Source organism: Fundulus heteroclitus, chromosome 2 (assembly GCF_011125445.2).
Source record: "Fundulus heteroclitus isolate FHET01 chromosome 2, MU-UCD_Fhet_4.1, whole genome shotgun sequence".
Taxonomy (NCBI): Eukaryota; Metazoa; Chordata; class Actinopteri; order Cyprinodontiformes; family Fundulidae; genus Fundulus; species Fundulus heteroclitus.
This window is the reverse complement of record NC_046362.1, coordinates 2911874-2983962: the sequence shown is the minus strand read 5'-3', so window position 1 is coordinate 2983962 and position 72089 is coordinate 2911874. Positions and strand designations below refer to the sequence as shown.

General features: G+C 40.9%; 2 protein-coding genes across 3 annotated transcripts in view; both read right to left on the bottom strand.

Moving 5' to 3' along the window:
- Nucleotides 1-26559: 26559 nt before the first annotated feature.
- Nucleotides 26560-31924, bottom strand: LOC118565391. Its single transcript, XM_036145803.1, has 3 exons — nt 31842-31924; nt 28798-28968; nt 26560-28031 (listed from the first exon to the last, which is right to left on the bottom strand). The coding sequence occupies exon 3, from the start codon at nt 28008-28010 to the stop codon at nt 27243-27245; it is 768 nt and encodes a 255-aa protein (XP_036001696.1). The 5' UTR covers nt 28011-28031; nt 28798-28968; nt 31842-31924; the 3' UTR covers nt 26560-27242.
- Nucleotides 31925-69103: 37179 nt separating this feature from the next.
- LOC118565387 (proline-rich proteoglycan 2-like) overlaps nt 69104-72089 on the bottom strand; it is a 6840-nt gene continuing 3854 nt past the window's right edge. The window contains exons 1-2 of one of the 2 annotated variants that reach the window (XR_004932373.1): nt 69835-69931; nt 69104-69267 (exon numbers count right to left, since the gene is read on the bottom strand). Coding sequence is in view for 1 of the 2 variants with exons in the window: in XM_036145794.1 (XP_036001687.1) it covers nt 69189-69267 (79 nt within the window). In the remaining variant the exon portion in view is untranslated. Of the gene's footprint in view, nt 69268-69834; nt 69932-72089 lie in introns of those variants that run through there. The other variant, XM_036145794.1, reaches the window with a different exon arrangement.

Here is a 72089-nt window from a genome sequence, read left to right as displayed (position 1 = left end):
GGAATCGTCCATATGCCATCCATAAAGCCCAGCTCCAAGTGGTCTACACACCTTATTGTAATCCTATGAACAGATCCTCCTGTCTCTGCTGTGGAGCTCTGCAGCTCCTTCAGGGTCACCATTTGTGGGCAGTGCTCTCTCAGCATCTTATCTGTGATCTTTTAGAGAAGGTTTGCTTATGCTGACAGATCATGTGAAACTCAGACTGCACACACGTCAACTTCATTTAACAAATGATGTGACTTTTCAATGTAGTTGGTTGCACCAGAACTTTATAACAAAGGGGGTGAATACATATGCACATGTGAAATAATTTTTTATGTGTATTTTCAACTTAGACTATTAGACTAAAATAGGATTTAAAAACATTTAGATTACATGTCAGAATGTAACGAAATAGGTAAAACAAACCAAGGCGGATGAATACTTTTGCAAAGCACTGTGCATGAGGATGCATGACGGTGTGTTTGAAATGGTAGTGTGTACACTCTACATCACTGATTTCACAGTCCCAGTAGCAGTCATCTCTAAAAGTTTCATGACGACTAAACAGTTGCTGACTGGATGACTGAAGTAAAGGGACTGAAGCACAGATCTGTTATCTTGGATTTGTACGAGAACGGTCAATGTCACGTCCACTTTCTGCTGAGCTCTTTTGCAGTTTGTGTATTATTTTTAAGGATCTGTACTCTTAGCTTTGCTATTACACTTTCACCTCTTGGGGAGCTCTAACTAGGAGAAAAACAGATTTAACAAGCTGGTCATTAGACCCTGCTTGGTCTACAGTCTAGATTCTGTGGGTAGACACTGACATTGACATTATCTGGAAATGACCTCTGTATCAGACAGGAGGCTCTGACCAGCTTCTTCTGTAGCAGATAGAGCCATCCTTCCATTCCCACCACTGTTTATTTGTGCAACTCAACAGTTTTGCTGTATTCTGGTTTCCTCCTTCGTTAAGACATATTGTGTCGTAACTCTGGCATATATATCATCAAACCTGCTATCTAAATGAGATGTTTTTATGTATATTCTGTATTTTTGCATTCATATCATGTCTATACTACCTTCTACATTCTATTGTCTTATCTCGGATAGTGTTAGACCACAACAAATGCCATCCAAATGTATCCTGAAATGTTTTAGCAAAATCAGTCCAATCATATAAAAACACTCAAATTCAATTACATATTCATCTAGGAAAAATGTGCAATTAAGTTGCTGCAGTGGAAAAGAATGATCCACATTTTATAAGAAAGGAAATAAAACAAATGTGTGTGACTGATAAAAGAACATAGAAAAATCCTAATCCATAAAGTTAATGAATTTTAATAATGTTGTCAGCATCTTTGTTTGTGAAGAGAAGAACTATACATCTTAATGGGGTCCGCTTGTTTCTTGTTTGTGTGTGGTGGCAAACACTAAAGTAGCGGTAAACACTCTGAGTGTGTCACACAGCAGGCAATGTTGTGATGACCAGACAAAAGATCACAGGAACCCTTTACACACTAATGACACTCAGATTGCATTTCACGTTGCTGAACTTTGCTATGTCGTTCGCTCTCACTGTGGGTGTGTGTGTATGTGTGGTCATGAAGAACCTAAGCACTCTGTGTGGTCTGTCGCCCTTTAACCTGCAGGCCTGAGGACCTTCACTGTCTGAATCAACACGTTCAGTCTCTATGTCCCTGGCTCTCAGGGACATAGAGACAGGCTCTCCACACATTAAACAGACAAAGCATCATCTGTGAGCAACAAAGTGGAGTGAGTGAAACGAGCTTAGATTGGTCATGTCCAACGTCTTGCACTTTTCTTTAAGTTTAAAGAAACTCTCTTACTGTCATGAAAAAGTGAAACTTACCCAAACAATTGGCAATATGCTGTTTCAAATAATACTTTTAATTTACAATCTACATATAGGCTACTTTACATCTCATAATCATTTGAAAAATAATATTAAGTAATATTGTGGTATCAAAGCTGACCAACCGATATTACAACATTGATCCACTTTTGGAAAGATGCAGAAGGCAATTTTACCTATCAACTTGTAACGGTAAAATGGGATTGCATAACAAGTGTGTTAGAAATCAATCAATTAATCAATCAATCTTTATTTAGAGAGTACAGTCAAGGGTAACACAAACTGGAGGGGTAAAATCGGAGAGACAGACATTTTACCATTGTAGACAACCACAATGAGATGATCAAAACAATAAAATCAGGTAAAAAGACAGAAAAAACTGCTATAATTAGTAGTAACACAATGACAAATAAAAGTGGCAGAAATCAGTCAGTTATGGAAAATGATGAATATGTGAAAACACAATTGTGCAGACTGAATTAGTGAGGAAACACTGTAAATATGTGGATATTTATTAGGGAAAAATAGAAAAATTCCCAAATAAACAATAGAGTTGTGACCTATAGTAAACACAAATAACAAAAAAAAATCTAGAATTTAAAACAGTAATTCACCCTGAAAAACTCACACGGAAAGAAAAGACAATTAGAAGAACTTTATTGATGCAATATTTTAAGACTTTGGCTCTCAGACCTCGACAGGAAACATTAGCACTGAATTTTACTTTAATATGCATAAGCAGGTGTATGAGAACAGGGATGTTTCCCCCCAGGCCTGAAACTGGTGGTGGGGTGGAGACAGACGAAGTTGGTTCAGTCCATAGACGCTGGTTGGTGAGACGATCTGCTTAAGCTGTATTGGTGAGATCCAGTAGACTGGGTGAGCTGATACCAATGCTTCACTCGGGGACCCAGAAAGATTGATGTCCAACTTGGATAAACACAGGTTTGCATGAACCTTTCCATGATGAGCAAGCATGAAGCGACAGTGGGGAGGAAAAACTCCCCTTTGGGAAGAAACCTCTGGCAGAACCAGGGTCAACATGGCGGTCTTTTGCCGGACCGATTGAGATGTGACAGGGAATTCAGTAAGAGTCCAGGAGGAATTACACTCTGATAGGGACGAGGTTGAAGGAGGACCAAGGGAAAGCCAGATGGAGCTTGGCTACGACGGTGGAGAAGGGGATGGAGGTTGAATCAGGGGATGGAGGTTGAATCAGGGCCATCTGAGTGCAAAACGGACAGCCGGGTAGCAGGCTGAGACGTGGATTTGAAGTTTTTTAAGATGAACTCTGGATGCTGATTGGGCTTCGTGGAGGTGCAGTTCAAAGCTGATTGGCTTGCGTTGGAGGCGGATGAGTCTCTGATTGGATGAAGGTGAGTGATTCAGTTTCTTCAGTTGAATTTCTGCCTGGGCTTCATTAAACAATATTCAAAAAATAAAGTAATAACAGAGAAGTTGCTAGAATGAAAAAGTGAGGGAGGGTGGATTACTACTTGGAGCAAGTAACACAAGGGCCGCAAGTTTCACGGTTCAAATCCTAGACTGCCAATCTGGGTCACTGAGCAAGACCCTTAGCCCAGAATGCTTCCCACTGCTCCCTAAAGGATGGGTTAAAAGCAGAGGACAAATTTAATTAGAAAGTACAAAGTTGCAATGACAACTAAAAATACTGATTATAATTAGCATAAAATAATAAACTGTAAAAGATACTAAATTGCTATAAACGTGCTATAAGCCAGACGGACTAGATGTAAACCTTCCCTGGCAGAAAGCTGCTATCAGGTCTTGGGGAATGTTGGGCCACAGTTGACAGCCACAATAAGAAAAATACACCTAACTGTATCTTTACGGCAAAGTAAAAACAGTAGCAGCCGCAGAGTCCCTAGATGTAAATAAACTCCTAGTTACATCACAGGCTGTCAGCTTGAAATTCAACTGGCCCTATGATGTTTTTGGGAGATTATAGATACTTTTACTTTTACTATTAACCAATTCTATTATTAAGACACAAGTAGGAGTGGGATAGAGAAGCCTTTTCTGCTTTAATTTCAGCTCTTTAGAAGCTGGGTTACGTAGCTTAACTGACATGATGCAAGAGAGAAAACAGAAGAAATACCTCAATGTGGAACTTTACAAAGCATCAGTAGGCAGAGATTTTAACCATTAAACAACATTACAACAAACAGCTGAGGTCTTGCTTGCAAATTTCTATTAAGGTAAATACTTAGCACGCCATAAGGTAGATATTATGGATCATTTAGGGTTTGCTCAAATAATTTTAAAATGTGGTAACCTCAGAATAGTCAATCAACTCAGATAAATTAACTTTCCCACAAGGTCCTGATATCTGCTTATCAGGATAATATAGAGTGTTGACAGATCATATTTTGCTAATTCCAACTGATAAAATGTTATTTAAAAAAACTGTTTCAAAGTATTGCAAAAAGCTTTTTAATAGATGTTTTAAATTAGCTGACAGCAGGTATTACAGCTGTTTTTTTTTTCCAAAGAGGGTCCAAGAACCACTGCTGTAGGGTTCATCTCAGTGGGAGGTGTGGCAGTGTTTTAAACAGGCTTAGGGACATTTTAACTCACAAACGGACAGTTTCTTGTTGAAATGTTTGTGACAGTACCAAACATTTGTTATGCATCTTTGGATCGCTTTTCAAATCTATTGCTGTGTCAATAAACAAAGGTTTGTTTGGCAATTTTTCATTATACAGACAAAACACAAATATAATATATAGTAATATTTTCTTAAATCAATTTCCCTTAACTTTACAAAGTTGATTCTATCAAATCATCCAGACAGATTGGTTGAACCTTTTCTATCTCTGGAAACTCAACAGATTGCATCAAGGCTATAACTTGCAGTGTTCGCTCCTCCACTATGAGCGTATTGCCCCAATGAACGGACTTAGCAGAAATCCCTTATACTGAGCATGCATGTAGCGACAGTGGAGAGGAAAACTCCTCACTAGCAGGAAGAAATCACCAGCAGAAGCAGAACCAGCCTCAGTGTGAACGGCCAACTGCTGAGACCGACTGGGGGATTGAGAGGACAGTGCAGAGACAAAAAGAATACAGAAGCACTGATCCAGTAGTACTTTCTATGTGAGAGGTAACTAAAAACAAAGGCAGTAGTAGCTCTTTAGTGATTTTATTGGAGAGAAGCCCAGCTCAGCAGATAAACTCTAATCCAGTTTTAAAGTCTAGAAGATAAAAACTGCTTGAGCCTATAACCTCAGGAAAACCAAAGCCACTCTAAGTTTCATTAAAAAGGACTGTTTAAGGTATAGTCTCCAGGCTCTTGTCAGGTCTCTTAAGTATGATGGAGCATGATTATTAAGGGCTTCATTTGTGAGGAGAATTTGCCCTCTCCATATTTGTTTGTTATAGCTATGGCAGCCAGAGCACCATTCTGCTTGGCGTGGAGCAGGAAAAAAGGAAATACCAACCCAAATAATTGCTGATGTCCCACTTCTGAGGAACATTGAATACAAGATTATTTCATGTCAATATCTTTGAGATGCAAATTTTAATTTTCTGTTTCTGAGCTGAAGCAATTATGTAGAAATATCTTAAAAATATCTCACTGTAAACTGAAATTAAGAGACAACATTGTTATTTTGTTCAGCAGTTGAAGGTTTATTAAAATTCCCAAGTATGTGCTACAAAGCACAAAGAGAGTGAATTAAAATATTCATAAACTTCTCTTATTATCTTCCAATCAAATATTAACAAAGAAACAATTTAATAGGTTTCAAATTAATTTATACTTCCAAGATGATATTAAAATATATCAATTTAACATTTATATTTCAGCCACAAACATTAAACATTCTCAGGGTCTTAAGGGCAAGTGCAGTAATTACAGTGGTAAAGGGGGTGGATATGTGAGGTGCCCCTTTGTCATGTCTGATAAAAAAGGTTTGAAAGAACAGATTAGAAAGGTATAATTTCACAGGGGCTTTTTTATTTATTTATTTGTGTAGAAAATTTTTCCTTTACCTGCTAGTTCCTACTACCTTAAACAGACTGACAACTGATTGGTAATCACGCATGGCATATAACGTTAACTGCTGCCACAGTATGAGGGAGCCCTAAAGAGATTGATGGAGTCGGCAGCTGAAAACAACTCAAACACAGTTCTAGGACTGAAGGGTTTAAAGGCTAGAGACCCACCTCTGTTGATAGCAACCAACAGTGGTTTATGGGGGTCCGGTCCTCTCAGTCCTGGTGGTCCACACACTTTGTTACATTATCTGTTTGTACAAATGGTGCAGAACTTGTCAGTTTAACACCTCCATGTGTCCATTTGAGACACTCAATATTGACATTACCACAAGAGATTCTTTAAATCAGATGAAGGTATTCTATCAAACTTCAGATCATTTCAGGTAATATGTGTGGTAAAATAAGAGAAAACAGTGGCATGGACCTGACTATAATGTCAACAGCATTTCCTAATCTTTCTATCCCATTTATTATACTTTATTAGACAAGGAAGACTTCTAAAAGTTTTTAACAGATATTTAGACAAAAGAATTTTGCTAAATATGCTTACCTTATTAGAATTAACTTAGGAATTTCCACAAATTAAACACAAAAAAAAACATTGATGTATCTGTATATTATGGATAAACTATGTTATTAAACAATCAATTGCAAAATGTATTGCATTTAATTAACACAATTTTACATTGATTTAAACATTCTTCAAGAGCATGTAGGTAATGGTAGGCAACAGTGGAGAGGAACAAATCTCTTCCTAAATTATGGATAACATTTTTAACTTCTTAAATACCGGTAACACATGAACCCAGGGTCCGCTTTTTAAATTGGGGTTTGTCACCATGTAAAAAATCTGAAAAAGAAAAATGGGTTACTTGCCTAAAAAATCCCATCAGTTAAGTTCCCACACTGTGTGTTCCCACACATTTACAATAGTGAAAACTGACCTTGTATGTTACATTACATGTTCACTATCTGATATCATTTACATTTCAGAAATCATAAAGAAACACGCCACTACAGCAATCAAACTCTTATTTTAATGACAATCTTTTTGCATTTTTCAGTGGGATTCTTTAAAGACTACCGCCTCCTGTTGGCGGTCTTCCCAGTCCTTAAACCTGGATTACAATCTGTTGTGATGCTCTCCAAGGTAATAAAGAGATTATGATTACTTCAGTAAGACTAATCATGTTATTAAAATGAAAATACTACTTTGAGCCTAAATCTGCCAGGGATATCAATAATTTTGGGTAAACTGTATTTAGCGTCTATCCCTTGTGGGGTCGTCAGTGGTGCTGGTGCCTATCTCCAGCTGTCAATGGGCGAGAGGCGGGTACACCCTGGACAGGTCGCCAGTCTATCACAGGTAATCAGCCCAATAGTCATAGAGGTCTCTTTTCCAACCCTAACCACACCACCAGCCCAGCTTAGCAATAAAATTCCCACTTACCGTCTAAAGTAAAACTTACAAACCAACATTTTGGCCATAGAGTTGGGCTGAGATCTGCTGAAGTGCCTAGTGAAAAATAATGCTAAAAGGCCTCTCTGGATATTGACACCTGACTTAAAGGAGGTGTTGCAAAGAGTTGTGATGAGTTGAGAGTGAAGTAGCAGAGATGTAGGAAGATTTGTAAGGAACAGATGGTGAACTTTGGCTTTCAGGGCTGTAATGTCATGATCCTGGGTGTTTGGTTTTATTGTGTCTGTAATATGGATCTGTTCTCCACTTCCCCCTTCCTTATCTATCCTTCTGGTCTTGCTACTATCGTCCCTCTGACCTTTGGAAGCTCTGACCATCCTTTTTAAAAATTGAATGAACACTCACTGTAAATCCACCTTCACTGAAGAGTTTAGCCCTAACCCTACTAAGCTACCTGTCCTCCACAGCAGGCCAAGTGCCCCTTTGATCACATTATTACACATTTTCCATTTATTTTCGGCATTTTCTACTTTGCTTAGATATTTGCAACAACAAAAGCACATAAAGTATAAAAAGTTTTAATTTTTGCATTTCTAGACTATCTGTTCATGTGCTGACAAAGTATGGCCTGTGTAAATCAATAATGTGTTGTGGTACAAGTAACACATGTATAACCTAGTACAAAATCATCATATCCTGCATTTACTAATGTTTATGAAAAAGTGTTATAATTATTTTAAGTGTAATTGATGAGAGACGAAGCATAAAACAATGTTTTATTTCTAAGAAACAATTGTACTGCCTACAGGCCCTGTGCAGTCATTGTCCCTGGATCCCAGGTGCCGTGTGGAGCTTGCTATGTTACCAGGTAGTAAGTGCAGCCGCAGTGAGTTTCCCGCTATGCTGCGGGCAATTTTTTTCGTTCCCACTGTGTTGAATCACGGCACCAGGTTTTGGTCAGCTTGGCTTTGTCTGTCCAAACTAGTTCAACTACTGGAAAGGTCAAGACTATCTTCAAGTTAGACTAATGGGAAATACAGTTACAGTCTCTGAAGAAATGCATTTTGTTTAAAATGTGGTTGCAGACAACTGTATATACCGGACAAATTGGCTCCATTATCATAGCTGTCAACTGGGTAGAGGTGTGTATCATTACTTTTACTGAGGAGGGACATTTGGCTGACAAAACAACAAGCTGATGTTATTTGTTAATGATATTTTTCTTTGGAGAAGAATATGCAACAGTATAAACTACATGAAACACATAGTGCATTATGAATGTGAGCTGATCTGTGTATGTAATATCTGGAGCTGAATCAACTCTGATCGAAAAGTTCTTTTCCTTTTTTTTCCTGACTGATTATCTCCGTAAGGACCTGGTCTCCTATTAGTTCCAGCTCTAAACATGTAGATGATGAGAGATAAATGGGTGTTCCCTTGCCAGCAATACCATTTATTTATGTGCGATTTTAAGAATGGATCAAACCCAATAATAACTTCCAAAACACCCATAAAGTTCCCATTGGTACATTCAACCTTTTCTGCTCTGAGTTTATACACCCAGCATCAGCACTGCACATAACATAAATAGCCATAGCCTTTCTGTGGCTTTACTAATCTTTCATGTTCAGCAAGGAGCACGGCTGCATTTTTCCAGTCTCTGTAGCCTGCAGTTAGGGCTGACTGATGAGCACTGTCACTTAATAGTTTACATGCAAAACAGAACAATGTAATGGGGTTGAAGCAACCTTTTCTTTGACATAGATTCACAATTTGCCAGTTTCTTTTTAAATGGGGTTTTAGAAAAGTACCTCTTTTGGGGTTTGTGTTGTCTCTTTGAAGCTGCAACATCTGCACCTTTTTTTTCCCGAAAAGCTTCAGTTCCCACTTTAATGCAATAAATCCTCATATGTTCATCAATTTGATCTCACCATCCAGGATCAGTGCTGTAGTTAAAGGGATTTTGCTTTCCATTGCTCCTTCCACTGCAGCAAGGCCCATTTCTCGAGTGGTGGTGGCACAAACCTACCTGTGTTTCATGTGTGTCAAGTGACACATATGAAACACAACATGAACTAAATTAGATTTTTGTGAGGCAGTGTGGCATAACCTTGCCTGTAAGATGAATTCTCGTTTTCACAAACATATGAAAATCCATCTTGTCCCGCTCCCATTTCAACCATTTGTGTCTGAACCAAAAACAGTTCGGGCCAATCACGTTGCAGTATTGTGGTTAAAGGAGGGACATACCGGTGCGACGAAGCAAGAGCCGTTGAGCTCACAGCCAAACCAAACTAAACATGGCAGCGCAAGGGATGCACATGTACCTGCTGCTATCACCTCTGTTTCGTAAAAATCCATGACTTCATCTTTGAAAGAACAACAGTAAGAAGTGCCTTGACTAGCTTACCTTCCAGTGGTTTCTCACGAAGTCTGCTTCTGTTAGTTTGATACTGTGACTGGCTAAAACCAATCTTGGTATTGTTAGGCGGGCATTAGGTGTCACTTTTCCCAAGCAGCTTGGAGAGTTCTGCTGAATTACCCTCCTTTCCCCAAACAAATTTGATGTGAGCGGTCCCAGATTGATAATGTGCAGAATGAAGAGTGCTACACATTGTCAATCTGGTGGCTCAGGTTAAATGTGGCTTGGCAAGAGTCTTTGCTTTGGCTAGGGGTAGGTGCTAAAGTTTCAGCAAAATAATCTGTAGTAGTTGTTTCAGCAGCTCCCATGTTAACTCAGAGTCCTCTTGCTGTGGATCTTTATTCTGATGGCAAGATGTAGATTCGGCTGCCTTAAAAGTCTTGAGTAGATCTCCTAGAATAAACTGTGACCAGGCTAAAGAGTTCATCTGTTTTCTGTGTAGGTTTCCTAGCATCCTGAGGTAAATGCTGACTGTAAAAAAAGTCAAAGTGTAATAAATCAGTCTGTTTAAACAATATATTGAAATATTACGCTATGTTTTCAGATTATATATAATCTATGTTTGCCAATGTGATTTGTTTATTAGTATGAAAAAGACCAGAAAGCTAAAAAAAAAAAAAACTGATATATGAATGCATAAGAGTCATTTTGGCTCAGTCTGATTCTTACAGCCCCTTCTTTTCTTTCATCATTAGAACCCCACACTGCTCTCTGGCTCATTTCCACATATAGACAACGCCGTCTGTTTCTGTTGTACATGGGCAGTTAGAGGGCCCCCACTCTTCCTTGACTGAGAGGGCTGGTTGGCGCCACCATTACTTAGAAGTCAAAATTGACTAAGTTCACAGCTTTGTCTCTGTGTAAAAAAAAATGGCATTATAGCTTGCAGTTTGTCCACAACCACTTAGCCAGGGGAATAAAACAGCTCTCACTGTAGCTTTTCCTGATGCCTGATTAGGAGCTTGACTCTCCATCGCTTTCAACAGGGACAAAATACATTAGTTATATTCATCATGTTTGGAAGAGCAAAATCTCATAAAAAACTGTGCTAGGTTAAACTCTTGCCAGTGAACCTGTAGGTTTAGTAAACCTTTAACAGATTTAGCAATATATATATATATATATATAGATATATATATATTAGTGCTGGGCAAGTTAATGCGTTCATTTTGCGTTAATTCATTAGACTATTAACGGCGATATTTATTTTATCGCGCATTAACGCATGTTGCTCACATGCTTTCAGTCAGTGTCAGTCAGCACGCGCGCTGACTGCAGCGCGCTGTGTCACGGCAGCACTCTCCCGCTCCCCCTCCCCTCTCGTACATGGCTCAGCGGCGCCAGCCAATCAGCACGGAGGCTCAGCGGCGCCAGCCAATCAGCACGCAGGCTCAGCCTGGCCCGCCCACTCAGCTCTCACACAAACTTAACACACAAACAGCTGAGAGAGACCGCAGCAGCGAAAAAACATGAACAGGGGAAGTAGCACCGTTTGGCTTTATTTTAATACCGTAAATTAAATCAAGCTGTATGTTTTGTAAAAAGCCGGTTCATTTCAGTGGAAACACAACAAATTTATCTAAGCACGTGAAAAAACATGAAAACGTCGAGCCACAGAAACGGAGAGAGGAGACGAAACTTCTGTCATTCCCCCGACAGACCCACAGATGTCTCTGACTGAGGCGTTTCAGTCCTCCATGGAACATCCAGGTAGATCAGTGTTCATCTTCAGCAGCAGTTCATGTTAACTTTCAAAGTAGATATTATCTATCATATGTTACTGGAGCCCACACAGAAAATGTAATTAAGACCTTGAAAGAACCCAGTACATATATTAAAAAGTGTTATTTAAGATAAGATAACAGTAGCTAATCCTTTTTTTATCCACGACGGGGAAATTTATAGGATTAAAGCAACAGGCAGGTGCACACAACACAGACAAAATTACATAAGGATTGAAATATATAAGAGGTGGATTAGCGAAAAAACACTGAACATAACATTATTGTTATTATTATTATTATTATTATTATTATTATTATTATTATTATTATTATTATTATTATTAATATTTAATTGTAATAATAAAATAAAAACCACAAAACCCAAAAGGTCAACAGTTTCATGATACATCAAGCTTAGGGACTGGCTAATATACAGCAGGTCAAAAAAGGCCAAATTTTGGCTGCAGTGCTTGCTGTTCTCTTATGAAGAAAAGATCAACTAGTGCACTAAATTCAATATGGTTGGGTTGAAAATATCCAGTATAAAATAAGATAAGTGCTACAAATGTTACAACACTTTTGTTCATATGGCAGCAGAACATTAAAATAAAAGTGCTCTTTACACTACTTTTGAATTCATTCTTGGAGTTTGCGCACACAATGCGATTAATCATGATTAATCGGGCAAATTATGCGATTAATGGCGATTAAAAATTTTAATCGTTGCCCAGCCCTAATATATATATATATATATATATATATATATATTAGGACTGGGCAACGATTAAAATATTTAATCGCGATTAATCGCATTGTATTTACAAACTCCAAGAATGAATTCAAAAGTAGTGTAAAGAGCACTTTTATTTTAATGTTCTGCTGCCATATGAACAAAAGTGTTGTAACATTTGTAGCACTTATCAGTAACACATATTTAGTGTAAAGCTCAACTTAAACATGTAAAACAAAAAATAGCAATAATAATAATAAATTAAAGCTTATTGCCACTGACAGGGAATTCTCTTTATGGGGAAAAAATCTACCAAAAACAGGCAATTTCTAAGGTAACAGCAGGGAGCAGCATTACCATTTTATGTTCAATACCAAAGTTTAACTTGGCAGTGGTTAAAACTAACTTGTTTCTGTCATATTCAATGCTGAAAGAACTTTAAACTGAAATGCTTGCTAACTCGATATGCTTGCGTTGCTTGCGTTTATTTGACGTTGACACGCATTTTTTTGTTGTTGCTTTCTCGCGTGCATATAGTGAATGGCAGGGAAAAACAGGCAAAAACACATGGATACTTTGAAACGAGAAGCGACTTCACCGACGGCGTCTAAGCAGACCCCCCCGCTCCGCTCCGCACAAAACTTGTTCCGGCCGCCAACTCACCGCCTCGCCTAAGCAAATTCCTGCGGGAAACACCGCCTTCCGCATGGCGGCTTTGTTTTTTTCCGGCCAGCACCTTTCTTACTCTGAATCCGAGGTTTGGCTGACAGCGAGGTTATTGGCACATTATCGCCACCTACTGTTCTGATTCAAACCCCTACACCGCAGCAACAGACCTTCACAAAATAAAAGCATGTGAGCAACATGCGTTAACGAGCGTTAAAGAAAATATCGCCGTTAATAATCTAATGAGTTAACGCGACATTAACGCGTTAACTTGCCCAGCCCTAATATATATATATATATATATATATATATATATATATATATATATATATATATATATATATATATATATATATAAAGTTTAGTAATAAGGTGGTAGGTGACCAAAGAATGAGCAGAGGTGCCACACTGACAGGCAGAAGATGAATGTCTGGAGAAGCAGACTGACCTAGAGAGGCAAGCAAAACCAGACTTGCTTTGAAGCTGTAGGCAGAATCAGAACTGTACAACAACTGCAGGAAGCATCAGATGTGACCAGAATTTGTAGACGGAATCTGACTTGAAGCCGCTGACGTGTTTCCAGTGTGAGCAGGGCAACACACAGAATCCAACTGGAATCCCTTTTTCCAGGTGGTGAAAACAAGCGCTAGCAAGTAGAGTAGCGATGGAAGGGCGAGGACTGGTCCCAGGGATAACACAGCAAGAAAGGAAGGGAAGTCACTGGAGAAAAAAACACATGCAGGCGAGGAAACAAGACAAGACATTCTGGCAGGGAATGGTTAGATGAGGAAGGTATATATGGGGAGAGTGACATGTGATCCGGGTGAGACTAATTAGTGGTGGTAGCAGGTGGAACCAATCATTTTTTTTGCATCTGAAATGTGAGATCTTAGCCATCCGCTGATGCCGTGGACATATAGTTGTTTGCTCTCCTTAACCCATGTAGCGAGCAGGTGAAAGTCAGTGTCCAATGCTAGCAGGCGTCTTGGTGATGCAATACATGGTTCTCCAATCAGAGCGCAGAATGCACATCCCAAAGAGTATTACATGACAATATATTAGCTTGCTTCGACCAGACACGCTAGCAGGAATTTGTAAGATGCAATAAAATGTTATAAATGAGATCAAATCAGCAAAACATTGCCCTTCATGAACCTTCATTGTCCGTAATTGCACAGATTGGAATACCTTTACTGGATACATTTATTTGACTTCACAAAAGTATTTGCTGAACCAGAAGTGATATCACAGCCCCAGAGGTCAACTAATACAGAAGCATCTGTAAGCAAGAAGACACACCAGTCCTAGAGAGATGAGAAGCTGGATTACCTTTTGTGTCTGGATCCAGTTGAAGAGTAAGTAACCTAATTGTTATATACAATAAATAACAAAGTAAAACATTATTCATGTTCAAGGGCCTGTGCCCATGTTGTATGTTGTGAGAACATGAAACTATGAGTGATTTAATGTGAATTTAAGGTAATTTTATGAGTGCAAATATTTTGTTTACACATTTATGTTTGTTAATTAGTTGTTATTCATTGAGGTGAATGTAAAAAATTGTACAACCTTAAAGGTGCAGTACAGAAAAACAAAAACGTATTTAGAAACATTTTTGTCATATTTGAATGGCTGGCATAAGAACAATTAGATTTATGTACAGCTACAGCCAAATGAGATGTATATGAATATAGCCATGGACTAATATTTTATGACACTGTCCATACACAGGTCAGTTTTTTTTTTTTGTATTTTGGGTTACTCCAGCACATGTGAACCAGAGTTTGATGGTGAGCCAACCCCATTCTTGAACGAGCTCAGTCTGCTACTGCATTGTATGGTGTGATAGGTCCACTACAACAAACACTCTCTCTCATCCACTTTATGCAACCAGTAAGGCAGTAAGGTGACCAGATTTGATGTCTCTAATGATAAATGGGGACGTCTCTGATTTTGTTGAGCACAGAATCTCTGCCTGGGGGTTGGTTTGTTTTGTTTGAACTGCAACATCGACGGAGGGCGGGAAAGGTGCATTCCGCAAAACTCTACTATGTCGGGACAGCGGGGACAGTTTCTGCCAGGGACATGTCATCCAAAATGGGGTCTGTCCCGGAAATCAGGGACATTCACCCTACCGGAGGGGCGGAGTGATATTACACACGAATATGTAATCAGGTCCATCTTATATGTGACAAAGACACACATAGACACGTAAATTCATGGTGCGCCTTATAATTCGGTGTGCCTTATAGTCCGAAAAATACGATAGGTGATTGATTCAGCTGGAAAGCTGTACCACAGTCAAACTGAAATTGTCTAAAAACAGTGAATACTCTGAGTAACCTTGATTGTAACTACTTCAGTTGTCAGGTGCACCCAATAGGTAAGAAATATTTATTTTAATTGAGAGTCTAGTAAACTGTTGACATTGAGGACTCTGTTGGTAGCAACCCGCTGTATTGCAGACCTTGCTATTGTTTTGTTCAACACATTCATTTTCAAAAAATTTTGTTTGCACATTTAACCGTTGTCTGAGTCTCATTCACTCTAGATCTCCTGTGGAAGCTGAACCTGCTGGCCCAAACATCTTGCTTATTCATTTAGCTCCAATCTTATGCTTTTTTCTCATCCTGCAAAGTTATAAGTGTTACAACTGACCTTAACTCCATAGAATCGGCACCAGACCTAACTATGCAGAAGAGCTGTTGGCCACTATCAGTTTAGTGATATAAATAAACTATCACACTCTCATAACACCTGGGCAGTGCTACAGACTGGTCGACTCAATGTCACATGTTATTGCTGCAGTAATCCAGGCACAATGAGTCCCAACTAAGTATTGAGGGCTGTACATGCTCATAGTTTTCAGTTGGCCAACATTTCTGTAAATCCAATAGAGCATAGAGGTATTTCAGGAAATGGTCATTTTAAGGCCTTTCTTGTAGACCACTTTGAGAAATGGAGAATGTAAGACGGAAGCCAAATGGAGATGACAGCTAACTGGTTCCACTTCCTCAGCTACCCTCGACACACACACACCCACTGCATGCTTTTTTTTCCACTTCCATAATTTTGTTTTGGAAAAACACAGGTTCATATTTCATCTCTGTTAGAGCTCTAAAACGTGAATGCCTGTTCTGCTCTGCCCCTCTACTACTTAAAGACCTTTGTTTGGCCGAATGCAGATTTTGGCAGACAGGCATGTGCTGATGTGTGTGTGCTTTTGTGGATGGGTGAGTTGATGGTTCAGCTTTTGAAGTAATGTTACAAAAGGCAATATTGTTTTTTGTAAACAAAACAATGTATTTATAGCAATTGTTGCTTGTGACACGCTAACATTCAAATACCCAAATAAACATATTATCAATTTATCAATTATTTTCCAATTCTACGTTTCTGACTCTTGAACTCTCCTATGATCAGTGGAACAACTGAGATTCTGACTGACCAAACATGACATTACATTTTAGCTTGCTACAGGTAAAATCTAAATAATATGTGTATCTGCTCACTTATAATCTTGTACTATATTTACTTTATATATACTTTATATTTTCATGGGTGAGAAAGCTGCCTCACAATGTAGTAGACAAAAGTCTAACTTTATTGAGAAGTTTTGAACTACTTCAACTACTGCTGTGGATTTGGGTTATTTATTAGTTTGTTAGTTGGGCTATTTGTTAGTTATGTCAGACATTGTTTCTAGCAAGGTCAGTTGTTGGTGTCGCTAAAAAGTCCGTAAAGGCAGATTATTTGTGTTTTTGTTTGTTTTTTCAATATGAATCTGTTCCCTTAAGGATGGGTAGTCTCTAGCTTTAAGTCCCAAGTCAACATATAATGGCAGGCTTTGTGTGATTGTTGACCGAAATGCAGAAAAGAGCTAGGGAGCCAAATGTTAATGTTAGTTCTAGTTTATTTAATCCAAAAACAGAATTTACAGGCTCAGTTGGTGGAGACAATTACCAGGAACAGAATGCAAAGCTGACAAACTTTGGGGTAGTATAACGTAGGAGCCAACAAGGAGGGAGAGGAACCCAATTGGTTAAATAGTGGAGGGAACTGAGAGAAAGGCAAGCGCGAGTAATTAGCACAGTTGAATTACAAAATATTTCAAAGCGGGTCCGCTTGGATTGTATCCATGCCGAATCAGAGACATGAGCAGGAGCTGAGGCATCTGACGGACCTTCAGATACGTGTGAAGGAGATTAGGACAGAATAACTCATAATGTCGGGTGAGGCAGGACCATTGAAGACCTCTGGCAGGAACCACAGTAAGACCCCAGAATGAGTTTAAAGGCTGGAACCTTGCAGGCTGGAGCTCTCAGACCAGAACCCTGCAGGCTGAAACTCTGCTGGCTGGAACTCAGGAACCCTCAAAGGAGTTCTTAGAGATAGCGACCAGGCCACAGAAATCCACTGCAGAGCTCCAACAATGAGCCGATCAGGAACCCAATAAAAGACTTGGAGCACTGGCGCATGTCTGTCGGGACACCTTCCTCTGAGAACACAGGAATGTGAGCTGAAAATGCTTGAACCCCCTCATCAATGAACTCTTGAACCTGAAGATGAGGAAGGTCAGTCAGCACACACAAGAAGGTGAGAAACATACCCATAAGCACCTCAGAGAACTCAGGAAAGTGAGGCGGTTCAGCTTGGACCACTCATCAAAGAACCTCAGAGAATGGAACATGAGACTGGAGTGGGGTTCTGTGCTTGGCCAGAAGGGTATATTGTAAAGATGAAGAAGATGAAATCCATGGTATATATAGGGAGGATGCTAATGACTGAGCCAGGAATGTAGATGAAGAAAATCATGAAGGTAATGATGACTGAACTTGGAATGTAACTGAAGATGATGAAAATTCTAAAGGTGACAATGACTGATTCAGGTGTGTAGATGATGATGGGGAAGCTGACAACTGAGCCAGGAGAGTAAATGAGGATGGTAGGATCTGCAGAGGCTCTGATGCCCACTGGCAACTCCAGACAGGATACATATGAGTGGCTATGGGAAACTCCTCAGTGGCTCATCACATGGATCTCAAAGATACTGCTGGAGCTGTGGGCACCCCCTGCAAATGGTGATGCAGATGGGAAGGAAATACTGGTCCTAGCTCAGGTCACCACGACACCAGCCGGAACCTCGGCAGCATGAGCAGAGATTCTGGACTTAGCCACAGAGACAGGAGATTGAGGGTAGGGCTGTAATGCCATCTTATGACGTGACAGACTCCAACTCCCAGCGTGCAACATGGTCAAAATGGCCACTGACTCCCAGCATGCAACACGGTCAATGCGACCACCGGCTCTAGCAACATTATCTCATTGCTATGAGAGGATATAAAAGCGCTCTGCGCACTCAACTCATCCTTCTTCACTGGCAATATGCCAACTGGGAAGACATACAGCTGTTCATCCCGTTGGGACTTCCCCACGTGGCACGTTTCGAGTCCTCACTGGTCCGAGTTGCCAAACCAACTTCTCCTTGTTCCTATGCAGGAGGTAGACTTTAAAAGTACTTTGAATTGATTTTTGATCCCACTGGAAGCCGCTACCTTCCAGCGATCGACAAGCTCCGCTTTTGTTTTGGTCAAACAAAGCGTCGGACAGAGCCCAGAGACCGAGTAGTTTTTTTTTCCTTTGCTTCTGCGTTGCCCCTCCCTGACGGACCCACCGCTGACCCAGCTGCTGGAGCCACAGATCCACAGATCCGAAACCAGGATCTCTCCACTGAGACAACACAAGTAAACGGGACTTCCCCGCAGAACCTATTAGGAATTAGTTTAATGCTTAATTACTCCGAGACGGAGTTTGTTTGACTGTGGTGAATATTCTTGATATTGCGCATGTAATAAGTGATTCTGCTGTGTTTGGTTGGTTACACCTTGGCTCCGCCGAGAGCCGATTTTCTCTTTTCTTCCTATCTTCATCTTAATCTCTTTGTCTACATTTTCAGTTTCACGCTCTTTCTTTGAAGTCCTAAGGGAGAAAGACCGCCTCTTGGTCAAAGCCCGCCCCACACTAGAGTGTGCGCTGAACACGTCACTAAGACCTCTTCCTCACACATCATCAAGGTCATAGGTTATATGTCGTCATAGTTGCCATCTTGGGAAGGTACAAAGTAGCTAAGCGGTTAGCTAGCTTCAGGTCTGTTTTCTCAAAATAATTTTGTCTTTTAATGCTGCTGTGTTAAAGTGCTGACTTCTTGAATGTGAGTTTAAACAACTGTGAGTTGAACTAAGAATTGTTACCTCTCGTTTAATCCATTTTGACTTGTTTTACTTTCATTTATTTTCTTTTGTATGTTCCTTGAGTAGTGAGTAGTTTCCTAGTATTCATTAGACATAATAATTACTGTAACCGGGAATTATTTTGGTCTAATAAACAATAACATGTGTAATAGTAACCGTTTGTGTTTATTTTGAACCAGAAGTTGGATGGTCTCTAAGAGTAAAGAATTACCTCTTTTTGAGTTAAGAACTGAATCAACTGGGACACGTTCATTGGTTGGTGATTAAGAAGCAAGGGTTAAAACTCCAATTGCAGTTATAATTTGTGTTATCAGCGTTTGCTGGATAAGTATGATCGGTCAACAACTGATCAGATCACACTTTCCCAGCATAAATAAGTTCATAACAGCTAATTAATAAATGCATTGTTAGTGTTAGTCATTACAGGCTTGTAGCCCTTGGATTACATTACATTTGGATTACATTTGTTATAGCTACCATTTGAGTTTGAATGATCTATTATTAAAATTATAATGGCAAATTATATTTAGTAATAATACTCATAATCAAACATGTTTCTGGCATAACAGGGCTGAGCTGGTGAAGTGATTAGCCTACATTCAGCAAAGCCATCCAGACTATAGGCATACATCATCAAGGGGAAATTGAAAGGCTTGCTTCTGCTTCTGCCACAGACTGTACCATGGTGGTAAGATCGCAAGCCTACTTCAAGGAGTCCTTAATTTCTTCCAGCAGCAGTGAAGAAGGTAGAATCTCTGTTTTATATATAGATATATATAGATTCCTAGCCTCCTCCAGCTATTACAGGAGCCATAAGAAAGTATCTTCTGCTTTCCTGTAAAACTTGTCTGCCCGGTCCTGAGCTCAGTCATTTCAGACTGTCAGATTTAGTGTGGTTGCTGCAGGACCTAATTGCAGACAAGAGCTATGGAGATGTGTACTAGAGTGAATGCTAATGGATTTAATCCAAAAACAGAACTTAAAGGCTGAGTTGGTGGAGACAATGACCAGGAACAGAATACGAAGTTGACAAGACTCCTGGGGGCGCATAATAGAGGACCTCACAACGAGGGAGAGAAAACCAGGTTAAATAGTGGAGAAACCTGGGGGAAAGGCAGGTGAGAGTAATTAGCACAGGTTAATGACAAAATGGCAATGAGAAGGAGAGAGAGAGAGAGAGAGAGAGAGAGTGCAATGAAATGACAGAGACAGGAGGGAAACCGAACCTAACAATGATACAAAGTCATAATGAATAAAGAGACTGACAAAATAAACTCATTAACTAAACTTCAGACAGGCAGGCAGGGTAATAAGAATTTAACCGAAACAAGAGTAACTAACTAAATCCATAATGAACAGAACTCATAGACTAACAAATAATACAAAAAGATGGAAGACTGACAGACTGCACAATCCCCAGGAATTAAAAAAAGGAAAATAATCAAACACCTTGGGATTGTGACAAGTAAAGTTTCCTTTGAAACTACACTGTATTAAGGGGTCTTACACAGACAAAAATGATTAAAAAAAAAAGAACTAGTAAAAAATACATATAAGAAAGAAAACAAAACACATTGGTAGATCATAACAGAACCCACTCCTTCGTGAAGGATACCAGATGCCTTCAAAGACCATGAAAACCAGAAAGAAAAATACACCCAAGCCGGGTGGAAGGAAACTCAGAAGGAGGGCAAGAAGCCAAAAAAAAAATTCAAAAGGGCAACTGAGAGTTTGGTCATCCCAAAGAGTTACAGCGTTCAGGAGGGCAATTGTTAGGTTGTCCCGAGGAGGCATATTGTTCCAGAGGGCATTCTGAAAGTTTTCTTTGCTAAGAAAACCTTGAGCTTGACGGCGCAGAAGGAAGCTTTGAAGCAGGAGGAATATTTGAGGTCCGCGTCAAAGGATGTCAGGAGACCAGAAGCGCGGAATGTTTGGAAACTGGTTGCACAAGCACCTTGGAAGGCAGAGGCAAAACCATAGAGGCAGTCAGCAAAACTGAGAAAACCCACAAAAGGACCTGGTCTGAAGACAACCTACTAGAAGATGTGGAGGAACCCGAGGCTGGACTCTGGAGCTGGATCCTTGGCTCCTTTCATACCCCAAATGTTTTATCTTCCATATCAGTCATGGATGCTTCTGCTTATATGTATTTGTCTTCAAGCAAATCAAGAGAACCCAGGACTCCCTTCTTCTCCCGCTGTTCTTGCCTGCTTGTTTATCGCTAGCCGTCAGCTGAAGAGACAACTGAAGGGACTGAACCACAATACGGGTGCAAGCATAGGTGTCAAGTTAGTAAGTACTTAGTTATGTATGTCATGATTTATATGAACCCGAACACAACCGCACACAAACAGAGCTAGTTTAGAGAGCTTGTTGAAGGTGGTGGATAGTGGAGGATGAATAAACCAACACTCTGTCCAGGGCTGGAGCAGGAGGCTGTTAATGGCTGGAGCTAGCAAGCAGGATGGAGCCGGAGCACGGAGGTAGCGAGACCAGCAGCACGGCAGAGTGGAGACTTGGAGCCAGAACCACAGCAGGATTAGCAGCATGACTGAGTGAATACTTGTAGGACCGAGTGAGAGCTGGACTAGAACCACAGCATGCAGGCAGAGATGAAGGGAACTCCGGCTGGACAAGAACAGGTGAGGTGAGCAGTAGTGAGCAGAAACCAACAGAACGAACCGACAGGGAAGAGCTAACTGAAGGGAGCTTAAATAGGGAGGATAACAGGTGTGCAGAGTACTGGCCTGATTAGTGGCTGACAGGTGTAGATGATTACTGAGGTCTGGAAACGAAGCTTGTATGTAAGGTGGAGACTGCCAAGAATGTCCATGGTGCAGCAGGCAAAGCTGCACCATGACAATGTAGAAATTTTGGTTATTTGTACTTTGGTGGAGTAATTATTTTTTAAGCCTACTTTTTCCATGCAATTATCTGTACTTTGTTTACATTGTGAAAATAGTGTAATTATTTTTTTCTTTTTTTATTTCAGCTTGGTTTTGTTCTAGCTTGTCAAAAACCAACAAAAACTCAAAGCCCCACTAAGTAAAAGGAGGTGCATGTACACAAATCTCTCTCCTTCCATCTCTCTCTCACCTCTTCCTTTTCCCCCTTCCACTTCTAAATAAACAAGTGCTAAAATAGATGCTAAAATAGATTCACCCACACTGCATTGTGCCGGGCTCACTGTAAGCCGTTTCTATCCATCCACACACACATCTCTTTCTTGCTGCTGTGATAGTGACAGTGCGTTGTAGCTCTGGGGTGTGGGGGGCATGCAGAGGGGAGTGAGTTTACGACAGTGTGATTTGCAAAATATCCTATAGAGGGAGCACCACTCAAAACATTGCATTTTTAGGATTACTTGTTATTTTCTTTTTCTTTTAAATTTTTAGTTATCGTTTCGATTAATCATTCATTTTGACAACACTGTCTGCTGTATACAAATAACCATACAAGGGTTATTGGTATAAGAGTGTCACACTTCTCACAGACATGAAATAATCTAAATCATTCTCTGTCTCTACAAAATGAATCGACCAATAATCTAACAGTACCAGGCTTGTTACAGCATTGTCTACTAACATTAAAGATTGTTTCTAGGTCCTATCACTCCCATCAGGAACGCACTGACCACAGTTCTTCATTAAAAGAGGATTTATTAATTACTGTCAAACTTTATTCATCACTGGCTGAACTGCTGACACAAAATGTAAAACTAAACAGGTTACCATCATACATGTACAAAAATATACAACAATGTATAAGAAAAATAAAGCACCTCACTGGCTGCACCCCTGAGTGAATTAGTCCACTTTGCTGTAGGAAACTTTTTGGTCTTTCACACATCAAAGGATGGATGAAAAAAAAATACAACAACAATAACCTAAAAGCAAATAACAAATCACTAAACAGAATCCAGACAGAAGACCTGAAAATTCGGCCAGACACTGAGTTGCGTTTAAAATGTTTATTCAAGCAGGCAACTTTTGCAGGAGCAAACTGGAACAACCTGGCAGTGATGAAAGCTGGAATATCTCACTCTAAAGGAGTCAGGCAGAATGTCAGAGATGAGTTCATAATGCAGGAGACAGGCGAGGGTCATGCACAAGTAGTCAAAGTTGGGCAAACAAATCCAAAATGCTAGGCAGGGCTTGTGAGTCATGGAATCGAATCAAGGTTGATGTCCAGAAGCTTGGTAGAAGTCCGATAAGGCAAGGGAGGTGTGGAAAAGACTAGAAGTTTTCCTACCTGTGCATTAAAGCTGCTTTGCACCATTATTGGCTAGCGCACAATCACAGCGCTTTACCAGGTAAATCAATAGGAACTGTTGTACACAGCTGCGATCAACAACAATTATTTCGGATTTCGAGAGGACTTCACCATTGAAATTCGACAGCTCGACAGCCGATCCCGCAACCTGACGTAGCAAACCGGGAGGTGGCAGTACTGTTCTTCTCCAAGATGGCTGCCCCCATTAAAGGACCTTCAAATGAAAATTACTCTTAATTAAAAAAGCTTATCATTTATTGAACAGTATGTAATAATTTTATATTTAACCTACTTTCAGCAGTTTGAATTCTGAGTTTGACCAGACTTCTCCTTTAAGTTGTTTAAGGATGTGGTCAGTCACCATTGTTTTGGGAATGTTATAGCTAATACAACCAAGTTCAACATGAAAAAAAAAACTGAAAAAGAATACACCTTTATGAGGTTTCAGGAAGCTGCTATGTAACCATTTTTGAAAGAACACCACTAGTTGGTAATAAACAATTAAGTCAGAACATTATGCTAAACTGAGAGTGTTCTAAAGTAAAACAAATGGCAAAAGAATTCCCAAGAAAATTGGTTGTTTAGTCTAAAAAATAACGAAAGCCTACAAACCTGCACAACATAAAGTAGCGTTACATTTTTCAGCTTTTTATAAATGATCAAAAACTGGGTTTACGTTCAGTTTGGTCAAGTCACGGGCTAACATTTTAGTGAGGCTCTCACTCACACATAATAGATTACCAAGGGAGGAGTCATAAACACAAAGTCATAAGCTGTCTGCTTAAACATTGCTTCCTCAGAAGCCATAGTGAGTGAAATAAGAAGGATTGTAGAGTCATTTGTAGGTTTGTTGCATATCTAAGTACCTGAATAAGGTTGTGGCCTCTGTTCATCCTGAGATGTGGCCAGCAGCTAGACTGAAAGTGATACTCCAACTCATGTTTGCTCAACTGTTGTATCCTAAGCCCTGCACCTACATAGGCTGCTGACATGATCCACCTTAAAACTGACAAATTACTTTCGGAGGAGGCCAAGAAACAGGCATTGAGGTTTGAGTGTAATTCATCTAGAAAGAGTTTTCTTTTCAGAGACTGCCTGAAGAAAAACAATCCTTGTTATTTTAATTCAGTGACAGAAGTCAACAGTTTATGAAACATATTGGGTAAATTATGCTGTTTAGAAAGAATAAATCTTAAATAAATCTTTGTGTGTTTTAATTTTCAAAACAAAATCCTTTTTAATTCATCAGGCAAAAGAAAAAAAAATTGTTATGCGGTGTGAGTACAAACACATGCATGCACACACACACACACACACACACACACACACACACACACAGACGTATAGCTATCATTATGAGGAGTAAAACTTGACAGTAGACCAATGTTGTGTGGACAATTGGCATTATGAAGACATTTTGCAAGGTCCACACAATGCAAATTGGGCTAATGCTTAGGCTTAGCCCAATTTGCATTGGGCTTATTTAATTAACCTAAACTCTAAACACACTAAGGTGTGTTTAGAGTTTAGGTTAAATGGGTTAGGTTCAGGGTTTGGATATAGTAAGGAATATAAAATAAATGGAAGTCAATGTAATGTCCCCACAACGATATATATATATATATATATATATATATATATATATATATATATATATATATATATATATATATATATATATATATACATACCAAACCCCCCCCCCCCCCACACACACACACACACACACACACACACACACACAACAGTCACACACTCAAACTCACATACAAACAGAGAACGGTATGATGATTGTACTTTTTGAAAAACAATTGCTGGAAGAAACAGTTGTTATTATCTATCAGGAGATTCTTGAATTTTTTCTCATATGGAGCCACTTCATAAGAAATTTGTAAGACCCAGGAAATGGGATTTGGAAGGTTAAAGGGGGATAATAATGAGCTACAGTTACACACTAGATCAGTAATAAAAATGAAATTAAAAAAACACTGGAATCTAAAGTTAAGTTCTAAAGCAACAGAAAGACAACGTTGCACCATAAACTTGGAAGGAACTACAGAAGATTTTTGGGCTTTGAAAACTTGTATAGGCGCTTTTGTCATGATTTTAATCCTGCCATGTTTTTGCTACTCTCTCCATCCACTGCTAATTGATGATTATTCTCACCTGGGCTGTTCCCTATTTAAACACCTGCTTCTCACCTGCTCTGTGCGAGATCGTCTGCCTTTCCACAGCATTCAAGCCTTGTCTCATAAACCAAGTTTACACCGTTCTTCGACCCTGCCTGTCCCTGACCACTGCTTTTGCCTACACCTGTTCCTGGAGTGAGTAGAGCTTATTTCCCTGTATGTTGCTGAACTTTTGCCTAACTCTGACCCTGATTAAGCCCTACGGATTCTGGAAACTTCTTGCCTCAGTGATCTTCTGTGTATGACCCTGGACTGTTTATGGACATCAAGCCTGTTGGGTTTTGGACGCTCGTACCCTGCAATTTGCAAACCTCCCCAAGACCTCAAGACCCACTCTCTCAATTGGACCCTGCCCTGTTGGAGCTGGACTTCTAACACCTGAACCATCAGAGTCTCCCGACTTAAACTGGATAACTTCCACACCCACTCCTTGTCTTTTTGCTAAGAATAAATATTTTACTCAATCGTTGTTTTGGCTGTGTGTTGGGTTCTGCTCCTTACTAAAAATGTGTAAGCTTTACCAGGAATTTTAGCGCTGTTGCTTCTCCTCTTCACAATTTGACTTCCTCCAAGTCCACCTTTTGTTGGAATAACAAGTCAGACCAAATCATGCCAGGTCTGCTCACAAGCTAAGGTTGGATGTAAGCCACCTGCTGGTTTTCTCCTACCTTTGTCTGTCCCTAGACGTCCCTGGTCCCATATATCTATGGACTCCATTAACGGACTCCCTCCTTCTGATGGCAATACCGTTATTCTGACAGTGGTGGTTCTCAAAGATGACCCACCTGGTTCCTCTTAAAAAAGTACCTTGAACTAAGAAAATGGGGTCTATTCTGCCAACAGAGTTCTTTCATCTCTATGGGCTCCTATTGGACATAGTTGCGGACAAAGGTCCCCAATTTACCTCTCAGTTCTGGAGAGAGTTTAGTACCCAACTGGACATTCATTTGAGTTTATCTTCTGGTTTTCACCCACAATATGATAGGCAAACTGAATGTATCTGTAACGCTCTGGACGGGCGGACCCAGAAGACAACACGACAGGTCAGTGGCGTTGGAATCAGATTTATTACTTCGTGCAGGAAAAACGGCTCAGGGGTGGTAGCAGGCAGCGTCTAGCTGGAAGCTCCTTACAGAATCCGAGTGGGGAGGGAAGAGTCGACTGAGCCGAGAGGGGAGGATCAGAGCAGACTGACGCCGCACGGGTCTTGCAGAATCCAAATCCAAGAAACGGTCCGAAGGTTAGAATCCAGTGGGCAGTCCAGTAGGGCAATCCAAGATCAGAGTCCAGTCCGGGTCTGGTAACAGGCAGAGCTCAGAGGTTAGGGGATTGATCAGGCTCGGTACTCACAGGCGGATCAAAGTTCTGGTACACGGGAGTCAGTCCGAAGGTGGGGAGAAGGTAAATCTGGAGACAGGTCGGGTCTTCAGAGGTTCAGGTGGAGGCAGGACGGGGTCAGGCAGGCTCATGAAACAGGAAACAGAAAAAGGTCATACACAGGCAGGTTAGTCGAAAAATGCTGGAATGCTCTCACCACTATGGCTCAAGATATTCTGGCACTGGCTCTGGGTCTCAGGGCTGCTTAAGTAGAGGCAGAAACAGGAGGGGCAGCTGAGAAGATTAGCAGGAACAGGTGTGTCAATTAACTGGTCCTCAGGAGTGGTATCATTACAGAGCCCCTTCCCTAAGGGCGGATTCCAGACGCCCCTCTGGGTTGATCGGGATATGTCCTGTGGAACTCCTTAATTAGGGACTTGTCTAGCACGAAGCGAGAAGGAATCCAGGAGCGCTCCTCAGGCCCATACCCCTCCCAGTCTACGAGGTACTGGACGCCTCTGCCTCGTCTCCTTGACTTCAGGATGCGGTGCACAGTATAGACAGGATCGTTGTCGATTAGTCGGGTGGGTGGCGGGGGTTTGGGGGAGGGCAAGAACTTGGAGGATCTGACCGGTTTTACTCGAGAGACATGAAAGGTGGGGTGTATCCTCATGACGCGGGGAAGTTGTAAACGGACCGCCACCGGGTTGATAACCTTGGTGATTGGGAACGGACCGATGAACCGTTGAGCCAACTTCCTGCTCTCCACCCTCAATGGAAGGTCCTTAGTTGAGAGCCAGACCCTCTGCCCCACCTGGTAGTGGGGAGCTGGAACCCGTCGCCGATCAGCGGCCCGAGCCTGAACTTGGGACATGCGCTGAATGACCCTTCTGGCCCTCCTCCAGGCACGTTGGCATCTCAAAGCTGACAACCGGGCGGATGGTACACTGGAGTTCCTCTCTTGGATGGAGAAAACTGGAGGCTGGTAACCATAAACAATAGCAAAGGGGGAGAGTCCCGTAGAACTAGATGGAGTAGAGTTTATGGCATGCTCCACCCAAGGAAGGTTCTCAGCCCATCTGGTGGAATCGGAGTTGCACAGAATGCGGAGCTTTGTCTCAACTTCTTGATTCATCCTCTCAGTCTGCCCGTCAGTCTGAGGATGAAAACCAGAAGACAAACTGATTGAGATCCCCAACAAGGAGCAGAACTCCTTCCAATATTGGGCTATAAACTGGGGTCCTCTGTCAGACACAATATCAGAAGGTAAACCATGTAATCTAAATACTTCCCTAGCCAAGATGTTCCCCATCTCTTTGGCGGAAGGGAGCTTAGGCAGAGGGACCAGGTGGACCATTTTGGAGAATCTGTCTACGATCGTGAGAATAACGGTATAGCCGTTTGAGTTAGGGAGTCCCGTAACAAAATCCATTGATATTCTGGACCAGGGGCGAGAGGGTATAGGAAGAGGGCGTAGGAGACCGGCGGGCGGCCGTCTGGAGACCTTGGCCTGATTACACTGCGGGCAGGCCGCCACATAATCCTGAACGTCAGATGTCATGGCGGGCCACCAAAACTGGGAACGAATGATCTGAAGTGACTTGGTGATGCCTGGGTGACAAAACAGACGAGACCCGTGACAGAAATCTAGAACCCGACCTCTAAGTGACTCAGGGACGAATAGACGGTTGCTGGGGCAGGAGTCCGGAACACTCTGCTTGCTGAGGGCCTCCCTGACCTCCTTCTCCAGGTCGAGCATGGTTACAGAACATCTTACATCCACTGGAAGTATGTATTCTGTCTCATTGTCGAGGTCTGCCTTTTCTTCATCGTGAATTCTCGACAGGGCGTCAGGCTTGATGTTCTTTGAACCAGGTCTGTAAGACAAAGTGAAATCAAATCGTCCAAAAAAAAGAGCCCACCTGGCTTGTCGGGGGTTCAGTCTCTTTGCAGTCCGCAGGTACTCCAGGTTCTTGTGATCTGTCCACACCTGAAACGGGAGCTTGGACCCCTCCAGCCAATGTCTCCACTCCTCCAGAGCTAGCTTCACCGCAAGGAGTTCGCGGTTGCCCACATCGTAGTTGCGCTCTGCACTGGATAGTTTACGAGAGAAAAATGCACAGGGGTGAATACGACCGTCCTTGGCCTCCTGGCTTAGAATTGCCCCCACACCAGAGCTAGAAGCGTCCACCTCCACAATGAACTGCTTCCCAGGATCTGGGGAGATTAGCACAGGAGCAGAGGTAAACTGGTTCTTTAACCTCTTAAAAGCCTTCTCAGCTTGGACATCCCAACAAAACTTAACTTTGCTGGAGGTTAGGGCATGAAGGGGGGCAGCAACCTGACTAAAGTTTCGAATGAACCTTCGATAAAAGTTAGCAAACCCTAAAAACCGTTGGAGCTGCTTCTTATCGGTGGGGGAAGGCCATTCAGACACCGCGCTAACCTTAGCTGGGTCCATGGACACCTGACCTGGGGAGACCACAAACCCTAAGAAAGACATGGTAGGGACATGAAATTCACACTTTTCTGCTTTCACGAATAGCTGATTCTGGAGTAGCCTCAGAAGAACAGAGCGGACATGCTGCCGGTGGGTATTAATGTCGGGGGAATAAATGATAATATCGTCAAGATACACAAAAACAGACTGATCTAACATGTCCCTTAGAACGTCGTTAACCAGGTTTTGAAAAACAGCCGGCGCATTGGTTAACCCAAACGGCATCACCAGATACTCGTAATGACCGGTTGGGGTGTTAAAAGCCGTCTTCCACTCATCCCCTTCTCTTATCCGGACCAAATGATAAGCGTTCCGCAGATCTAACTTGGTAAATACCCTAGCACCCCGAATCTGGTCAAACGCTGTGTTGATAAGAGGGATGGGATAACGATTCTTAACAGTGATAGCGTTCAGACCCCTGTAGTCAATACAGGGTCTGAGGGAACCGTCCTTCTTCTTTACAAAAAAGAACCCGGCGCCTGCGGGAGAGGAGGACGGACGGATAATTCCTGCCCTGAGGGACTCGCTAATATACTTGCGCATGGCCTGTGACTCCGGAACGGACAGAGAGAAAAGCCGGCCTCTAGGAGGGGTGGAACCCGGTAGTAACTCAATACTGCAATCGAATGGGCGATGCGGAGGTAGAGTGGTGGCCCTAGCCTTATTAAATACCTCCTTAAGGTCATGGTATTCTGGAGGAACCTTAGAAAGATCTGGAAAGATCTCCTCTACCTTACTCTCAGGGGTCGGGGAAAAATGAGCTGAACGTAAACAAGACTCTGAACAGGAAGCTGCCCACCCTAGAACCTCCAACCTCTGCCAGTCGATCATTGGATTGTGTTTTCTAAGCCACGTAACCCCTAAAATGACCGGGACCTGAGGAGAGTTGATCATCATAAAGGTCAGGGTCTCTTCATGGTTTCCCCCGATAAGCAACTTGACTGGCTCCGAGATGAGATGGGAGTTATTGAGCTGATGTCCATCTAAAGCAAGAACGTTACGGGGTGAAGGTCCTGGGCGCAGCTTAATGCCCAGCCTCCTGGCGAAGCCCTCGTCCATAAATTCTGTGTCTGCACCGGAATCAATAAAAATGGAGAGGTGATGTGAGGAAGTAGAAGAAACGAGAACGGCAGGCAACATTAGATCTGGTGAGACGGAGAGCTTGGTACGGCTCAGCAGAGCTCTCCCTCCTGCCGAGCCTAACCTTTTAACGGACAGGATTTAACTCGATGCCCCACGCCACCACAGTACAAACACAGGTTTTGTCGAAATCTGCGTTCTCGCTCCTCCTTTGGCAGCTTGGCTCTGCCTAGCTGCATGGGCTCTGGTTCCTCACCACCAGTGGGAGGAGCAGATGGAACAGGGGCGAAGGGCAACGCCCTGGGTAGCTGGGAGGCAAAAGCACGACGTTCCAGCTTTCTCTCTGTTAGACGAAGGTCAATTCGGGTGGCCAACTCTTCGAGTTGTTCCAACGTTTGGGGGTAATCACGAGTAGACAACTCATCCTTTATTCTTTCATTTAGACCGCTTGCAAATGCATCCATCAGCGCATCCTCATTCCAACGGCTCTCTGATGCCAACAGGTGAAAATCTATAATGTATTGAGCCACAGACTTGTCCCCCTGCCTTATACGCATGAGCCCCCTGGTGGCCTCTCTGCAAGGTAAAACGGGACTGAAAACACGAATCAGTTCCCTGGAGAAGGCTTGAAAAGAGTAACAGATATGGGAGTCCCTCTGCCACTCGGACGTCCCCCAAAGCTTTGCCTTGCCGGCAAGCAGGGAAATAGCAAAAGCGACTCTGGACCGGTCAGAAGGGAAAGAAGATGGCTGTAACTCAAACTGTATCTCACATTGTGTGATAAACGCCCGACATTGGTCGGGGTCGCCCCTGAAAAGCTCGGGCGGAGAGAGACGCGGTTCGAGCTGCGCTGACGTCACAGCGGAAGGCGTGGCCGCAGGAGCTGACATATCCGGAAGTGGCAGAGGAGTAGCGGGCTGAGTGCGCAGGGTAGCTAGGATTTCGCTAACGCCGGCTTCCAATTGGGCAATGGACTTCTCTACGCCCGCACGCCACTGACCGTCGGATGATGGATCCATTGTTTGGCCAGAATATCATGTAACGCTCTGGACGGGCGGACCCAGAAGACAACACGACAGGTCAGTGGCGTTGGAATCAGATTTATTACTTCGTGCAGGAAAAACGGCTCAGGGGTGGTAGCAGGCAGCGTCTAGCTGGAAGCTCCTTACAGAATCCGAGTGGGGAGGGAAGAGTCGACTGAGCCGAGAGGGGAGGATCAGAGCAGACTGACGCCGCACGGGTCTTGCAGAATCCAAATCCAAGAAACGGTCCGAAGGTTAGAATCCAGTGGGCAGTCCAGTAGGGCAATCCAAGATCAGAGTCCAGTCCGGGTCTGGTAACAGGCAGAGCTCAGAGGTTAGGGGATTGATCAGGCTCGGTACTCACAGGCGGATCAAAGTTCTGGTACACGGGAGTCAGTCCGAAGGTGGGGAGAAGGTAAATCTGGAGACAGGTCGGGTCTTCAGAGGTTCAGGTGGAGGCAGGACGGGGTCAGGCAGGCTCATGAAACAGGAAACAGAAAAAGGTCATACACAGGCAGGTTAGTCGAAAAATGCTGGAATGCTCTCACCACTATGGCTCAAGATATTCTGGCACTGGCTCTGGGTCTCAGGGCTGCTTAAGTAGAGGCAGAAACAGGAGGGGCAGCTGAGAAGATTAGCAGGAACAGGTGTGTCAATTAACTGGTCCTCAGGAGTGGTATCATTACAGTATCAACCAGGAGGTTGAGACTAAACTACGTATGTTGTATTCTGCAACCCTTTGTCCTGATCCAGTAACCTGTCTTGGGTGGAATACACACATAATTCTCTTGCCTCTTGCTCTGCAGGCTTTTCACCTTTCCACATCGTTTATGATTGTGACCTACCTGTCATCTCCATTCAAGAACTTGAGACCAGTATTTCTTGTGCACATGCTGCTGCCCAGTGTATTGTCAGAATATGGTAAATTGTGTGTAAAGCTCTCCTCAGGTCTTCTAGCATCCACTCCACAGCAGCCAATCATCGCCGGTCAGCAGCTCATCACTACAGTGTGGGGGAGAAATGTACTTGAGGAACAGTGTGCCTTGTTCTCTTCCATCACATCACTCAGGATTTTTCTGAGCACCTTCAGAGATTGTGGACTCCCAGGTCATCCTGAGAAGTTACTCTCTGAGTTTTTTATTTATTTAAGTAAATAAACTTGTTAAAATCTTCCTTGGGTTGTGTATTCTTGGGTCCATTCTGTTGTGGTAATAGACATTACAAGAACTAACTTTAGATTAGACGAAAAACATTTTTTCATTACTATAAACTGTGTGCAACTATGTTATTGCCACTGTCACACCCAAATTTCCCCATTGTCGGACAGTAAAGGTATTTCTCATCTTATTTCTATCCTAAATTAGTTCATGCTTAACTTCATTCCAGTGATCATCACACATGAAAACTGTCAAGAAAATCTGTACCAGTTGGTGTTCATTATTATTCAATGAAAACCAAGGTGTGGGATGTGGGGGTTTGGGGAAATTATGTAAATCAAAGGATTTAAATAATGCCTTAGTCATCGGGGTATTATAACATGTTTTTTGCACTTGAGTCCAGTGTTAAACATTGAACACTGTGAAATAAAATTTACTGGATTCAGTGCAACAGATCTAAAACCAATACACTAACAGCAAGAGAGTGTTACACAAGTAAAGGATGCATTCTAGAATTTGATGAATACAATCTTTCAGGAAAGAGCAATAAATACTATTTGGTGGTTGTTTAAATGATAACTCTATGGCTTCTACCTTACTTACCACAACATTAGAAATAAGAAAGAATCTGGATGGTTATTGAAGGTATCTTTGATAGGTCATCTTTGGGAGCAGTTAGAACTCAGTGTACTTCCCATTACTTGTGAAAAAGTGTTGCATGTTCTTGACTGGTATGCATAGGCCTGTTCTTTATATGCATGTCATTATAACCATGTAGATTTGTTAATTAATTTAGTCACTCAAATTCTTACATAATGTCAAAGTTCAGCAAGATGCCAGAGATTCAAGCCAGAGCTTAACTCGCTTATCTCTTTATATCATGGTATTTTTCATGAAAGACCCATATTGTACGTAAATGTAGGTTACAATATTTGTGTTTTTTATAGTGATGGCTATGGTAAAATGTTGTCTAGATGGCTGGATATTGCTTTGTGTATGTGTTTTAATTCTTTGGCCATCTTAACTGATAACAAGAGGTGGCATTAAAGTAAAGCAAACCCTGGAAATTTTCTTTTTTCATTCATTATGGCAAACTTGAAATATTATTACTAGTAATTTTTTTACCAACACATATCTATATGGAGTAAAATTCAATGTTTTATCATTTCTGTGCTTTTCATGGGTGCAGCCATAATGGCATCCAAATAATGCGCTGTCACTATCAAATCTTCATGATCGTGACATACCAACTTCACCCGGCCCTAGAATATAAACATGCAACAGATCTAAAATTGCAGGAATGGCAGGTATACAGCTGCAAAAATAAACCACATTTATGCAAAGGAAAGTCTTTTTTCAAAATACCGATCAATCTAAAAATGCAAGTGCGCAAGAACAAGGAGCAGCATTACATGGCGACTGACTGACAGCTCGCAGTAAGATAGGAAGGTGTGTTTAAACTCTTCTACATGCAGTTCTTACATCACTTCTGGGCTTCCAGCTCAGTTAATACTGGCTGTGCCCAAGCATTGCTTGTAGACTGCTAATGCAAATGTTTTAGGGGGCGTCAGGAGATAATGTAGCATGTCATATATGAACGCACCAATGTGTTCTAAGAATATGGCACGTTTTACATGAAAATGGTATGTTGTATACTTTTGTTTGACTTTAATGAAGAACAAGACGTGGTTATCATTTATATGGGGCAATGCAGGATAAAATGCATTAATATTTCTTATCCACCGATCTCTTTGTGCTTCTTTGAATTACATTAATATTGTTGGATGTCATTTGTTTTGACTAATAACACATGTAGGTAAGCTAAATTTGGGTCTCATAGTTGAGTATGACGTCAAATTTACGCCAAAAGCGCGCCCCGGCTGAGAGGAAAACTTTTTCCAGGGAGTTTGAGTTTTATGTGTTTGTCATAAATTTATTATGCATGTTTCATAGTTAAATTTGTTTTATGCATGTATGTATTCAGAGTTCACATTATCACTTGGTCTCAAAAAGAGACATTTATAGTTAAACAGGTTAAATTGTTCAATAGCTAATAGTTTGAGATAATATTTAGCTGCCTTCTGCTAAAGCAACCAGTTGGCATTATTGTTTAAGGTGACCTAGTCCTACATAATCCTAAACTTCAATTTTCAGTTTTGCTATTGTTTTCCACATGTCTCTATTTTGCAGAGCATCAGAACTGAGTTGTGGTGAATTAATTTATCCTAGAAATAGAACAGCAATAGTACATTTAGTTAAACTTATTGGTACAGTCAACCATTTTTATCAATGTTACAAATGGCTAACACAAGCTCTGAACACAAGATGAACCTTTACGTAATTGCTCAATCTAGTGCTCGTTAATGGTAACTGTTCTAATTCAAAACATTTACAAATAGTATGCATTTTTTCTAGCCACTTGTCCCATCAAAGTTAAGGTTTATCTAATTTGGACCTATTATTACTACACTGTTCTGTATGCACAAAAATATAGCATGTAAAGAAAATTGTCCAGTATTAAGACGATTTATGATTTGTTCACAAACTGCTGTTTAATATTGAAACGTCATGGTACTGTCTTGCTCTAATGTTAGGATTTCCAAGAGCCAGACATTTACTTTAATGTTGCAGCCGACTACAGACCAGATACGGAAGGGGTAATTGTGGTCCTGGAGTTTGACAGTCCCCTCACTGAAGAACAGCACACAGAACTACGGTTGCTGTTGGGTCAACATTTACGGCATACAGATACTAAGGTTCTTTATCTGTCTGATTAATTTGAAGTAAAAAGATCAAGACATTATTTCAATGTTTTTGTTATTATTATGAAACATGTACATGTTTTACAAACTGTAATAAACTAGATTTCCATTGTTTCATATACAAATTTGATTTCTTAGTCCCAAAACCATATAAATCTTACAAGACACCTGTCTTTTTAAAGTTTTAACAAAAGGACTTCAAATCATGGGATTGATATGGTGGAAAACTTTTGTGGTGTTTAAACCGTTGCTTTTTTAAACCATGGTATGGCTTGATATTGATAACCATAGCTACACTTAGGTAAATTTAAATATTTGCATTTCTGCTTTTATGATTGCTCAACGAATATACTATCGTAAAAGTTCAAAAAGGTGGCTTATACGTGAAACTACTCTTTAAGAAACAAATCTAAACCCCTTTAACAATTTAATTGTTAAAAACCAGAACAGCCTAAATTCTTGGTCATGTCAGTACTTAGTGTCTGCTAAAATCAAACCCACCACAGACTGCCTGAGTTAGATTATTTTGAAAACCAGCATATGTAGTCAATTGCAACAGCACAGGCATTGACAATGGGGAAGCACAAAGTGAATGGTCCAAACCAGGAGGTACAGTCGTCATCAAAATTCACCGTTATTTAGTTGGACTCATTCTGAATCTATCAGTGGTACATGTGCCTGGCCTGAAATCCAGGGGAAGAAACCTTCCTCTGACAACCGCTTTGCTTCACAACCATTAGATGGACATTCTTGTTATTTGTTCCTGTAGGGAGAAAAAAAATCTCACAATGTCACAAAGTATACCATAAATTACTGTTGCCGGTTATTCACCATGTTTAATTAGCTAACTATTGTGTGAGCTCATGAATGTATAATGCCTAAATCTGCTTCTCAAGCAAGCATTTCCATACTAAACCAAATCCCTATTCTTTGTAAAAAAAAAAAATAAAAAAATAAATAGATGACTTTTTGGGAAAAAAAATTGTTATCTGCGGTATTTATGAGATGGTCAGCGTGCCATAGCTACCTTGGTATTTCAGGTTTTGCAAGAAGTCCTGCAAAACGTTGATTATATTAACTTCCTATCGGTGTTTTACTGATCCCTGGTCACTGCTGCAGGGTGTGGCAGCCGGACTCAAGGCTCACCTGCCGTTTATCCACCAATAAAAGATTGCTCTCAACCAACCCTCAGATGTACACCGCTCCCACATCCTATCTCAGCACTAAATAATAACGATGTTGAGTAGAATACTACATATGACATACCAGCTGGGTCAGTTGCTGATCACAGTCAATAAACTAACTGCCATGCTCGTAAAACAAAAGTACATAAATATGTCCACATTCCCAGATATTACCTTGGTTCCAGTACTGTATTTTTTGGACCATAAGGCACACCGGATTATAAGGCGCATTAAATATTCTCCCTAAGTGTGCAAAAAGGGAACTAAAAGTACATAAAATTATCTTGAAAAATAATCACGATCTGTCTGTCATTTGAGCCAGCACAATAATTTAGAACAATCAGGCTATTTCACCAGAACGTTTTTATAGGTGTCCCAAAACACTTTTTAAGGGACACCCTGCAGCCAGTTAGAATCGAGCATTTACCCAGACCATGGTAAAAGCCATTTTATGTCACTATTTGCTCAATCCCTCTGTATACCAGCCTGTTTTGTTGTTACTCTGCTGGCCAGCCTGGTCCATACCTGGTTTCAGCTCTATGGCTCTCACTGTCATACCTGTCTTTGGATTTTCTAAGGCTTTTGTTTTTTGTAAGTTCCTCTTAAATCAGTAATATTCAGCTGCATCAGGATCATTATGTTGTCCTGTCTGCTTTTGAGTCATACAACAACTCCACCAAACAAAGAGAAATGGTCTGAGTATGTAGGTATCGTTTTGTTTTTTTTGTTTTTGTTTTTTTTACCGTACCGCTTGTCTTTGCATCTTTTCCTATTTATTCCAATACAATAAGGAAGCAGCTTTCTAGAGGACATCAATTCAACAGAAAAGTCCAATCTAAAGCAAATCTCATGAAGAGCTTCCTGAAAACATGTAATAAATTCCTAAAAATGGCTTTTTCCAACTCCTGAAAATGGGTTTTGGATTTATTTGCATTTAAGATGTATGAAAAATGCACCGTGTCTTTAAACCATTTAGAAACACAACAATAGGTCTTTACACACCTATCTCTTTGTACTTATGTCAGTCTTTGAGGAGATTGTAGATGTTCTCATGGCTGTCTCTGATAAAATCAACACTTTTTTTCCTCTCTGGAGGTCACAAGTTCCCAGGGCCAAACATAATCAGAGATGTAGGTCACTTCCTGAGGAACAGATGTCATGGCCTCTCACTACTGCAATTCATCATTCACAGTTTACACATTGTTCTTTGATAAACCACACTGTAAAGAGATGAAGCATTTTAAAATCCTTAAACTCCACCTGACCGTCAATTGATAAATGCTTTGCTTTTTACCATTTTTATTGCATTGTGTTATACGCACATATAAAGAAAGAAACTTCAGCATTAGACCATGTATGTTTTAATTGGTTGATTATTATAGCTGGATATCAAACCATACAAAGACGTTATGGAAGGAACAGGCCTTTTGCACAGTTTCCATTAGCTGGTTTAGAAAGGCCTGATTCTACTCCCAGCGGGTGCTTTTCATGGCCAACTTCCACTGTGGAATCAGATCCAGTGTTATGTTTCCTTGTTGTTGAATTGATGGGGAGCCCTTTCCTCTGCCACAGTGGGACTGAAGGAATGGTGTTTACTGCACAGAGCCAACTGGCCTGTGAGATTATCAAACACACAGCACAGCCACTAAAAGCCAAACTACACTTCAGAAAGTTTGTGAAAAGCACTTGATCATAATTGTGCTGTTTTTTTTTTTTTTTTAGCTGGGCATATCTTTGCACAGTACTTCAAATAACTGACTTCAATGTTTACACTTCATACCAGAAACACACACACACACACACACACACACACACACTCCAGACCCCTCCTCACCCAATCCTCATTGGCTAAATGTGTCGTCACAGAGACAACAGCTGTTTCCAGGATGAAGAAGCTACTTTGAGGGTGCCAGCCAGTCTGAAGGCCTGCAACCGGAGATTCCCTTGGGTCTCCCATGGCCTTCAAAATACACACTGACACATGTGCACACTTTCACACACAGGCAGCACAACAGCACTAGCTCCCTCTAGAGAGGAAAAAAAAAAACACTGTTTGTCCTTTATGTTGGTCCTGTAGGAAGACACCCCTGGTCAGTCCTCAACGCAGTCTTCACTATAACTAAGTAGATGTACGATATGTTATAATGGCATTTATACCTGGTAGTGTTACTGTACACAAGAAAGTTAAAACATCTATAAAGAAGGACGGTTGCTTTTAACAAGATCAATCTGAAATTTTAATATATTTTAAAAAAAACTGTCTACAACAAAGGGATTTTGTGGTGTAGTAGCAACGGCAAATTGTAACTTAAAGCATAAATTATTATGACATACCTTACCTGGACAGATTTTTCCTAAACAGCTAATGTCAGCACTCTCTATGGTTAGTTAAGAGGTCTAGTATTTGACAGGGTTTATTCCTGCCTTGCAATAATTAATGCACTCAACTAACCTAGCAATGAATATAAATAAAATATATCCCACAGGTCTAACATATGTTTTAGCTCCTGTGGAAACTGACTTAAAAAAAAAATCAATATGTTGTTTAAAACTGGGTTCAACACTCAACTGAAAGTTTACTTTGGATTGTTGCAAAGTCAACAACACAATGCAAGCAACAGTCCACTGTGGCTACCTGTACAGGAGGAGTGGATGCTGCAAGCCAATGACTCGATGCAATCTCCTATGCTTCTTAAGCAAACTTTTTAACCAATCTTTCTGTATGAGCCAATTGATTCAAAGGCCTTGAGATGTGTTGTTGTGAATTGAATAGTATAAATTAACCGAATTGAACTGAAACTGAATTAAATGTATGGTTAAATCTTTTTAATTCAACACCTTTATCTTACCACTGTCGTCTTAGCGTGCACCAATGAACATGATGGGAATGTCAGAGTTGCCACCACTACCACTGTGGGCTTCTATTTGATCTTGGTAATCAGTTTGATTACCCCAATTGGTAGATTAGATTTGCACATAATAATCTTTCAAACTAAGAAGTGCTTAAATCTGACCAATCTGATATCTGCTTAATACAGTCAAAGGGCAGTCTCCCTGTCTAAAGAACACACAAACTGCTCCTTAAAGAAAGCATCAAATTGAGTTTAATACATAATCCCAACCCCGCCCCCCAACCCCACCCCACACACAAACACACACACACCCACAACTTTCTTTATTTTATATTTATTTAAGTGGCTATGATTACTATTCCCAAATCCTTTTTTAGATTCTGTTGCAGAAATTGCCTTAGTTGTATATTATAGGGAGCTCAGTGTGTAGTGTATATGTTAGGGGTGTAAACCACCAGCTTTATCACGATACAATGCCATAGCGGTTAGTTTGGATGAGGATATAATATTTGCTCATATCACAATGTCTTTTACGGTTTTCGATCAATAAGATCCATCTGCCCTTCTAACACTATTATTTACACTGATGTTAACTCACAAACAAACCCAAATATTGACCATTTAATTTCTAACCTCTTATGGGTATCAGGCATTTAAATCAATAACAGCATTCTTTAAATAAGAAAATAAAATGAAAAATAAATAAATAAATAATAATAATAATAGATCGCCTGTTTGCTATAGTCTCATGCATGAATTTTAAAACAAAGGCATATATTAAAAATTGCTATATGGAAGGATATTTTGATTTTGCATCAATATAATTGAATAAATAATTTATTCGATATAGCGATGTGGATCGATGTATTGTTTACACGCTTAGTGTACAGTGTGTGCATGAGACATATTGTCATCGCTATGCATCACTGTGCTCTGCCAGAATGTAGACTACAGAGTGGATGAGTGGCAGGCCGTGTGTGTGGCAGACAGAGAGGACGACCGGAGCAGCTGTGGTTGGCTATGTCTGTAAGCAGAATCCGCTTTATTTGCCAGGTATGTGTACAGATTTGAGGAGTTAGACTCTGGATTATACAGTGCTCAAGATGTGCTTACTTATACATTAATACAGTAACACAGTAATGCAGTCCTAAAAATGAGTCTGTAGTATAGAAAACACATGTGAACACACGCTAAACAAGCAAACAAGTTGAGACAATAATGCAATGGTGCATGAGCAGAGTTCAAAGGATGCAGAAGTAAATATAATGTCCATTGTTGTTATTATTATGTACCTGCCGGAGGTGGAAGTGATGTACAGGTGAACATACACATACAAACACATGTCCACAGCGTGATGAGTGGTGAGAGTGGATCTGGTAAACAGTATGACAAAATAAACAGCAGAAATGAGCAGCACTTTTTTGTTTTTGTCAGAGTCAAGAGTTCATTAGAGCGATGGCTTGTGGGATGAAACGGTTCCTGAGTCTGTTAGTTTCGGCGTACAGTGCTCTGTAGCGCCTACCAGAGTGGAGATGTTGGAACATGTGGCCAGGGATGGATGGACCAGCAGTGATGTTTCCTGCCCACTTCCTGACTTTGCAAATGTACAGATCCTGAATGGAGGGCAAATTGGCACTGATGATCACAGGAAGGCACTGATAATAAGTCCTGTGATACATGTGCAGCAAGATTATTATAAAAGATTATTGAAAAAGCCCACCTCTTTGGCACCTCGATGATGCCATGTTTTTCTCGTGCCTCACTCCATAATGACCAAGTGAGAGAGTTAACCACAAAGAAGAAACCAACCTTGGCTGGAGGTAATACGGTGGGGGAAGCCTAGCTTGTGTCAAGTAGGCAAACACTTAAAGTTAAAATGAGAGGAGAGCCAGAGAAACGCTAGTTTGAAAATAAATTAAAGTGGTGTCAAGGCCAAACATGACCGCTGCAGGGATTATTATGGATTATTATCTATTTCTTCTGACTAAGGTTTTGTAATTCAATTTCAGAGATTGATTGCTCTAATAGTCATACTTTTTTTTTTTTTTTTAAATGACATTTGTGTTCCAGATCAAAGCTCCTCGTCATGATTCAGAAACGGCACATGTAATTTGAAAGCTTTTCTACCAAATGATTTTTTCAATGTTTGGGATAAACGCCATGGACTATAAAGTATAACCGCTATGAAAAAGATTTCTCAGAATCTTGCCATTTTGGTCTGATTTCACTTTCTAAGTTTCTGCTGGCTGTTGAGGAAGGTGGAGATCTATCACCCTAGATTAATCCTGCTAAGAGGAGGATGTAACACATGAAAGTCCCACTAAAGTTAAAAATCCTGAAAAAATTCTAGAAAAACCAGGGTTTCTAAGCATCTGAAGATGCACTTTGGTGAACTAAACTTTACTCTGTGCACACCACTTTTTTTTTTTTCTTTTTTTAGAATTTAACTTAATTCAGAGAGCTCAGCTATTCAAATCCAAGTTAGCTAGATATACTGAATCCTTCTGGTGACAGCTGTGGCAGGGATTTTGGACCTGGCCTGATTTAGCAACATTCTAGAGGGAGCCTTTTTTTCATGGAATGACCCAAAACTGACCGTTAAACCCCTGCTTGACCTCATGGGTACAGTGCATGAGTATCAGTTGTTGCTTTGGTTCTCTCTTGGCCAGGCCAATAATATTAAGCTAAAAATCTGCTTCAATGACAGACATCACAGCCTGTCTCAGTCTTGAAAACCCAATGTTGTAAAGCATTTAGAATCACACTGACATTTTCTCTTGTGATGTATTATTTAATGTTAGACTCGATGACATGCCTGTTTTTTATGGATTAGGTTTTCTGCCTACCTTGAGCACAGGTCATGCCACATACAGATGGCAGTAAGTGGCACAACTTGGTACAAGCATTTTAACTGGATCAGGTAATAGGTTACATGTGATTATATGTTTATTTACCCTTTTTTTGGTATCTCTACTGAAAGTAATAAAACGAGTGATTTAACTGATGGTCAATAAACATTGTGTTGTTAGTAATTTTTTCTATTTGCAGTATTATTGTTTTTTAAACTAGTAGTCACGATTTTGATGGTCTTATGAAAACTAAGACTTTACTGTACAGCCAACAAATGTTTTGTTAAAGCTTAAGTGTAGTTTTAGACGAGCACACACTGCACGCACACTGTAGCAGCTTTGTCTTCGAGCACGTGTTGCATGTGTTGTTTTGAGTTAACTGCAACTGTCAGGACAACCAGCTATCTTATCTGCACCTGCCACTGACACAGCAAATGCGTGTCCACACACAAACACACGGCAGTACAATGTCCAATTGATCGGCTGCGAGGCCCACTGGGAGACTGACATCCAGCTAGCTATGAATCAACTGAGAATAGTGGTGGTTATCGGTGTTTATCTTTTGTCTTTTAACAGTTTACCTCGCTTTTGTAACTGAAAAGGGATTTGTGAAATTAATAAACATTCAACATCTTTGTAAGAAAGTATTTTACGCTGATTATCAAAAATATAGAAAATAAGAAGAATTAGCAAACCATGCTACACTTTCGCCCCTACACATAATTACTCACTCGAAGAAGCACCAAGCACAAGTGAACAACCTGAGCCAAATACATGCAAATCACCGACTATGCTTTGTCTCTTCTGCACATTTCTCTAGCTTCCAGATCCAAATCTGTACAACTCTCAACTCATTCACAAAAACAGCCCACACACGGTATTCTCACTGCAAACACACTTGTGGCTGCACGCTGACTGACAGCCGTGGCAGGTGTGGCTCCTCAGTAGCAGCGTCCCACCTGTTGACCCCAACCCCCTTCATGCCCACAAACATGCTCCCTTATAACTGCTTTCCCCACCCCCTCGGCTTCTGACCCCATGACCAACTTCCTATCCCCATGGGCAAGGTAACTGCCCTCCCGTCTGTACCAGCAACCATGATCCCAGCTTCATAAATAAAACCTGATCCGTCCCTGCCTGATGAAGCCACCACTACTGTTCACAGGCACTCCTGCCACCCATGACCCCCATCCCTGCCACCTACTCTGACACCTCTGCTGAAAAACAGTCAAAACTTTACAGAAACACCTTCATATCCCTCTAGTAAAACTTCAAATAGATTAATAACAGACTGATAACAGAATGCCAGAAGTCCTTTTCCTTTCACAGTCCTCAAAAAAATTAATAAACATGTGGAATCTGTGGACAAGAAGACTGTAAATACACTTTTGCAAACATACAAGATCAATATTTTCTCCTATACATATTTGACATATTGTACCATAAGCCTGTTAAACAGTGTTTAACGTTTTATCTGTATTGCAATATACATCAGATAATGTTTTGATGTTCTGAAAAATATAAAGGTAATTTTTTTTTACAGTTAATTCTTTTGACATTTATTATTCCACACCTAATATTTCTGTATTAACTATATCAACTTCAATTAATTTGGCATTTTTCTGCAATTCAGAAATTGTAGTTATTTCTTGTAAACAGTCAGAAATATAATTGGTCTGACTTTGAAATGAAAAATTAAATCCCTGTCATCACATTGAATATGACATGCTCTAAAAAGACTAAAAGAGCAGTCTATTTTAGCTACTCTAACAATTTTGTTTTTTATTTTCTACCCCATTGTTTCAGGGTGATATACATATATATATATATATATATATATATATATATATATATATATATATATATATATATATATATATATATACGCCTACATTCATATGTACCTAAACATATATATGTGCATATACATGTGTGTATACATTTGTACATAAATACATATATGTCTACTGACATATGTTCAGGTGATGATAGCAGCAGAAGTCACTTTCAGGATTATTGCACGGGTTGTGGTAGAGTGTATTAAATAGATTATTGCACATTGGTCATTGCATATTAGTTGTTACAGTTATGGTCACAGTTACAGTGCAGCATTGTATAGTCTGATAGCAGCAGGAATGAATGACCTGCGGTAGCGCTCCTTACAGACAGGATGTCTAAGTCTGGCACTAAAGGAGCTGCTCAGCTCCTCCACAGTCTGGTGCAATGGGTGGAAGGTGTTGTCCATGATGGATGTGAGCTTGGACAACACCCTCCTCTCAGTCACTTCCTCCACAGAGTCCAGAGTGCAGCCCAGGACAGAAGTGGCCTTTCTCACCAGCTTGTTCAGCCTCTTTCTGTTCCGCTCTGTGCTTCCAGGGGCCCAGCAGACGACAGCGTAGAGGAGGGCTGAGGCCACCACAGAGTCATAACTCTGACTCTGTGGTGTCAGTTGTGTTTATACAGCACCATTGTACATTAAGATTAAGACACAACTTGTATTCTGTAGTGGAATCATTTAAAATAATAGAGGTGTAATTTTAATGCAATTATCCCTTCTAGCTACATTTCTCAAGCTAGTTTGTCTTATAATCTTCGAACTACAGGATATACCAGCAACAGTATACTTAAATTATTGCCGTTAGGAGCAGTGATGGTATTTCCAGTATTTAATCTGGAGGAAAGTTTTGTGACACCTGTAATTAAACCTTTGTAAAATTTAATGATCAGTAGTTACACTGGGGGAGGTGATGTCACAGTAAATTTTATTTACACTATCATGCCAAAGATTATTGTTTATTTGCCTTTCCACAATGTGAACTTGAGAGACATCCCTTTCTGAATCCGCAAGGTTCAATATAATGTCATCCCTTTCTTTACAGCTATAAAGGCTTCAACTCTTCCGGGAAGGCGTTCCACAAGGTTTAGGATTGGTTTAATGGATATTTGTTTCCTTTCTTCCAGAAGTTCATGTGTCAGGCCTGACTGATGTTGGATGAGAAAGCCTGGCTCACAATCTCAGCTATATTTAATCTCAAATCTGTTTTACTGTGTTGAGGTCAGGATTCTGAAGTTTGGAGCATGAAATGAGTCAACCTGTTTTTGTATGCTTAAGCATTTAAAATTCCTCTTTCTGGAACAAGGGAGCTGAGACCAGCTCCCAAAAGACAGACCCCCACTGTAATCCCCCCTATACCAAATGTTACACTTGACACAATGCAGACAAGCAAGTGCCATTCCTCTGGCAACTGGCAACTCATCCTTTGGATTGCCAGACAGTGGCATGATTCATCGCTTAAAAAAACAATTTTCCACTGCTTTAGAGGCCAGCGGTGGCACCAATCAATCAATCAAAATTATGTGTATTAATAAATTAGATGATTAAGAATATGCAATGATTTTCATGTATCAATTCAATTCAATTGAATTTTATTTATACAGCGCCAATTTATGAATCGCAATCCTTCATACTGAGCAAGCATGAAGCGACAGTGGAAGGAAAAACTCCCCATTAACGGGAAGGAAAACCTCCGGCAGAACCAGGCTCAGTATGAGCGGTCATCTGCTTCGACCGAGGTTATAGAAGACAGAGCAGAGAGACAACAAGAGAGACAAAAAAGCACTGAAGCACACATTGATCCAGTAATCTATTCTACATTAGATGGTAATAGCGTGTGATCTGTCTTCCCTGGATGATGTCACAGCTAACAGAACGCCAGACCAGGTGTGCCTACTATGAAGTAAAAAAAGAGAGAGAGCAAAAAGTTAAAAGCTAAAATGACGCTAGTCAAAAAATAGGCCCTGATGTCCTCCAGTAGCCTAAGCCTATAGCAGCATAACTATAAAGGTAGCTCAGGGTAACATGAACCACTCTAACTATAAGCTTTGTCAAAAAAGAAAGTTTTAAGATTAGTCTTAAAAGTAGACGGGGTGTCTGCCTCACGGACCAAAACTGGGAGTTGGTTCCACAGAGAGCCTGATAGCTAAAGGATCTGCCTCCCATTCTACTTTTAGAGACTCTAGGAACCGGCAGTAGACCTGGAGTCTGAGAGCGAAGTGCTCTGTTAGGAACATACGGGGTAATCAGAGCTCTGATATATGATGGAGCTTGATTATTAAGGGCTTTATACGTTAGAAGGAGAATTTTAAATTATATTCTTGATTTAACAGGAAGCCAATGAAGGGAAGCTAAAATTGGAGAAATATGATCCCTCTTGCATCTGGGATAATAACGCACAGTGAAATGAGTTATGGGTCTAACTGTAAAGTGTTAGAACCAACCTGCAGTAAGGCTTACAATGTATCGTAAAAGAAAGTTAAGGACTGACACAGAGCGAGCAGTCTAAAGCAACGGGTGGATAGCTGTTTGAATATTGTTAATAATGAATGCAATAAGTTGTATGATTTAAGAGAAGAGACATTCAACGTTAGTATGAGGGAAAGATGCCATTGAAGAGACGGAGGTAACCCAAACAACCTAAACGATCAGAGTGACCTTTTGTCAGAGACGCCGGCTGGACGGAGGAATTTGTCACAGAGAACAGATGGAACAGAGCAGCTACATCAAAGGGATTGACATTGTTCAGAGCAGAAAGTGCTGTTATAATCTCCTATAAATGAAGTAATTTTCTGTAACAATCAGGAATGTGTCATGAATCAGAAACAGAGGACCCTGAATTCAGCCAGACAAGCAAAGGTTGTAATAAAAAGGTGATTTATTAACAAAGCAAAAAACCAAAAGAGGGCACCAAGCCAAAAAGCAAAGAGGCAGTGTCCAAAAAACTTAAACAGTCCACAGCCAACAACCTAAAATAAACTGGTCAGAAGTCAGGCTGGTCTATTAACGAAAAGAGCAGAACAGGTCAAAAAATCCAGGTAAAAACTAACAGAATCAGGTTGGGTACAGGCAGACAGGCAAAACAGGATCAGACTTACCCCAGGCAGGAAAAAACACAAACACAATGATCAGGCAGAGTGCAAGGAACAGAGGCAGGCATAAGTAGGGGAGTGAGCAGGTGAATGGAATCAAACTAATTAGACTAGGAGGAGCTGATAAGGGAAGTGGCTGGAGGTGGAACTGAACTACTGACATGTGAAAACAGGTTAAACTAAAAAAACAGCTCAAGAACCAATCTGAAACACAAAATAAATGACAAGACCCAACCTAAGATGGAACTCAAACCAAGACTGAAACAGGACACAAGCTAAAATAGAAAACAAGAACCTAAAAACAGAAATTAAAACTAAGGCAGGAACTCAAACTATGACAGAATGTTGGAGAAATCAGCATCTTTCAGAGCAGAAACCTGCTGTTATAAGCTATTTTTTCTTGAACATGAAATAACTTTCCATAATGAGCACGAGTGTTTAAAAAGGTATAAAATGAGGAATGGTCAGCAGCGTTGTCCAAAATAAAATAATTTCAAGAACATACTAACCTATGAGGATGGGTAAAACTTTAGATAACTTCAGATAAGTTCCCAGCTAAGTCAGAGGAGGTGAACTCTGATCAAGATTGACAAAGCTGTCCATCAAGTCATCAAGTCTGTGGGTAAGATGGCCAAAAATGGTCCAAAGGACTAGGAGCCATGGACTGTCAGAGAGGATCAACACTTGGTCTGTGAAGCCGTGGTTCCAGATTAGATCACCTCTCTTTGGAAAGTTTGGATTAATAATTTTGACAACTCAAGACAAAGACCTGGTCAGCAGGGAAAGTCTGACTGTTCCGAAATTTGCTGTTCCACCTACATTCAACCATCTAGGAGCATAGAGATTGCTACAAGCTCGAGGTGTGCTGACTCATCAGCCTCCGAGCTTCCATCTGTACAGCTGATGATCTGAAAGAGCCTAACTGTTCTGAAGTTTGCGAGTCCATACACCATAAATTGCCTGGATGAGCTGCTTGCCAGCTTATGAGTGTCATCAACACCTGGGATTCAGCAGATTTCCTGAGACATAAGATCATTGATCAACTAAAGAAATAAATGGTCTGACTGTCAGAGCAGAGGTGAAGAGGTGAAGAGAAGCCAAAATTCAACCATCCCATCTCCCTGTAAGGTCAGCAAGGAGGAGAGCAGAAGGAAAAACAGCAACTCGGCTCCGAGGTTTTATCTCGCACCACAGCAGCGGGGAAGTCCATCAGCAGGGAGACGATATGAATGGACAGAGAGGAAGGAGAAGGGCTGTAGACCATAGGTTCTGCTGCTCTGTGTGGGTTTACCGCCCTTATTTAAGCCTCTGTCAAAAAAGATGCAAGATCGTATGTATACATTTCTAACGTCCAGCTCTGATCCTGCTTAACAACCGACCAGCTTCAGGGAGCCAAAAGGTTTTGGCACCTGACAGATTCATGTCAAGAAAGAGAAGGTTCCAGCATGAGCCGAAAGTGTTCACACAAGCTTGTTCGAGTTCCTTGTTGTCCAGAGAGTTTACACACCTGTCCAAGAAGGCCTTCTCTCTAAAAAGAGGTAATGAGGACTGGGTCAACCGCTAAGGAAGCATCTCCATCGGGAGGGAGGCCCATTAGTAAATATCACGTGATTGGGACGGTACAGGATTAAATATCAACGAGAGCAGACGGGAGCGGGAGTAAACCAATAACGGGTACAATAAAGTAGGATCGATGCCAAAAAATGAAATAAAATAGAAAATCAAAAATGTAGGATCGGCGCCGCTATTTTGTAGCCTTTTTCCAAGAAACCTAAGCTATAATGCAAGTCAAAAGAACTACACAACCCAGAAGCCAACAGTGCTTCTGGTCTATTTTTTCCGCCAGTGCTCAAAAACAGAACTTAATTGACCCTTCATACATTCAGGTTTAATGAAGACAACAAGAATGGGACTGGCGCAGGAGCGGGAGTCATTCGGAATGGGATGGGAGTGGGAGTAATTTTACCAGGAGTGAGAGGGGACAGGACTTTTTTTTCTACTCTGGGCCGGTATTGGGATGGGACACAATTTTTTTCTGTGCGAGTGGGATGGGACAAGAGAGAAAACCCACTCCCTTGTCACCCTCTACCGTGTACAGCTTTCCCAGGCCTGGCTTACCAAACGATGGCTGTTTTCCCCTTTCGAGCTAGCCACCTGCAACTGAAACTGGACACCCCATCACCACAACCAGAGACAACAGGAGACGTTTGGCAGAGGAATTAACAGAGAACGTTTAGAATGGTTTACTTAATGTGTTTTCACTGTGTTTTTAAAGCTTGACTGAGCTAACAGGCATCGCTCCCACTAGGTTCTTTGAAACCATGCTATGCTAATGTGGTTTGAATGTGTTTTTACGGTTATAACAAACTTTAGTTCCATAAGGGTTTTATACATCAATGGGATATTAATATTTGTGTTTTGTGGCCTACTCAATACCACAAAATATGGCTTAAAAGTCTCTTTATATTAGTGCCGAGTGTCCGCTAGCATAGCGCTATTGGCTTACAAGATAACATTAGAGCTAATACCGAGTCAACGCAACTATGGTTAATTTTTAACATAATGTATGTTTTCGTTTCACCCCGCCATCGTTCAATAATGCTATGAGCGTTATTACCGCATTAATATGAAACATTAAAGTCGATTTAATGGTGTTTTGTTTAACTTTAGTGTTAACCCATCGAGCGACCAATCGCTAGCTCCCCTAGCTTCCCGGGAGAATAATTGCATTAATAAAATCAAGTGTCTTAAAGGTCACTGATTTTCACTGAGCGCCGCATTTCTAGAAGAATTTATAGCCGTTGAACGTTAGGAGCAATAACTTATAATGTAACCCAGTGTCTCAAATCTGTGCAGCCTGCCACTGACACCAATCTAATATGCCATTTCTAAATGCTCTGTTGTTGCTATGAAACACCACTGAATTTTTACTTACACAGGACAGGTATATAATGTTGTATTATGCTCTATTTCTGGTCCGCTTCTGTTATTGGCTTCCATGTTAGCTGGCTATTTTCCCAAGATAAAGAACCAAATACTGCACTCTTCTTTTGGGAACCATCATATGATTGGCTGAGGAACAGGGAAGTAAACACAGGCTATACACTACACCGAAGTAGTTCCAGGCCATACATCCAGGTTTGACAGGAGAAATACTGGACTAGGACATTGTTGATAGAGAGGGCCAATTGTTTGTAGCAGGGAACTTCATTTCCAGTCCTCGAGGTCCGGTGTCTTTGCTTCACCACACCTGAGTTGAATAATCAGGTCATTAGCAGGACTCTGGAGAATTTGACTGCATACTGATGAGGTGATTCAGCCATTTGATTCAGGTGTGTTGGGCAAGGGACACATCTAAAAGTTATCTTACCCCCAAATAAAACATTTGAAATGTCTGAACTATTCAGAACGGCAAATTACTTTACTTGGCCATACACTGGAGTAAAAAATGAATGCTGTCAGAGAGGTGCGGATTTCTACGTTGGTGTTGTGATTGACTGTTTACAATTTGTGTCAAATTGATGTTAAACTGGACATGGCATCTCTGGTCATTTATTTACAACAGACGTTACCTCAGCAATGCACAGCATTTCCTGTTTAATGTCGGTATTTATATATAATTTATATATAATGTCGGGACTTCAAAGTAAAAGTAAACATGGCACATTATAAACATTACAGCTGATTCACAGGCTTTTTATTTGTGTTTTTACAAGCCCAGCTGGCCCAATATGTTCAGGTGCAAAGGAGAAAAAACGCCTGGAGGAAAACTTTTCTAAAAATGATCCTTTGTGTATGGTTTTATTTTTAAAAACGATGTGGTGGAGATATTCATTATTATAAATATGAGTGTAAAAGGCCTCAGTCTGGTAAGGCTTCATAACAAACCAGATCAATCACAGCACAGGAGGTGGGACTTTAGGATGCATCACTCTAAGTGCTAGAATTACCCATAATGCATCAGCGCTTTTCTGTAACCATAACAGCCAAGATACATACTGAGATTAATGTTACTTGATGCCTTGGAAAATTAAAAAACATACATGTGAGTACACCATGTATCCTCAGATTTTTTTTTTTTTAGATAAAAATGGCAAAAATCCACTGACTGTAGAGTTCGCTCTATGGCATGACATGTTTCATGGACTACAAATTCCAAAAGCAGAGTGATTTGCTTGGAGTTTTTTGCATCACATCCATAGTTATCTGATTGGTTCTAACCTGTTGGCACTGACCTTGTTAGCCTCACCTTTGAAATTAAGCTCCACCAGCTTCTTTCCAGACTGATACACAGTGTATACAGCGTAAGTCAGTCTGGCTGGCTGCAGGCCATAGTTGCAATACTATGACAAATGCTTAATGATGAATAATTTCTTGGAATTATAATACATCAATGCACTATGAGTCTTCCAGTGGACCTGGTGCCCATCTCCAGCAATCATAGGGCAAGTGGTGGAAGAGATTGCCCTGGACAGGTCACCTCTGTACATGGGACAAACAACCATGCACGCACAAACTCACACCCAAGTGAAATTCAGAAAGACCAATTGATCTAACAGTCATATTTTCAGTCAGTACCGGGAGAGAACCCACATGGAGAACATGTAAACTCTATGCAGAAAGAACCCAGGTCGGGTTTCAACCCTCACACCTTCTTGCTGCAAGGCAAGTAGTGCTCATCAGGGCAATTTGATCTTAAGAATTAATTTCTTTGAAAAGAACAGGGTAAAGCAAGATTAATTGCGAGTGGGGTTTTTCCAAGATGCCCACCAGCCTTTCACCCTGGGATGGAAAAAGACGTGTGAAATCGTAAGGGACGTGAAAATAAACTGACAATGTTTTCGAGGTTGTGTGGAGAGGAGTGTGTTAGCTGTTGGCATGCATGCCGCTGTGTAAGCTGATATGTTCAGTTTTGTGTGAGTATGCTCTGTTAGTAGTCAGGCCAACTGTGAGCCTGCTTTGAGTCGGTGGATTTTCAGCAGGCTGTGGGTTCAGAGAGTTGTGATCATGACGATAACAGGTGCTGGGAGTGGGAAACACGATCAGTTCAACACATAGCAGATGTATGCTGTAATTGATTAGAACGAGGTTTATGACAGTCAAGCCTCAGACATGCAGCCACAGCTCATGCCGCACGGTTGTTCTTTAGACCAAGACTTCATTTCAGAATGCCATGGATCTTTATCTAACTCATAGTACAATATAAACAATGACAAATGATTTTAGGTGTTCCTGACTGAGCTGTGGTCACAGATTGGACTGACTTATTAATGTTTGAAAAGTGGTGATGAGAAATATTTTAGAATAAATGCACACGTAACATTAAAGCTTATTGTTAGAGAAGGAATTAAATAGAGAAACCCTTTAACCAGTTGTGGGGTTTTTTAAGGATTATGAAAACTTTCAGATCGTAGTGAACAATCCCCAGGTTTTTGATGATTTTTAGGTTCCTGTGGATAATGCAGTTCTGTTTATGTGTTTCACCTTTTAGTATTTGTCAGCTTGTAGATTTGGTTCATTTCTTCTTGCTTCCTGTCATTATTTATTCTGTTTATTATGGATTCAGTTATTTACTCTTGTATCGGTTAGATCCCCAGTTTGCTGCCTAAGTCTTCTGTTCTGTTAAAGTGAGTTTATTTGGTCATAGTTTATTCACCATGGCTCTGCATTCTTTATTCTTGTTAGGTTGTGCTCTCCTCCAGTTCCTGTCAAGTCATTGATCTCTCTCTCTCTCTCTCTCTCTCTCTATTTCAGCTTAACTAACATTACACCTTTAACCTGCGCTAATTGCGTCACCTGCATTTCTCTCTGTCTTCCCCTTTGTTTATTCAGCCAGATCTTTTACTCTCGTCAGGTGATCTGTTAAGCTCCTCTTGTTTTCTGGTTCTTGTCTTCACCAGCCCTGTCTGTAAAATGTCTTTATTTATTCTCAGTAAATCCTTTTATACACCCTACCATGGAGCTTCTGTGCTCCAGCCTGCAGTTCGGTCCATTTTTTGCAAACAACATTATGAGGGGGCATCTATCCTGCCATCAGTCCCCACGATGGTCATGGAACAAATACTATATACTATATATACTATATACTATATATACTAATACATATGTACATATATATGTGTATATATATATATATATATATATATATATATATATATATATATATATATATATATATATATATATATATATATATATATATATAAGCACTGTAAAATGAGGTAAGGAATGTATGTGATGTGCATAAATTATGACTAAAATGATGAAATGTGCCTGAAGGGTGTGTGCATTTTTGAATAAGATCCAAATTTTAGCAACGCATCTATTATTTTTACAATAAAACTAGTGTGAACACAGAGATGGCTGTTTGGTTTTTTACTCCTTATCCTGGTGCATGGTGCTTCAAAAGGATCTGTAAAGTGCTCATTCTTCACCTGATGTAGCAATGGTAAACAAACTGTCTTGATTTTATGTTATTTCTCATTGTGAAATATTTCTATTTCACAATGAGAAATACTACCTACTTAAATTCTACCTTATGTTTCAGCAAGAGACATCTTGCAATAGGAAACCTCATCTCTCCCCATACCTTCAATACCGACAAGGACTGCAAACCTACCTCCGCAAGCATTTGCAACATGGTCCATCATCGTCCTTCTCCATCCTGGTCTAGCAATGATTTAATAAAAACACACCTGTAAGAGTCATGCAACACCTTTCGTCCAATTACAGGAACAACAACTTATCTACAAACCAAGAAATACCCGGGGCCCGTTCTTCGTACATCGCTAACTCAGTTAGCTGGATTTGATTGTTGATGATTTGGCATGATCTTGGATCGTTTGGTGCTCGAGAGCAGGCTTATTTCATGTAAACAGGATTAGATCGCAGCTTTAAAAGCGTAGGAGATAGGAACTCTGCCGTAGCCATGTCTTGTCCATTTCTACGGCACCAACCTGTTGCGGAAGGGGCAAGGATAATTTCAGAGCTTTTCGAATTAATCGCGTATTGCGCAATAGACAGAATCCTTTAGTGCAGCGTGACAGTGTAATTGTAGAGAGATTTTTCTTGGTGGCTGTTATAAACAGACAAACACATCATTTAACAGTGGCTTTTAGAGAGGAAAAAGTTGTGTTAGAGACATAAATAGAAAAATATTTAAGTTATTTGTATGATGGTTTGCTTTTTATTTTTATCATATTCAGTAAAAAGATTTGTTCAGGCCATTTTATTGTGAAGTTTAGTTTTACTTTGAAAGGCTTGCTTCCTGTCGAGCCGTATATTTTATTAGAAAAAAACTATGGATGGATTATTTAGACACGGAGCAATACAGTTTTTGACCGTGTAAACTGTGGATAACTTGGAAAAGGAAAAACTTAATTCTTTAGAGATAAATCATTTTTTGTTAAAATTCCCCGTTGGCACGCGTCCTTTACTTCCAATGTCTAAGGAATGACACCGATATTGGATCTGTTACCATAACAAATGGCTTTTTAAAATAAAGTTAAATAATTAAAGGCTACCATTTTGTAGAATATTCTTGTATTTCACTGTTACTTGTCCCCATGTTCTAGTGGGTCCCGTGGAGGCTCTGATATAAAAGACCAAAGTAAATATGAAATTATTAAAAAGCAAAAATACATACTGTAGAAAGTGATAGAAACATCTACCATGGACAGTATTTACGCATTAATCTGTCTGCTACTTTTTGCCAGCTCTCTCTCCTGGCTTTAGGAGACAGGTGTTCCCTGTCGTTTTAATTAACGACTCAAATTCGGCATAACCTTCCATTAAAAGCTCGTGTTCTGCTTGAGAGAAAAACTGTGGGCATTCTTTGGCCATGCTGAACAGCCAATAGCAGCACTGCTGATCATTGTTTCTACTATCGATACATTTCCCCTTTTAAAGCAACGCATGAACGCGCAGTTATCTCAGATAACTCAATCCAGCGATACTAATCGTAAACAACAGATGTGTTCGAAGAACCCAATTAGCCAGATCATGATTAGCCGGATGAAATCATCTTGGATGTGTCATTTGATCTTGGATATTTTAAGCAACGTACGAAGAACGGGGCCCTGGGCCGTTTACCCACAGCAAACATATCTAGTCATACTCTAATGTCCTCCTTCTTTGTCGTTAATCGTTATTTCTGCTGTAATCACTGGCTTCTGTGACAGAAGCTTAAAATGCATTGTTTGTTATCTTAGTTGGTACAAACTGCTTTCAGCAGAATGGGTCCAGTTCTGTTCCTAAAAACATAAAAACAACAGGCCGAGAGTATAGGCACCTTCTTACAACATTGTTAACATTTTATCTTTCATATCAAGTTCAGAACTCAGTAAAATGTCTCATGGTTTTAAAGATACTTCATTCACACATTACACTGTTATTGCTCATAACTTTAGACAAACTACGTTTTTGTGTGAAACAATGATTCTAAATAGGTCCACAGTAAAATGCATTTTCTTTTATGATAAGAACACTGTGTGATTATTTTCTTTACAGATACGTGAAGTCATCCTGTTCTATTCTTTTTCAACGTTATACTTGACACTAAGAATTCCTCCTCACTATTATGTTTTTCTTTCCTTAAGTAAAATAAAAGCCAATAGAGGCAAGTTTGGGCTGTGTAGAAATAGTTTTCATAGGATGACACATTATGCTCATGGTGATGAAGCTGTTTTTGTTTGTGCAGCATCACTTAGCAGGTGTTTGGCTCCATAAATTGTCCCTAATATTTCAAACACTACAGGGAGCTTACTTATTTCCTTTTCATAAGGTTTCACTTGGGACAGTGTAGGATGGTGTGCAGATTTTGTCAAATGGGCAGTTCCTTCTTCTCCAGTCTATTTGAACAATCATTTCTCTGTCAGCAAGCCAATTAAAGGAACTGAAGAGAACAAACTGTGCATTGGGACTTGACTGGACGTGTCAACAGGTCTGTTTTGATCAGAGGATGAGAGTCCTGGTTGCAGAGCTTAAAGGATTGGTGAAGAATGTAAATTCAGGCCTGCTGTGGTAAGGGGTCAACATGGCCATCCATGTGGGACGGGTGGGGGTGGGGTGTGTGTATGTGTGTGTGTGTGTGTGTGTACGCGTGTGTACGCGTGTGTGTACGCGTGTGTACGCGTGTGTGCATGTCTCTGACCACACTAAGGTTAGCGAGAGGCAAAAGAATCAATGCCAAGGGTAGCGTGTGTGCACAGAGCACAAACAGCTAATGTTTCGGAATGGCAGTTGAGCTTCAAACTCAAAGCCAACATTCCTTCGTGACAATGTAAAAACTAATAAAGTCCTTGCTGCAGTGTTTGGAAGGAACATGTTCATCAGTGATAACTGTTTTGGAGCACGTTGAACTTAACAGTGATCCTTAGCATCATAAAAAACTGCTCTCTGGGAGTTGTGACAGATCCCTTAAAAGGCAACACTTGTGTGATTGCTATGCTTATATTCCTATATTTTAATCATGTAAAGCACTTTGTATTGTCTCTGTACTGAATTGTGCTATATAAATAAATTTGCCTTGCCTATGTGTGTGGGTGCAATTTTGTTAAAAATATAAAGAAGAATGAAAAATATAAGAATGAGATCTAGTTCACCTTGTACTAAAAGTGTCAATTTGAATTCTAAACATGAATTAATTCAGCATTGAAATCTGTACATAATTTAGAATTGGGTATTGGCAAAGGTAACATTTTACATACCATTGTTTTTGAAAGGGCTACAATCATGATAACTTCCACCTGGTTTAGACACAGCACACATGCTCATACTGTCTGTAGGAGAGTGTTCAGTCATTTTGGCAGGTCATGCACAACCCTATTTAAAAACTTTCAACATGCAATGAAATTGGTACCTGTGAAACAAGGAGTCTGAGAGTGCGTTTTACAAGGATCATTAAATACAAACCCAAAAGGAGTATTAATTGGAAAATGTTGCATACACTTCTCAACAAAAACTTAAAGTAACACTTTTAATGGTAATATTCATGTTCTTTTAACCCTGACGTACAGCTAGGGTCGTCAATTTTTCCAGAAGTTTCCCCAAGTCCCATTTTGAACAACTGTGCATGTGCAAGACAATCTTACCTCGCTCTCCTGCTCTTCGGGGGGACCATGTCTAAAAAATCTCCCCAATCCACTCTGGTCTTATTACCTTCTACTGAGGCCTTCCTCTTCCTCTCATAAACACGAACGCGATTTGCTTGATGCGACTCTCAGCCATGTTCAAAGTCTGAGGTGAGAGCAGTGGAGCAACAATGAACAGCTAACCACTAATCTAGCCGCTAACCTAGCCGCTAAAATAAACGCTAACCTAACCGGATACATAAACACTAGAAGTGCTCATGCACAGCAAGAAAGCGGAAACTATCAAGGAACGAGCACATACGTTACGTCAGCGCGTCAGAATGATTGGCGTGTGGGACAACCGTTACATATGGCAATACCTCCGGAACTTGAGGAACAGAAGGGAGTCAAAGCAGGAACAAAACTGTCAAATTCACACCCTTTAGACTGAGGGGAATGGATTGGTTAGAGTTTTTACTGGCTTGCTGCTCCCACAGAAAATGTTTTAACATCCATTTTTTGTGAATACATAATGTACCTACTACTTTCAGGATGGAAGGACCATTTTACCCATTATTACAAAAAGTGTTTCTGAACAGGATTACCATCTATATTTTTAATTTTCTTTTCTTTGAGTGGAAGGAATTTGGAAGGCTAAGGTCTTGAGGACATTTTCCTTCTTGTCTTGGTATTTTTTGTAGGTTTTCATATAAGGTGTTTGGAACCTATTGTTGGTACAGCTTTTGTGTTGTCAGGCTTACATACAACTCATTACTCACCATTTATTCGAGAAACTTACCATCTTTATCAAAAGTTGCAAATAAGTGTAAAACAGACCCAGGCATTTTACTTTGCGAGGGCAACTTCCGGCCCACTGGCTACCATCCGACCAATCAGAAAACATCAATTCCAGTTGGTTTTAACCAATGGGAATGCAGACATCCACTGTGAGCTGGCCCACCTGTTAAAGCTTACAACATACCTTGCTGTGGATCATTCCACCATTTTACAGCTGTTTTCAGAACTCAAAGTTGTTGCAGTACGTAAGCAGACGTCATGGAGCTGCTCTGTTTCCTTGCATTCTGCCTCACTCTGTTGTGGCTGGGGCCAGCTGGCAACTCTCTCCTTCTCTGTGCTGCACTGCATGGCTTCACCAATTAGTGAGAGCAGCGACACTTGCACTGATGCTGATTGCCTGCATGTGGCTCACCTGTAATCATGAATATATATACCTGCCTCTCGCAGTCCTTTCCCGGCAGATTCTTGAAAGCCTTTTATGTAAGTAAACCTTTCACCATTCTTTGACAGCCGTTCCCGGACTGCCCTGTCTTTGCATAGCCCCTGCCAGATTCTCTGGGCATGATCTGTTTTTGACCAAGCACCTTGCCTTACCCTTTGGATACCTCTGCCTTACTAGCCTTCTGTGTATGAGCCCCGCCTGAATTCTGGATTTCCTGTTTTCCTCAGTCCCGTTCACTGTATTGGTGATGCACCTCAGTCCTGGAGAGTCTGCTTTATGGCGGGCATACACTGTACGGTATTTTCAATCGTTGTACTCAGATACAGCTCAAACTGTATGACAAAACTGCAGGGGTTTAAAAGTTCACAGCGCACGATATCTGTTCTTACACTGTACGGCCCGATGCTCTGATGCGATCTTACAGCACACACTGTACATCTAAAAACCACGTCGGACTCAGCCCCTAGATGACAGAGCAGAACAGGCAAAGAACAGGAGATGGCACTTGTCGGACTCGTTTATCTGGAAGCCAAACGTAAACAGCAGAAGAAGAAAAAGATGGAAGTGTCAAAGCTCCCTGATAAATATGAGGCTCACTAGAACAAAACCTGCTCCCTTGGCAATTCTACGAGTTGCTCCTCCGTAGTTTGACTCCATGTCACATGTACCGCCACTATGCTTACAAGGGCCAACTGAATTTCAAACATGTTTGATTTTCATCTGACCGTACAATTCCTGATTGGGAGGTGGTCGTGAGAGGCTAATCGGCCCTCGTTACCCCCTGTATACTACACGACGCAGGACGTACAATGCAACTGAAACTCGGCCGATATCAAAGATTCTCGCACAACTTAAGAATCGGCCCAAAAAGACCAAAAAAGTCGTATAGTGTATGTCCAGCTTTAGCTACCGTAGGAACACTTACAAAACTAAATTTAAATTGTTAGATCTTGTGCCACCTCCAAGATTGTGAGAAGGTTTGTGGCTCTATTTCAGTGTTCACATCTTCTCACTGATCTCAACGCAGCTACTGCATGTTAGAGCTCATTGGCTGAGATCGGTGAGCATATGCTTTACTTTTTATGTATTTTTTTTTCTTCTGTGTTTCTTTTTATTTTTGAATAATCATATTTATCTGAATAGTTTCATAAATGTTGCATGCACAGTAACTTTATGGAGATTTGTTGGGTAAATTTTATTGTTTGTAAACCATGTTTATTTTGCAAATTGCAAAACATATTTTGATGATATACTGATAATGTAAATGCATAGTTTAAATAAGCTAAATGTTTTTTTTTTTTTATTGTCATGCTGCAACTTTGCTAGCTGCACCATGGACATTTTAGGACACTTTCCACCTTCCATACAGCTCCAGTCCCAAAGTTCAGTAATCACATACACCTGTCAGTCATTAATCAGCCAGCACTCAGCACACCTGTCAGCTTCCCTATTTAAGCTCCCTGCATTCAGTCCTTCTTCGTCGGATTGTTCTGCTAACTTCTGTTACTGCTGCTCACCTCATCCCGTTCTCGTCTAGCCCAAAGTCCCTTCATCTCCGCTTGTCTGTTGTGGTTCTGGTTCCCTCCGGTCCTGCAAGTATTCACCTAGTCGTGCTGCTCAATACTGATGGTGAAGTTCTGGTTCCCAGTCTCCACTCTGCCGTGCTGCTGTCAAGTTCTGGTTCTCAAGTATCCATTCTGCTGTGCTACTGGTCCTGCTGCCTCCATGCTCTGGCTCCGTCCAGCTTGCCAGCTCCAGCCACTAACAGCCTCCTGCTCCCGCCTGGTCTGAACTCTGGTCTTCATCCTCTACAATTCATCATCTTTAATAAACTCGCAAAACAGAACTCTATGTGTGTGGCTGTGTTCGGGTTCATCACAAAAACATGACAGAACGATCCGAACACATGAACCCGACACCCACACAGAGCCTCCATGCAGGAGCTGGCGGAAGAGATCTTGCTCTGCTCTAAGGTAACAGCTGTTATGGGAGTTCTTGGTGGAATTCTAAACAATAGTAACTGAGTTCCCATCTTTACTAAATGACGACACGGTGGTAATGACGTTCCAGCACCTTTATTGAGAAACAGAGCAGAGATTTACACAGTTAGGAAGTAAATCGCACCCCACGGTCCCCCTGCAGTCTGCGTCTGCCCTGTCTCTGCCTGCCTCGCTTTTCGGGCTTCCCCTAATACTGCACCATGGCCTTGGTTTGAGACATAACAAAGACAGTCTATCATAGACAATAATCATTCTACGCAGCATTCAGCCTTGCACTCGGCAAACAGTGGATCATATACACGGACATCAGGTCTCCAGGCCTCCTCTGTCCGAGTGGTGTGAGGCCATAGTGACTTCAGAATAATAATTCTTATAACACAGCACAGCGGAGCAAATTATAGCCCAGTCCCGGGGTTGTTTAGAGATCCTCGCCTCGCTCAGTCCACCCTGGAGGCGGGTAGACGCGGTCGCTCAGGTACGCAAAAGTCAAGCCGAGCTCCTCCCTCTCTTCGAAGAGACGGGGCTGATGGAGGAGCTGGAGTGGAACCACAAGGCTGCTGTTGCTCAGCTTTTCGGCAGAGCGCCTCCTCCCAAACCCTCGTTCTCCGCCGCTGCTGTCTCCTCCACTCCTGCCGCTTCCACCACTGCCGCTGCCAAGTCCGCTGCAGCTCCCGCTACGGATCCAGCCTCAGCTGATCTCATTCTTGCCACTGTGCTGCTTCTGCCGATGCTGTTCCCACTTCCTGGGGCGACGGTGGCACAGAGGTTAGGGGGGGTTTGTCTAGCAATTGGCAGGTTGCCGGTTCGATCCCCTGCTCTGACTGTCTCTGTCGTTGTGTCCTTGGGTAAGACACTTCACCCGCATTGCCTGCTGGCGGTGGTCAGAGGGCCCGGAGGCGCCGGTGCATGGCAGCCTCGCCTCTGTCAGCCTGCCCCAGGGCAGCTGTAGCTACTTACATAGCTCACCACCGTCAGGGTGTGAATGTGTGTGTGAATGGGTGAATGACTAAGACTGTAGTGTAAAGTGGGTCCACCGCCTGTTAGAGATGCTGGGACCCAGGAGGGTCCGCCGCCTGTTAGAGATGCTGGGACCCAGGAGGGTCCACCGCCTGTTAGAGATGCTGGGACCCAGGAGGGTCCGCCGCCTCTTCAATCCTGTAACCCGGGGCCGCTTGTAATCTGTAACCCGGGGCCTCTTGTAGCCAGTAGCCTGGTGTTTCCTGAAGCCTTTAGCCAGGTGTTTCCTGAAGCCAGTAGCCAAGCATTTCCTGAAGCCTGTAGCCAGGCACTTTCTGAAGCCTGTAGCCAGGCACTTTCTGAAGCCAGTAGCCAGGCGCTTTCTGAAGCCAGTAGCCCGTGGTCTCCTGAAGCTTGTAGCCCGTGGTCTCCCGAGTCCCGTAGTCTGATCCCGTGCGAGTCCTGTAGTCTGATCCCGGGGCCGCCGCCAGTGTCCTGTAGTCCTGTGATCCCTGTAGTCCTGCGACCTCTGTAGCGTGTAGTCCTGCGACCTCTGTAGCCTGTAGTCCTGCGACACCTGTGTCCCGTGGTCCTGTGCCGTCCTTAGCTGATAGCCGTCTGTCCTCCAGGGTACATCCACCGCTGGCCACACCAGACCGTGCTGCTTATTGAGGTCGCCCACATCAGAACAGTAAAACACTTCAGTTTTACCTCAGTAGAGCTGTGCAGGAGCAAAAACCTTCAAACCTAAAATAACTGTAAAGGACGAGTGAGACAAAAGTCTTTCACAACAATAGGACAGAATTTGTCATTATTTGGGTCTTTGTTTATTTTGCCTTTGGACTTTTCTGGACTTTTCTTATTTAGCCTGTCACCTCTCTCCAGCCACAATCCAATCGGCTCAGTCTCCCTCCAGCCAACACCACACTATAGATCATCTCCACCTGTTGCCACTAATTAGTCTACTCAGCTCAGTTCACCAGCCTACATATACCTGCCTCAGCCAACTCATTGCTGTCAGAATGTCTCTTCTCTTCTCACCTCAGCCAGTTTGATGTGCCATGTTTCTACCAGTTGGTCTCTTCTGTTAAAGGTTGCCTGAGTCTGCATGCAGTGGGTATTTCCTGATATGTAATATTCCAGAACTGAAATGGAGTGTACTTTTTTATCCATCAGTGTGTATAATAAAGCCTTCATAATGACAGCATTTCTGAAACTTCCTGTTTTCCACAATGGCTGTTACTTGTTAAACCAGAATGCCATCCCTTTTTTCTTAATGCTTTCAACTGTGCGTGATGTCATGGTAGGATGAACCTGGAGGTATTTCCCTAGATTGTACTAATTAGTGTTAAATTTGGCCAGGTTTTTAAGCAGGTCTGACATTTCAGTTTTTTTTCTTTTCTTGACTTTGTGATGACTTACTGTCTGTCTGTCTGTTTATCCTATCTGTTATGTTCTTGTTTATTTTTTTTTTGGCCTATTTAATTTTCTACTCTTGCTTCCTGGACAACTTACACATTTCCTGGTTTTGAAGTTGCTACTTAAACAGAAACTGACACAAAGTAGTTCTCGGAAGGTTCTTTCCTGTTGTATCTTTGACCATCATACTAAGATACATTTTCTACAAGTCCTGTTTGAAGTCTTCGTTCATAAAATGAGCTCTTTTCACAAACAAGGTATTTTCCTGAATTGTGGGAATGGTTTTGGGAAACAATATTTAACTTGCCATTGAGCTGACCTTTGATCAAGACAACTTTTCTGTTGTTCTCTTCAGTAATTTTAAATGTACACAATATTTACTTTACCCAAACCAGCTGTTCTTGTTCTGAATATCTTCAGTGCTTGTCCTGTCAATGCGGCTATGCGGCTGTGTGGACGTGTTCCATCAGTGCTGACTGATGTTTTTTTTTATGTGCTCTAGGAGTGCCAACATTGCACAGTAAAGTTCCAGGCCCCTCTCCTCCTCTCATTATCCCATGCAGATGTTCAGTCTGAGGCTATTGCAGTATCAGGTGACCACAAATCTAATTGATATCAAAACTCTGTTGGAGGAAGCCTAAGCCCCTTTGCGATCTCAGGTTACAGCCTCCTATAAGGCCGGCCTGACTTTTGGTAGCCACTTTCAGCGTGAAATTTGTCTGTCTTCACTTCAAAAGAGGTAGAAGATGAGAAAAAATGCCCACCCAACACCTACAAAGAGCCATAGTGTGACTTAGCTGTGCCTGTTATCAAAGCTTTCTAACAAGTTTAAGACTAAATCAAATAGTCATGCTCAGCAATCTTTTATGTCTGAGTGAAGGACACTGTTCCTCCATAGAAAAACAATGGCAGTAATAAGCAAACAGTGAGTTTAAAATGGGAAAATGATCCGTGGTAGGGTATTACAGTGCAGCTGAGGGGAATTGGAAGCTTAAGGAAAGGATGTGATGGTAATGACTTTAAACCAACTTAATCCTTCCCATCTGGGTCTAGAAATTGTTTGATATTTATGGTTGAAGATCTGCACTAATAGGTTTGTTATTTTCTTATGTGGAAATGTAAAGGGACGAGAAAATGGGGAGAGGGTTGTGATTTGTTTTGTTTTCATTTTGTTTGAGTTCAAACCACAGATCCCTTTCAGAGCTGTGGCTGATCTTTGGCTCTGTGTTGATTGGATTGATTCCCAGACAGAAGTGTTGTATGTATGCAGTCTGCATGTCTGAGGTCAGATTAGAGTGGATGGCAGGACCAATTCTGGAGTATGGCAACATTAAGTAAAAAGGCAAAGGATTTTTTTTATAGTTCTGTTGTCTGTTTATTTTGATATGATTTGTCTCTTAAGTTGACATCGCAGGACAAGCTTAAATATAAATCAATTAAAAACATTTTATAATAAAAAATCTTATGAACCTCTGAATTAATAATGAGGAGAGTTATATTGTTTGCAGCTTACACTGTAAGTTAATTTTCTTGTAGACAACCATGAATGTTACTTTGCAATCGCTGAGAATTATACAGGATTCTTCTTCTTCCTCCTCCTTTTTAACTTGTGTACAGCAATAACCAATGTAAGAGTATGTGTTTGGGACTTAATGACATTTGTTTGAGGGAAAAAATTAATAAATTGATAGATTGATACATGTAATTTGACTATAATGTTACAACCATTTGGAAAAATGTGTTACCCATCCAGGTCTAACTAATCTAAAATCTATGTTTTTGCCTCAATGCCTGGAGAAAACTCATGCTAACTCAGCCCAGCAGTTCTAAGTACTGCTCCCTCATCCACTGAATGGACATTTTATCAATGCCAAGCATGACCAACACCAGTACTAAATTTGAATAACTATTGTGACCTATTACTTCCTTAATGATAGTCATATCAACTGAATTTATATCAGTAAATGTTTTAGATTTAAATTCAAGCAGGCATGAAGCGACAGTGGAAAGAAAACTCCCCATTTATGGGAAGGCAAAACCTATAGCAAAACCAGGCTCAGTATGAACGGCCATCTGCCTCGACCGACTGGGGTTAGAGAAGACAAAGCAGAGACACAACTAGAGAGACAAACAAGCAAAGAAGCACACATTGATCTAGTAATCTGTTCTACATTAGATGGTAATAGCGGGTGATCTGTCTTCCCTGGATGATGACACAGTTAACAGAATGCCAGACCAGGTGTACCTACTATGAAGTAAAAAAAGAGAGAGCAAAACGTTAAAAGCAGAAATGACGACAAGCAATGCAAATTGGAGAACAGTAGAACTTAGTAGAGTGAGAAAAATAGACCCTGATGTCCTCCAGTAGCGTAAGCCTTTAGCAGCATTACTATAGAGATAGCTCAGGGTAACACGAGCCACTCTAACTTTAAGCTTTGTCAAAAGGGAAACTTTTAAGCTTAGTCTTAAAGGTAGACATGGTGTCTGCCTCACGGACCAAAACTGGGAGTTGGTTCCACAGGAGAGGAGCTTGATAACTAAAGGATCTGCCTCCCATTCTACTTTCAGAGACTTTAGGAACCACCAGCAGACCTGCAGCCTGAGAGAGAAGTGCTCTTTTAGGAACATACGGGGTAATCAGATCTCTGATATATGATGGAGCTTGATTATTAAGGGCTTTATAGGTGAGAAGGAGAATTTAAAATTATATTCTTGATTTAACAGGAAGCCAATGAAGGGAAGCTAAAATTGGAGAAATATGATCCCTCTTGTTGATTTTCATCAGAACTCTTGCTGCAGCATTTTGGATCAGCTGAAGACTTTGAACTGCATTTTGTGGACTTCCTGATAGTAAAGAATTACAATAGTCCAGCCTTGAAGTAACAAATGCATGGACTAGTTTTTCAGCATCACTGCTGGACAGAATGTTTCTAATTTTGGCAATATTCCGGAGGTGAAAAAGGAAACTCTGGAAACCTGTTTTATGTGGGATTTAAATGACATGTCTTGGTCAAAAATAACACCAAGATTTTTAACTTTATTACCAGAAGCCAAGTTAATGCCATCCAGATTAAGCGATTGATTAAGAAGTTTATTTTTTGAGGACTCTGCTCCAAAGATTACAACTTCTGTCTCGTCAGAATTTAAATGCAGGGAATTTAAAGTCATCCAGCTTTTGATGTCATCAAGACATGCCTGTAATCGAAGTAAATGATTGGATTCATCAGGCTTTATGGATAAATATAGCCAAGTGTCATCAGCATAACAGTGGAAATTATTCTCATGCTGTCTGATAATTTTGCCAATCGGAAGCATATATATATATATATATATATATATATATATATATATATATATATATATATATATATATATATATATATATAGTAAAGAGAATTGTTTAAAGGACTGAACCCCGTGGTACTCCACAGGTGACCCTAGAGTGTTTTAAAGAAGAAGATTTATTATTAACATGAACAAACTGGAATCTGTCCGACAGATACAATTTAAACCAGCCTAATGCTTTCCCCTTAAGCCCTACAGTATGTTCAAGTCTTTGTAGGAGAATATTGTGATCAACTGTATCAAATGCAGCACTGAGATCTAAGAGGACAAGTATAGACACAAGTCCATTATGTGGTTCATTATTTCATGGATGTCCCCCCATGAGGATTACATAGCTCATCCCACACAGTGGAGCTGAAGCAGTCTCTCAGGGCTTCTTCTGCCTCTTCAGACCATTTCCTCAATGTGCGTGTTACAACTGGTTCCCTGTGTACAACGGGTTTATACACAGGATGGAGGGGAACCAGGTTATGATCTGAGCCTCCCAAGGGAGGGAGGGGTGATGAACTGCACGCCTCTGAAATTTTAGATAAGATTAGATGATTATATTCAACTTTATTGTCATTACACTGGTACAGGTACAAGGCAACAAAATGCAGTTTAGGTCTAACCAGAAGTGCAATAGCAGGATAAACAATGGTTCAATAAGTACAGGACATGGGTTTTTACTGAATAAATATAGAAATGTATACGATTATAGACAGAATTTTACTGATAGATTTGTCCTATGAGTATAATTCAATTCAATTCAATTTTATTTATATAGCGCCAAATCATGAAACATGTCATCTCAAGGCACTTTACAAAATCAAGTTCAATCATATTTTACAGATTGGGTCAGATTATACATAGATATAATATATAGATAACTAGTATTGTGAACTAAATTTACAGCTGGGTATGTACCGAATATAGTATACAGGTGGATATTACAGGTGGAGTTTTACAGATATGTACAATAGCATAATATACAAATGATTATTATAACAGAGATTACATGTACTATGAATATATGTACAGGTGGCTATTACTATAGGCAGAATTGTGAGCGCGATGTACTTGTAGCTATTACTATAAAATGAATAAATAGAGTTTGGACAGAAGCTATTTAAATTAAAGTGCAGTGGAAGGTAATTGCATATTACGGTATTGCAAATGTATATGTAAACAATTGGTAAACAATTTACATACAGTAAGTCTGGTATTTTATTGTTTCAGGTTTTGCAGGTAACATACTGATTAAAGGTGAGGAGGGTGGAGGACAGGGTTACATGGTTAAAGTCCCTCAAGATCAGAAAGAGAGCTTGGGGGGGGGGGTTTGTTTACATTCTGGTCACAATGGTGAGGATGATGTCACATGCTGCCTCTGCATTGGCAGACGGCGACACATACGCTGCTATTGAATTCATATGTGAGAACTCTCTCGGGATCATGTAAGGTCTTAGCCCGACATTTTCACAATAGTTCAGACTAGTTTTATCAGTTTTATCTGCTTAATTGTTTCCCTTCTACTGTATCTTGCAGGATTAACACTATGTTGCTTTTAGCATTAGGCTGGTACAATCTTTTAACTCATAGGACTATAGGTTTGTACACAGAATCAGCCATTATCCTTTGGTTAATTTGAAAACTGTACTCCATAAAACTCTGCTGTGGAATAAAAGGCTCATTGCTGACCTACACGGTGAGCTGAGCAATTGCTGCATTCGGTCTGAAAGCCACTCAATGCTGCTTCATTCAAGATTTGGCATGTGCAAGTTCATGCTGTACACGTGTCAGTGTCCGTGTGGTTAGTAAACTATTTGAAGTATTGAGGTTCCGGAGTCCAGCTTGGTTCTTCCTTTCTTTGGTTTGAGACATTTGCTCCTGCAGCTGTACATGTTCTCAATTCTTCCAGCAATAGACAGCTGCATTGTGAATTGCACTAAAACTGCAGTTTTACAGGGATTAGGCTGTGCACTACTTGCATGTGTGCATATCCCTTGGGGGATTAAAGCCCTGCACATAGAGGTCTTCCAGGTCCGGTATCAAGACCAGGCTTCGAACGTTAACTACCTTCATAAAAAAGGGCTAGAATGGTTTTGATTGTATACCTTTTCTTATTTTTTACTAATTGAATAGAGATGAAGTTTTCTGTAAACTCAAGTGACTAAATAAATGTTCATTCATCCTGAATCAGTCTTTGTATATTACCTTAAATGAGTTACCTTAAACTCATAGTAACAATATGCTTCAAAGGAAAACACTGAATTACAGGGCACAGGAATTATAGGAAAAGTAGTTGCTATTTACCATGTTCAGGGAGGATGCTAAAATATATTTTTTTAATGGAATTAATTTCTATAACAAAGGAATTGATGAGGTCATCTCTGCAAGGAATGTACAACTCAGCAGAACTATGAATGGGTAACTGTGGCTACTATAATAAAAAGACATGGGTTATTCTTTTTCTCCTCGATTAATAATGGTAAATGCAGTACACAGCTCTAGTTTGTTGGAGGGTCTTTTTATACATCAGTAAACTACTTTTCCAGATTAAATAGATGTCAATTTTATTTTATTTCTAATTTCCAATAGATGTGCTTTAAGATGTGCAGCTCTGAATTAAATTAGGGAGCCAACCACTTATGACTGATTACCATATTTATAAGTGCCTACGCAATCAAATCAACATGCAATGTGGTAGTAACACTAAGAACAAGAGAATCAATCTTTGAGGGGGCACAAATGAGGTTGGGCTGCCATGTGATAGTAATGAAATTAAGATGGAACAGATTATTTGAGATTATTGCAGTATCGTCTAATAAAGATAAAGGCAGACTGTCATGATTTGAAGGTGAACCCGAACATAACCACAGACAGAGATATGTTTTAAAAGAGTTTATTAGATAATGATGACAGGAACTGGCAAGCACGACGGAGCCGGAGCACGGAGGTAGCAGGACCAGCATCACGGCAGAGTGAATACTTGCTGGACCGGAGTAACAGCAGGACCAGCAGCAGGCAGGCGGAGATGAAGGGAACTCGGGCTGGACAAGGAAAGGATGAGGTGAGAAGTAGTGAGCAGAAGTTAGGGAACAGGGAAGAGCTAACTGAGGGAGGTTTAAGTAGGAGTGCTAACAGGTGGAAAGAGTCCTGGCTTGATTAGTGGCTGACAGGTGTAGGTGATTAGAAGGTGGAGTGGAGACTGGGGCGTATGGAGTTTGGAGAATGCCAAGAATATGTCAATGGTGCAGAAGGCAAAGCTGCACCATGACACAGACATCTTAAAAATTGTCAGACAGGCTAGGGTTATGATGAAATATTTGTTCTCACTCAGTGCAACAGTATCTCACAAAAGTGAGTAAACCATCAAATTTTATGTAAATATTTTATTACATATTTTCATGGGACAACACTGAAGATGTGACACTTTAATACAATGTAAAGTAGTCAGCGTACAGCTTGTATAACAGTATACATTTTCTGAGCCTTCAAAATAACAACACGGAGCCCTTAATGTTTAACCACTGGCAAAACAGTGAGTACTGTGGTCCAAATTGTGCTCAAAATGTTAATACTGATGTGCCCATCAGTATTTTCCAGCACTGCCTTACCTCTCTTGGGCCTTGAGTTCACTATAGCTGCAATCTTCCATCTCTCCAGGACCTGTACGCCTCCAGGACTCTGAGGCATGCAGGGAAGATTGTGGCTGATCCCTTGCACCCCAGTCATAGACTATTTCAGTCACATCCCTCTGGCATGAGGCTGCGGTCCATCAGGACCAAAACCTCACGCCACAAGAACAGTTTTTTCCTATCTGCTACCAGCACTGGTAAGCAGATGGACACTGTCTCTCTCCCACGTTCAGGCTTACAAGCTTCTGCATTACATTAACGCACAGTTTACTGAATGTATATATCCATTTTATTAAATTTTATTTTATTTTATTGTATTCTTATTTTTGTCTGCACCATCAACACCAAGTCAAATTCCTTGTATGTGCAAACGTACTTAGCGATTAAACTTGATTCTGATTCTGATTCACCGGCTGCCACTGGACTCCTCTTCCACTCCTCTGGGATGACATCATAGAGGTGGATGGTGGATGTTTGAAACCTTCCACTCCCTCACCTTCCATTTGAGGATACCACACAGATGCTCAATATGGTTTAGATCTAGATTCATGCTTGGCCAGCCCAGCACCTTAACCCTCATTTCCTTTAGCAAGGCAGTGGTCATCTTGCAGGTGTGTTTGGGGTCGGTTGTGATGTTGTGCTGCGGTCCAGTTACAAAAGGGAGGGGATCATGCTCGGCTTCCATATGTCACAGACCATAATGGTATACCTGAGCCCCACTTTCACCTCATTTGTTTGGTGCGCTCTACTGTGCTACATCGCTTTGCGAGCATTTCAAGACCAGCCCGGGTTTCTCCAGCCCTGCTCAGGAGTAGGGTCAAACCGATTGGACTCGAGCAGAGTTTTGACAGGAGCAGACTGCTTTTCAGTTATTGGCCAAGGGGGAGGAAAAACAAGAAGGTTTTTCTCCAAGAAAGTCCAGAAAAACTGAAGAGCAACAACATAAATATTAAAGGAGCAATAAGTAAAATTTCAATATTTTAGATACAAAGAACAAAAAAACAATGATGTGAAGAACTAAAGGTAATACTTCAGATGGAATATGGTATGATGTCATACTGCAGCTCTGTTTTTCTCCAGTGTCTTGTTTACATACCTGTTTTAGTTAGCTTCTGTTCTTAATTATTTCAGTAGTGTTCTTAGAGTTTTATTTTCTGCTCGCTCTTCCTTAGTTTAGTTAGGGTTTTCCTCATGTTTGACCATTCTCATGATTCCCTGTTAGATTGAGGTATCCCTCTGTCTTGCCAGATCACTGCCCTCCTTTTCCTCCCACCTAATTACCCTTTACTCATCTCACCTCTCACCTAATTGGCTTCACTAGCTGCTCCTCCCATCTCCCCTCCCATATTTATTGTCAACTCAGCCGTTTCTAGTTTTTAGGTCCACAGACGTGCTGTATCAAAGCTGCGGATTTAACAAGATTATATCTCTTTTTACACACACTGAAAGCAGTTACGTTTTTCCTCAAAGAGTATTAGGCTCAAAAATGCATTCACGGCCGCTGATCCATCCAAAGTGGGCAGTAGAAGGCAGTGTTGTAGTACTCGAGTCCGAGACTCGAACTCGAGTCCGAGTCATTAGCTAAATTTAGAGACTCGTGACTTGACTTGGACTTGAGCACTGATGACTCGAACTTGGACTCGGACTCCTACATTCAGATCATTCTGACTCGGAAATTGAGAAAAAGACTCGACTTTTTTTTATATCATTAGGCTATAATTTTAATATGTCATTAGAATATTATTTGGTGTATGATTTTAATATCTAAATGTCGTACCGCGCACGTGACGTCACCATCTCATGAGCAACGCCCCTTGCCGCTAACGTTGGGCAAACAGTGTGAGAGCGCACGTAGCAACCAGCTATTACACATGCAACAGATACAACGATATGACCGACTTTACAGCTGTTAAACTTTCACAAAAGGATGTCCAGGCGCCCATTTTACTGGTAGAACTGTGGAACAACATACCAACGTTCAGCTCAAACAATGGCTTGAGTGTCGAGGGCTCAGAAAGACGGGCCGAGTTGATAGGAAGGTAAGTCGTTGTTTTTCTCCTGCTTGGTGTTCATGCCGTCATCGGCCGTTTTTTTTTGTAGTCACCGTCCAGGAATCGGTATAAATTTTCCGGCCCGCCGAACAATTTAGTCCGGTCCGGTGGCCAAATGCATTATCATTATCCAACGGCTGTATCTCCTCGCTGCATCGACCGATCCACAACAGATTTGTTGTG

Bases quoted from the DNA above. Each gene is read 5' to 3' on its own strand.
- LOC118565391 (XM_036145803.1), bottom strand. From the start codon at position 28,010: ATGAATCAAGAAGTTGAGACAAAGCTCCGCATTCTGTGCAACTCCGAT.